The 72,089-nt window shown below is 29.6% G+C and overlaps 1 protein-coding gene across 1 annotated transcript; it reads right to left on the reverse strand.

Moving 5' to 3' along the window:
- Positions 1 to 9,123: 9,123 nt before the first annotated feature.
- Positions 9,124 to 52,477, reverse strand: LOC113556434 (retinal homeobox protein Rx1). The gene is made up of 3 exons (XM_026961375.1): positions 52,216 to 52,477; positions 33,858 to 34,321; positions 9,124 to 10,432 (listed from the first exon to the last, which is right to left on the reverse strand). Exons 1-3 carry the CDS (start codon positions 52,475 to 52,477, stop codon positions 9,983 to 9,985), a joined length of 1,176 nt encoding a protein of 391 aa, XP_026817176.1. The 3' UTR covers positions 9,124 to 9,982.
- Between the last annotated feature and the right edge of the window lie 19,612 nt (positions 52,478 to 72,089).

Raw genomic sequence — 72,089 nt, forward strand, 5'->3', positions numbered from 1 at the left:
TTATACTACAGATAAAAGTGCTTAAAAATTGTCTTACCCGAAGTTAAAAGGTAAATCATAAACTATTTGTCAGAATTTCGATTCTGTTGTGTCAACAATAAATTTTAGAAAAATTGTCAACTGAATAATTATAGATAATAATAACTAATAGAGAAAAAAGGCTGTCGTTCGAAAAATAGAAATTTGCACATCTTCACGGGACCCTTCTTATGCAATACAGAAAAAATCTCGAAAATTGGAAAATACCTATAATCAGATTTTTAAAAAACCTGCATTATTGAAAAAGAAAAACGAGCTGGACATGCTTGGTGGACCATCCCGTTTATATATAGGGTGGCCGCCAACCGTGTTCTACGGTTTTTTTGTTTACCCGAATGCATGACTAACACCAGGAAACGGAAAAAGAAAAACCACGGCAGTGCTTATATAAACGACGATCGTCAATCATTTCTGCACCGCGACAGCAGCAAAGTATCGGCAGTGTGCACACGTGTACACAGTAAAATCAATTAATAATATTATTGCAAATCGTAAGTACCTACATAAACTACGGCGCTTTTCCCGCACCTCTAACTCCGTCGTGCAGTGGATATACAACGTCCGATACCTAGACACGCGCCCTTCACGATTAGCCGCGCTAATGCAATCGCCGTCACATGTCACACACGATATATATATATATATATATGTATATTATATTCTAGCACGGAAACTTTTCACGAAGTAAGCACCGGTAATTACCGTGGCGTGTTTAGCATTATTAGATTAACTCGATCGTAACAACGGCGACGCCACCGCCGCCGCCGCCGCCGCCGTTGGATCGTCACGCGCGCGCGTCCATTTGAGAGGACGGTGGTTTCGATACGTGGAATCGAGCACGGTTATGATGAACTCCAAAAGCTAATATTACACGAGCATTTGGCCTGTAAATTCCTTTTTTTCGTCCCGGTCGTCCACAAACCACGCGTCCTGCAGTGTTCGGGTTTGTGACGATGAACTTGACTTCATTTTAGGTGTAAAAAATAAAATACTAAATACGGACCATTCCACGTGGAAAGATGTCAGATATGTTTACTCGTTATCCTATAGGTACCAATAATTAAGTATAGACTGCTATCCACGCATGATAAAAACCTATAAATACAAGCGCAAGATTTTTTATTACATTTAATTTTTTAGATTTCCATAGTCATTATAAATAATATAAAGTTTATAATTTAAATACCTAAAACAACAATATAGTTTAATAGTTTTTTTAAAACGTAAATACAAACTAAAATTACTATAATAAAACTACTATAATGACTATAATGATATTCATCTACTTCTATTATATAGTTATAAGTGTTAATAACTACTAGGTAACCCTATAAAATATATTATTGTATTTCATACATTGTTTATTACACATTTTTTGTCTCGCTTCTATGGGTGTTAATTCAATTATCATATTAGGTAAATCATATGTACCGATTTACAATTTACTAATGCTAAAATGCCTTTGTAAGTGCTTTGTAAGTTATAATTTTCGTGGCTACTGCACTACTGGGTTGAAAAAAGTCCTGTTACACAAGCAATTTATGATTGAATTGGGAGTAAAATATCTTGTATCATTTAAGGTTTTAAAGGTATTTATTTATTTGTATCAACTTTAGTGAATATAAATATGTTATAAATATTTCCTATTGAGCTTAACTTAAGCATAAAATGGTTGGAAAAATGAATTGAATTAATCTGTAAGATTTTGGATATTTTTGTCTTCGATTTTCAAGGTAATAATAATTATATAGTTACTAAATACTACCTGTCAATTAAGTTCATTTTCTCTTATAGTTGAAAATTTGAGCATCAATGCTGTATTTCCATATTTTAGTACCATATCTTCGTAAACCGTTAACTATTATGATGTTATAAAATATTTGTAGATATATTGAGTTTATCATATTATTTTGTAAGCATGCATAAAAATATATAAAATATTTTATAATTATTTTATATAGTATTGGTAAAAATATATATTATTATAATTTGTATAATATAATATAGATCTCATGATGACTTGCATAGGAAATAGATCCGTGTACACGTCTATAATTAAAATTTTCTATAGCCATCTTAATTATAGTAATTGGAAAAATAAGCCATTGCTGATTAAATTCAGTATTTACCTAAAAAAAAAAGAAAAAAAATGATTTGTAACTGATAATTAAAATTTTAAATTGTCGTATAAATACAATATTATATACCTACCGAATACTAATGCAATAAACATTATTGAACTTTGATATCTTTGATGTTTTTTTTTAATGCAACCGTTTATGTATACGATTTCATTAACAATTCATCAATAATATGAGCTCCAACAAGGTGAGTCTACAAGTGAGACGAGTTTCCACTTTCCACCTCTGCAGGTCTCTACATGTATCTTGTTTGCCAATTGTTTTTAACTAAAATCAGTTAAATCTGATATGTACAGCATATTATATTGCAAATGATTTCATGTCACTATATATCGCATATGATACTTTAAATTTTTATTGGAGTGACGGCTGTTTTAATTGGTATGTATACCAAACATATTTTTTCGTGGAATTTATAGAATTTATTTTGATTATGAAAAAATAGAGCAAATAGAAAGTAGAGATAATTAATTTTTATAATTCTCATTATAAACAATTGACATTTGCAAATATTAACATCTTTGAATTACATAATTTATTTAAAATATATATTTTTCATTAAATACTGTGAGCATATTATAATAATGTTTATACGTTAAAAAAATTAAGATTTATTTTAGTTTAAATCACGTCTAAATTACGTTGTATTATAGCTATGCAACGAGATGTAAACGAGTTTACTGTAAGACGATCATTATTATTTTTAACAGTAAATTACGATTAATAACATTTTTTTGATAATTTAATATTGAAGAACGTACTCAAAAATAATTCTGGATACTTTTTGGCATTATGATTATATATAGGTAATACATTATGGTTTCGATTTACGATATACGTATCGATCCATTATTTTACAGAAAAGAAAATTAGTTAAACCTACGTATAAAATATTAAATACTACTACAAAAATATTACCTACAATAAGTGAAAAATGGTTATTTTTTTGATTTAAAAAAACTCAAACTTACCAAAGGACCAGTTTTCCACGGGTTGGATTGTCCTACGGGTAACTTTTTCTTGTTTCTAATTTTAAAACGAATTGTGGGGCGGATAAAATGGTATGCGTGGGCCACTGATTGGAGGGTTGAATATAAGTGAAATAACATTTTAATTAATTTAATTAACGTAATGATAGATATTATCATCTTTAGTATGCCACAAGATTATGAATAATCATAGCATGAGAATGAGCAACTAACATAATAAATAATTTAATTAAAAAATAAAATATGCTTACGTATCTGCGAGTTATAAAAATATGATATGGGTGTAGACTGTAGATAGTGACATTACGGCACTAAATAGAATATAGTTTAATAAACATATAATTGTAATAAAAAATATGCTTCGTACAACAATGTTATTTGCAGGATTTATAATAATTCAAAACAATTGTATTTCCTAATATTTTATAATAAACTTATTATCCATTAAACATTTTAAGTTTCAGATTAAAACTGTCAATACTCTCTTTGCGCATATCACACACGAACAATTTATTTAAATAATGACGAATGAATAATCCAGATATTACGCGCTACTTCAATTAATTGTAATTTATATTACTACTGTAATAAATGTAATGTTTTTATTAATGCAATTATAAATTATAAAGCATTAAAAATAAGAATTACCTACGTGTTAAGCCAATACAAAAACGCAGTTGGTAAATTCGCAGGGATTTTGTAACCTCGTGTTCGTTGATGGATTGTGAACACGCAACATGATGTAGGTAAGTTGCAGTATATACATAGGTTTCGAGTTAATTCTACACGCAAACTGTTTGCTAATTATTGAGCATTTAAATGTGCATTAATAATAAATAACAAAAAATAAATTTTAAAAAGCGGGTCACTAACGTTGCAGATCATAAACACTATTAAACAACTTTAATAATAATCAATGGCTTTATTAAATGCAATGTATTATGTAGGTGAATGATATTACCAAGTTTTTATTCCTTAAAAATAATTACATTTAAAACCTTTGAATTAATTGCTTAAGCGCACGTCGTATAAAAATGTTATGCCGATAATGACCATTCGCATAAAAATTTTTAAGTACCTACCTATACCCATACTCTAAAACTAAATATTTTACCGTTATACAGAAACAAACCATATATTATTAAGCTCACTGCATCGCAATGTAGACAGAATAAAATATTTAAAATAATGTATGAATTTGTACATCGATTTGTTTATGATAGTAACGTTAACTGTATCTATATAATATTGATTATTATAGTCTTGGATTTTTCGCAAACTATCAAATGAGTAATATTGTTATGAATGTTTAGAAACTAGAATATTTAGATATCAAACAAATGCTACTATAAAAATAGAAAGCATCTGCATTATAAGAAATCTGTTGACACAATACACCACAGTAAATAATAAAATATTTACATAAACTATAGATCTATGAGTCTGTGACTTAACGGGTTTTAAATTATGTAATTAATCTGATTTTAAGTTTAAACGAAAAATAATAATTTTACGTAACAAATATTACGAAATAATATTTGGTGGGACTTTTCGTAACTATTTGTATTACTATTTTTAACTTTCACAACTCAATTTTTTTAAATATTGAGATTAATAGTTTTAAGCAATTTATACTACGGAAATAATTGACAACGTTTTATGGTACTTTGCAGTAATAATTTATAAATTATAACTGTAAACGTAAAGTAACAGCTAGTATATGTATTTTTGTATAAAACAACATAATTGTAAAATACAATATACGATTGGTTGTTTTTTTTAAAGAATATTAATAGCTTTTAATCATACCTGCTTTTATAAATTTATAGTAGCAGATAGAGAAATTTGAGGAAAAGTTATAGGTTATACGTCACAGGTATTGGTGCCAATGAAATCTTATTTGTACATAAATAATATATTCTGTGACTTTTTTGTGATTTAACTATTTTATTGTCAAAAGTTAGAATTTGAATACAAAGTGATTTAAATGAACGTTGTTGGTTATTTTTTGTGCGTATCATATACAAATATTAGTCCAAACACACAGTTGTATAGTCTTCTTTAGAAATCTTTTCAAAATAAATTAAACCCGTTTCTTCAGCAGTTTAACTTTTCATTCAAAACTCTATAATAGTGATGGGGTCTTAAAGTTTGAGATAAACATTGTTATTAAAACAAAATGGCTGACCGCAGCGGGTTGAGTGATGGAAACGGAGACGAATACAACTTATTCGGTATACTCTTTACTCGCAGTAATAGTAATCAAAAGAAACTTGAGACGTAAACGTCAAATGGGTGATTTTTAATAAAATGAACTCTAACGGTCTCCGATCCGGTTAAATAAACACACGGCTGGTTAAGATTGGAAAAACGACAAATCATGATTTCACCCTTGTACTTTTGTATTTCCCTTGATTTTCAACCTCAACCGATTCAAAAATGTATAGGTATATTGTATTTAATATGTCTTTATTTAAAATAAAAAGATTATGTAATAAAAACAACATGTTATACCTACATAATATTATGTAGATAATATGTCATATGTCACGTGTATATATTTTTTCGTTTATGTATATTTTTCTAAAATGTATTACGGTAGCCTTGACATTGCTAATACTATATTCTATATTAGTATACTATAAGTATTAAACAATACAAATTTAATCTATAAAAGCAATATTTTAATAATTTAATTTTTTAAATAAAATAAAAACAAATAAGTTAAGTGGGTATGGTTAACACCCACGGTAAATTAATGACAAATGCACCATCCTGGCATGACTAATGCATTTAAAAATAAAGTATATGACCTGTTTAAAGTAATTGCCGTTGTGTGATATATTGTAGAAACGATAATTTAATTTAGAACAAAGATTTTTACTGTTTCAAAATGTCACAAACCTAAATAATTTTAAGTAAAAAAAAAAATTAAAAATTACACATTGACTATACTTTATAATAGCCATAATTGTAGAAAGTATAATGGGTATATTTTCATCGAATGACGACGAGAGATACGATCATCTATTAAAAGTCATCATCATCAATGATCTGAGTACGAAAACTAGTGCCACTTTCAAATAATATAATTGTTTAAAATTCAATAAAGCCTATATCGCTATCAAAAACGTTACGGTTCAAAAATAAATGACGTGTCTTCATTGTTATCTCAGAATATTTAATACAGTGGTATATATGTATGGTAAACGGCACAATGTGCACGAATATTATGAGAAGAGTGGTAACAGATGAGCTTCTATTGGAAAAAAACACTAACGTATCAAATAATAGAATAGTAAAATATACACATAATATATATATAATTATAAGTAATCTATATTAGTGATTTGGTAGTGAAAATTTAGTTAAAATTTAGTTCGCATATTTTAGAGAGATTTTTATCACCAGCAATTATTTGATAATTAACCAAAGTTAATATATATAATAAACGCCGTAAGAATATTGTAATCCAATGACAAATTGGACAATTTTATAAGTAGTTCCATACATTGTATAAGAATTATTGTTTTTGACATTTAAACAAATTATTTAATTCTTTTATACGTCCTTTATATTTATGGCAAAACCTCATGACAGTAATCTCCGATTAATACTGAGTTTATACAAGGGTCATATACCCTTTGTTTAGCTGTTACACTGTTCTATTGTTTCAGTTGTATTTCAGTCAAAATTTACATTTATAAAGGTAAATAAAACGACGTATAATTAATTAATTGATAAGGTGAATTATATCGTACATCACATATACAGGGCGAATATAGTTCCATAAATATAGTATTCATAATTCAGAAATGACCTTAATATTTACCAAATAAAATTTTGATTGTAAAATATAGCAATTATATTAAATTTAAATTTATAACTCATTATAATTATAACTTATAAGTGTAAAGAGTTTTCGAACGCATACTAATGTCAGTCTCATTATTTGTTAGCAATTTAATAAGTATGCCTTATTCACAATAAATAGGTACAATATATAGAGAGTAATAACAAACCAAAAATAGATAATTTAATTTTAAATGTATTTAACTATCAATTAGGTAATTAAATGTTATATAGAAGTTATACTGCGTTAATTATTATGCGTTTCTGTTATTATATAATAATGATAATAATATATAAATAATATATTATTTCTATTATAAATAATAAACTGTTGTCAGATAAATCATCATGTTGAATTGTATGGGTATCTGATTTTACTTTTCGTTAATTTAAAATCCATTGGTTTTGGTTACTCATCGGCGTAATCGCTCTGTATACCTATAAGAGGGGAGCTATAGTTTTAATTTAAGCCTTAAGGATTTAATAAAATACAACCCCGTAGAATGGTTGTGTGCGTAAAAACGGTAAACTGTCATTTTGGTTCTGCGAAGGCGGAGGGACAGCGAAAGCGGCGGTGAAATGAAAACAGAGTTTACCCTACAGCACATCAGTGACTGAGATGGGACAGGGAAAGTGGTCGTTTTATGGCCTGGAGACTAAATATACTGGCTGCTTCTAGAAGCTTTTTCATCCAGATGACTTGGTTTTTGGGATCCCCTCAAAGGTCTATCAAAGGCCGGTGTCCTGTGCGCTGGTTGTTTTTCCGGTTCTGGGAAAAGCTAATAAAATGCTAATTCAGTGTTTGCCGCCCAGTAATGAAGAAGTTTTAAGCGGGCCAACCGGCAGTGACGGTGCTACCGACAGTTTTCCTTTCGGATCTATATATATATATATATATATATATACACACACACACGCGCGCGCGCGCGCGTATCTATAGAATGGGTGGATGATTGAGCGCGGGGGATAGACGTCGTGCAGAATGGGGGTGCAGGTAGAACAGTGCAAATGTGCTAAATTAAGAATCTCTGAACACAGCCCTTTGCTATAGACCAAATGATTTTAATTAATTGGGTTTGGTGCTGTTTATATTATACACGCCCACGCCTTTCGCTCTAGTATACAATGTTCAGTGGGGAAACTCTGTTGCCACAGTATCCAACAAATGGATTTAAATATGGCAACATTCTCGGATAAATTAAGTGGGTTCTGTTTGAGCACAAACGATTTTCGATCAAAACTAGTACATACGCTGCATTAGCTGCGATGTAGTAGATTTCCGTAGATGATAATACGGGAACTTGTGTGTTTATTCGTGTGTTTATTTCTGATGAGAAAATTAGTGTTTTATTTATTATATAAATATGAATGTAATTAATAATAATGTTATACACCTCCACTCACGTTGTGAGTACTAAAACTCAAAAACTACAATGAAAAATAAAATGTCAAAATTCGAATATACGTTACATTGTTACACTACTACGACGAGATGATTTAAAATAATATCAATAATTATTTTAATATGAGATGAACTTACCACATTTGAAGCACCTGATATCGATTAGATATGGTTTAAAATTCCAAATTCGACATTTTAGTTATTTAGTTATGTGTATTGGTATGTATATTATATATATATGTATTGGTTTCTTCGTTTATTACAGTTAAAAGGTACTTAATACATTGCAATATTGATGAAAACAGCTACAACAATATCACCAAACCTCAGTTTGAAAAATGATAATTTAAATGTTTGCTGTATTGAACGTTGGCATGCAAGGGTCTTACTAGTCACTGGTGAGCAACGTATGTTTTAGTGATAGAAAAAAATTATTTCAAATGACTAGCTCAATATAATCAAAAACAATATTTATGAAATTACAATAATTTTATACAATAATATTCCGAAAACAACAAAACTTCTAATACCTATTTTCTAATAATTCTTAATTCTTATGGTTATAATATATTTAGATGCACAATAAATTATAATACTATTATAATATATACGATTTATGTACAATATCTAATTACGTATAATAATATGTATATAATTTATAAATATATGTAAATACACAAGGGAGTTCCAAATGCACTGGTTTTCAACGTATAATATTATAATACTATACATTTTTAAATAATAATAATAATAATAATAATAATAATAATATTAATAATAGGTACATACTTATTTATTATTACATTACAATATTCCCGTAAATATTACCATTTATTTGGGAACCGTCAATTTTACGAATAATAACAATAATAATAATAATTTAGTATTGTTTTCTGGTACTATTATGTATACACAAAATGTGTGGGACGCCAAAGTGGGCGTGTATAATTTTGACGACAGAACCTATTCAGAAATAAAGCGTCCATCGCACTGTAAGTATTGCAATGAGAGGGTATTGTATACGACGGTTAGTAGTCATATTTCATATACTGTCTGAACGGTTTCTAATTATATTAGTACATAAAAATTAGAGCTTCCGAGTCTGTAGCAAATGTAAATTTTATACTTTTATGTAAGTACTTGACAATTAGAACAACTCTGATTCGTGTGTGTGTGTGTGTGTGTGTGTGTATAGGGGGGATCTGAACGAAAAATAAAAAACCTATCAAGTGTATATTATTCTGTATAACAGCATAATACGAAGTTGCATAACATATCGTAAACATTAAAGAAAATCGTATTGACAATTATTGTATATTCGAGAATTTTTTCACAGCGCAAGGCCACAGATGTTACCGATTTGAAAACGAATCGTTTAATAACATTATTGTAATCGGGATTCCTGATGCAATATTATTTAAATTCAGGATATTATGAGTTCTAGACTATATTATTATTATTATTATTATTATTGTTATTATTATAATATCGTTATTACATTGTCAAGGGTGGTATGCGTATTGTATACCTATAGGTACATGAGAAGTATCGCGGCTGTTCTAGACCATCTGCATGCCTTTCGTGATGGACTCGACGTGTTCCTTGGCCTTGAGCCTGAGAACAGCTATGGACGATGTCCTCGGGTCGGCAGTGGACACCGCGGACGACGAAGACGTGGACAGCGAGGACGATGACGGCGGCGTGGCGATGGTGGTGATCTGCTGTTGCGGCGACGGCGGCGACTTTTGTGCGGACGACGGCGGACCGCAGTGCACCACCGGTGGCGTCAGGTAGCTCGGGTAGCCCGTCTGCGGGTGCGACAGGAAACCGGGCAGCGCGGACAGCAGCGGCGGCGATAGCCACGGGTCGACGGGCAGGGCCAGGCTGGACCCCGGCATCCGGCTGAGCGAACCGGCCATCGTCGAGTGCACGTAATCGTTCAGGCCCAGTCTGGCCGCCTCCATCTTCTCCTGTCTGCGCCACTTGGCCCTCCGGTTCTGGAACCATACCTGCGAACAAGCACACAAACAACGGACGGCTGATTAAAATTGTAAACTTTAAGTCCTTTATTAGTTATATAAACATAGTATTATATTGATATATTATATAAATATGGTTAACCCACCCGTATATTAATCGGTTTTAGGTGGGTGATAGGTACTAATAGCGTGCCATATTTCTCTATTTTTTTTCTCATTGGAATTACTTTCCAATCACGATCGCACAGTATACGATTTGATTTACTTCTAATAAAATTTAGTGACTTTAACTATAAGGTTAGGTCTGAGAGTTATAGTTGTTGGTTGTAATTACATGGGAATTATGATAATTGCAAATCTACGCAGAAAAGTAATCGGAACAGAATAAGTTCTCGCCTTTGAATGATAAATAATTGTGTTACATTTTTTTACTTTTCTAACGATGACAAATAATAATAATTATACGTATTATTTCCATTTTATTCCAAGTGATACTTTGACTGTATCTGCAGTAAGAACACTCCTCGTGTTTCGCATACATCACGAGAATCGTTTGCAAAATGTAATACCTAAACACATGTTTATTTAATGCGAAAATACACTTAAAACTATAGTTTTAAAGATAGACATGTCAGCATTGGCGAAAAACAATAACCACCAGACGGTTTTCTTGCACGTGTATTGCACAACAATAACAGTAGAGGATTATATTGTGAAGGAATTATAACGTAATTAATCGCTACAGTGTGTACAGCCACTTACACTGGGGTAGGTACTGCAGGTATTGTTATACATTAACATTTTATCACGAATACTTAAAACGTATTGTACGACAGTGTTATAACTATGCTATACGACCCTGGAAAATATAAAATAGGTATATAGCCATATTATGGGGTGTGTTATCAATCTGACGATTACGGTGATTGTACGATGCGATGATCGACGAAATTGGATTCAGCGTAAAATCCCGAGTCACCAACAAAGTCCCCGTCGAATTATCATGTTTCATAATATCGGATTTTCCGTGTTCATGTGATGAAATCGTCCGAAGAGACGTGATGCTCGCGGATTCGACGAATAACTTGATGCGATAAAGCGTACCTATTATTAGTACGACGTGGGTACCATTCAACATAACAATATGTATGTACCTATACAACACGTTACGCCGTACAGCACAAACGTGAATAGTAAAAAAAATAATAATTTAATATTTATAAAAAGGATTGCAAATAGTCTGGTAAAGACATATTCGGTAGAAAAGACGCAGGTATAACGTCGTTATAAATATATCAACTGCATGTTTATGTATGTACATATAAATATATAATACATAATGTATCATAATATATAAATAGTATATAATGAATTTCTTGGCTTGTACCAATAATAAGCCGGTCTTTGGAAATAGCGATAAGATCAGTAGAGTGGAGGGGGCGCGGGTAAATCGGCAAAAAAAACATGTCTCGCACCTTGCCGACAACCCATGGGGCTCGAAAGAAAATGATTTTTATTATTATTATTATTATTATTGTGTCGTAAACGTGCAGGTTAGGATGAGGTGAAGGAAAAATAACATAAAAATGAAAGTAAACTTAATAAAGCACGGCAAGGAAAGCCAGCATGACCGTCGCACAGAAAAAATAAACAAAATGTGTACACGTATATGTATATATATATGTATTATATGAACAACCAGGAATGAAGAGAAATACAAAATACCTTCGGTAACTCAATTTATATCCATTTTTCTAGAGCGTAACTCGATTTACCGATTACTGGGACGTAAAACGTTCTCAATGCGACCAGCGTAAATATTATATACTTTTACCCGTTTTTATATTTTAAGGTTGAGAAGAAAATTGACGTATACAATAAGGGCGAATAGTCTTTGATGTTTACGTGTACGCGTGTAGGCACAGTATATATATAGGTAAACTTGATGCACAACTTTTTTCTCATTTTTCAATTCAAATTTCTTAAAAAAAAAAAAACATTGCCATTTCGTGATTTATTAATCAAATAGCTTTATTTTTTTATAGTGAGTGAGAATATATATAATAATATACATACAGAACTTGTATAGGTTTTATTCAATCACGAGCGTTGCACAAGACGAAGAAAATAAATTATAACAGTCTAGCGAAAAAAATTAAGTTTTCTCTCACGTCATTGCGCGATGACGACCATAGATTTAATACAATTTCGTTTAAATATACCGGTAATTTTATTTATTTATATATATACAGAAATAAGTTACTAGTGATGTATAGTTTATTGCGCCTATAACGTTATTTGCACAAAAGTATTATTCGGTTATGGCGAATGTATTTTCGTTTCGTTTGTTTGCAGCGATGACATATTATAATATCCAGACAGCCCAACAGTATTTCATATAATATCATAGTATTATATAATATTAAATTAAAAACCGTAAACCGTGGAATAATGTACAGACCATACAAACGTATTACCACGGTATTGTGTGCTTTTAAACACCGCAAATTTGCCGGCCAGAGTGGTTATATATTGTTAATACGCGCGTATAAAATTTTACTATTATTGTATTACGTTTTTTTTTTTCGAGGGAAAGGCTTCGCAATGACAACAACCATTAAGTATAAGTATCATATGCCTAATAATGATGTTCCCTTTACAGCCGCCCTCGGCGTATTTGTTATACGTGCAGTGTGCATTTAAATTAGATAAGAGAGCGGGAGTAAGGGCGTTATAGGCTATAGCTCTGTTGCAGTGTAGGTATATATATATTATAGTTATCAGATATATGCTATATTATATTATTTTACCTTTCGCTGTAAGAGCTCACTACAATTTCGAATGATTATGTATAAATCATATTATACGACAAACCTAGGAGCGGAGAATGGGGGTGTCTAAAATGTAAGCTTTGACATATTATCTTATAAGTAATTTATTTATTGACTAAAATACAATGAAAAATAATATTGGAACTAGGTATAATATACCAGATTAGGTTTGATTAATACATTTCTCTGAACAAAAATAAATAAATTATGTGTATGTTTTAAGTTATTTGATGAAATTAAAAATATTCTGTTTAATCGAATATTTGATGAATTACGTGTACAATATAATAATATATCAATATGTTCCTATTTTGAACATTTTTATCAAATAACGCCAGTTTTTTTTTTTACTTTTAATAAAATACAATTTTAAAACTAATTCAACGTTGCAGAACAGTGTTCGCGCGAAATCGTCTAGAAAGATCTATCTTAAAGAAGAAAAGTATACATCGCAGCTTGGTGGCGTCGATGATATTACGGTAAATGCTATAATGATTATTGTCATAAAAAAATAATTTTTTTCTCGACAAAAATGGTCGAAAACATGCACACCGATGTATGTGTACTACATGTGCATGTGAATACTATAGGTAGTAGGTATAGATATAATAATAATAATAATAATATGTAATTTTTATGTAGTGCATGCGCAGCGACGACGGCAGTTGGCCGGAAAGGGTTCATCTCAGCGAGGGGCATTTGATTATGTGTGTTTTTCTCTCTTTCGTTATCTGATTTCGTTATAATAACAGAATATAATGTCACGTTAAAAGGGTCTGTCGCGATTAGGGTCGGCCAAGAGTTTTTATTAAACGAGCTTCAATATAATAGAATAAAACGCGCGACAGTATATTATATTATTTTATAATGGCCCGTTGCCGAGTAAATACGAACACCGGTTTTCGGGCAACGAAGGATAGAGGGTGAAAAAATTGTTGGTTTTTTTTTCATGCATTGGGTCTTCTATTAACGGGCGCGCGGAGGGTTCAAGAGTCGTCGTCGGCGGCTCTCAAGTATGTACAACACAACGTTGGCGCACACATTGCAACAGCAGTTCAGATACACACGCGCTCATTCAAATATGTTTTCCGTGTAGGAATTATAGGTACCCAACCTCTTCACCGTCGCCGTCGACATGATCTCGCAAATATTCAGAAATCCAAAACTATTAACTGTAAATACCAAACGATGCAAAAACATTTTTTTTTTTTTTTTGTAAAAACATCGGTACGAATTCCGTCATGCGAAATCGTTGCGCTCTACGCACTCGCCTCCTCCTCAAAATTCCAACCCCCAAGCTGTATTATAACGTCACGATCATTATGCCTCGTCACTCATCGCTGTACAATAATACAGACCCAACGTTGTCGTCGTGTTTGACGTGCAATATATACATTAATGTCTTTTATATTAATATGTAACCGGGTCGAAATAGGTATCCTATATCATTGAATAATACACTATATAGGTACAGCTACTACCTGGTAATCAGTATAAACCTATAAAGACCATAGAAAATATATTATAACGTAGTATTATTTCTTTACGAGCATCACTACGCGCAGTGTCGTATTATATCATCGGCACGTCGATCTGCCGTTCAGATTACTCGCAGCCTGATCATATTATCCTATTATGTCTTACGTGTATCTATAATGTATGTATTTATGAGTATAGTATAATACAACACAACCGTATCACGTTACGGCCTGTACGCCCATATTAACACCGATATAGGTACACACACACGCCGCCGACGGCCGTTTGTGTTCGGTAAAATTCAAACCGACACCGCGAAATACGGTTGCAGCAGCGTTACACTCACGTTTATTATATTATTATTAATACACATTGTAATAACAATAGTTACAGAAAGTAATATATATTTTGTTGTAGCCGTACGTATCGAATATTGATACGTATATGTGTTTTTTATTGTCGAAAGATGATTTTTTTTTCTATCCAATTGTCTTTTTTTTTGCTCTCTTTCTCTCGTCGGCTCTTCTCGAAATTGTGCTACTATATCATATAAAGTAAACTCACTAACCCCCTATAAAATCATAAAAATACGTCCTTTATCGCGTACCCTGCGTCTCAAATCTGCAATATATGCGACGATAATATATAATATAATATACTGTAGACACCTAATAGTGTATAGGTAAGTAGAATATGTGTCGGGTAAATTGGTATGTATACACGTAAATAGGTACGCGATGCGATCCGAATGGTGTCGAACTTAACGTAGAAAAAAAATTAAAGAAAAATAACTATTTCTGTTTGCAGAGAGGCCGAGACAAGAAACGACAGGCGCAATAAATGTTGCGCTCGCGTTACGTTAAACGTGTTCGATGGTGCAGGCCGTCCACCCGTAGCATAGTTAATGTACTTTTTAAAATTCAATTTATGTCGATTCGGATTTAATAATATAAGAACGATGAAAAAAAAAATATTAACCGATAACCGGATGAAAAAGTCTAGATTAATGTAATTCTTTTCATATTATTTACGGATACCCGAGGTAAATGCGAAGCGGAAAAACTGGCGGTAGTTTGATAATAGTCGTCTGTGGTTTTTTTTTTTTAATGCACATAAAAGTCCATTATAAAATGCATTTATATTTTTTAGAAGTCAAAAATAATAACGCTTTTAAATTTAAAAATGTTTTCCACTTGTAACTTTATTACATTTGACTGGGAAGAGTTTTTCACGAGCGTTTATAATGTCCGAAATACTATCATATATGTGCATTATTGTACAGACAGTTTTAATTAAGGCATCCGATTACATTGCATATAATGTGTAACATAAATGACACTAATAGTTTTAAAGACTTCCTAATCAATATAGCCATTAATTTTCTTAAAATAATTATTAGTGATAATACATAGTGCAATATTTTATTTATTATTTTAAAAATCCGTTATAATGTCAAAAACGGTTTAATTAGAACACTTCATTAATTAATACAAATCGAAATACGACAATTCTTGTAAGATCTCAATTCATAGTAAATATGTATAGAAAACTGTGCACCTAATTAAAGCACTACGAATTACCAAATGTTTCAATTTGATTGACACGTTAAACGCATTCATCAATAAACGTCTGGGGTTAAATGTAATGGCTAATCGAGTTTTCGGACAAAACAATTTGCCAGCCGTGAGAGAAAAACAAGCTGCTTCATGGACGTGTAAATGGTCTTAAACCCTTTTTTCAATTTTCGTCCAATTGATTTCACTCACGTTGACAGACAGCTAATTTCGGGTCGTTTCGAAAACTAGTAAACGAGTGCACTATATTTATTTATTATATATAGCTACACCTAAAGTTATACCGTCCAAACACTGTTGCTAAACAATATATATATATATATATATATATATGTGTGTGCGTGTGTGTGTGTTACTGGCAATCTGAAATACTAGGTAATGTACACATTACCAGGTCAATTTGGCTCTGCCCGAGAAATTTGAACAATAAACACGAACAAATTATTTTTTGTACAATATTTGTTGTTCAATCTATTCATTTATTGTAACTAAATAATTACCTATATAATATGTAATATCGACAGAAAAAATAAAAACAATAGTATAATAATATTATCTAATTATTATTCTAAATATTTTAAGACAAAAATAATACATTTTATTAAATTGTATTATATGATGTATATTTTAAAATAATTAAATATACTTACATTTAATAATTTAATATTGATGGCATAATGTCATATAAAAATAAAAGTATCATTTATTATTATATTAAGATTAACTAAAATTATATAACTAGTTTACTACCTATTTATTTGTACATTAAATAAATGAAAGAAATGCTAGAATGGCACTTTGAATTGCAAGGTATGGAACTGTGGAATCAAACGGAAAATAATTGGCTCTGGAATCATAGACTCGTTAAAATATTAGAAATTGGAACCTAAACGAAACTTATATTTTTAAATCAAAAGTATTGGAGTTTATAATGATTTTGTTTTTACTCCAATGATTATTTTTTCTGGTATAATATAAGTGCTTTAATAAACGGATAAATAAATACCAGTTTTACTTTAGTTTAATTTATATTTTTCAAAAATCCTATGAAAAAGTATTTTGAAATTCATCGTAGATGGCGATATTGTAAAGCGTATAAGTATATACTGAGTAGAAATCATATATGCTGGTTGTGTAAAAATGAAAAGTAAACTTTTTTCCAAAAATATAAATAACATTAAAGTTTTGAAACTAACATTAATTGAATTTAGTTTTGATTGCAATGTTATCAAAAACTTTTTCTCGAAATTATTAAATTTGTTATGTCTATTTACGGTAAATAAAAATAATATTCAGAATGTTATTATATTATGTGTAATTTTCATTTATAATGCGATAAAGCTGGGGGGAAAAATAGTAATAATAATAAAATATTAATTTAACGTCGGAGCATTTGTTCATTATTTTATTCCAGTATATACTGTTTTAGTTAAAATATTATGATGATATAGTTAATAATGAAACGCATATTACACACAATATTAAAGGCATATTTAATTTATTTTACGAGCAAACTTTTACGTTTGTACTTATGCACACGAACTGCGGTATACTACGGACTATACGTACATGGTTTACCAATGTAAATATATATAAATATATATATATATATATTATACATCATATATAAGTAGTGACATATACTGAACTAATGAACTAAATATTAAAACGGCTGCATGTATATTATATATTATAATATATATGTTTAATATACGCAGCATGTGAATTTTATACGAGATTCCAGACTTTGTGTCCCTATGCAAATTTCACTACGATATTTGACGGTACATAACTGTCGTCTATCGAGGAATTTAAACAAAAAAGTGAAGTAGAATGTCAACTCAGCATAATAAGTATAAAGCCATCATAACCGGCTATAAAATATCATAGAGAATGGTCCGTTATAACGAAGACGAAATTCTGTTAAACTTTAAAACAACCTTAAAGTATGCAATACTCGTTATTCTATTATACGTCGGACAATACATATATATATATATAATCTATAGTTCAGAATACGATTTAGAGATTAAGGTACTCATAATCCATATAATTGTTTATCTTTAAACAGCAATTAAATTCATTGGTCCTTTATGTATAATTAAGACACCACAATTTAGTAATGTTTAAATAGAATAATATAATTTTATCTGGTTAATAAGCAATATACCTATGTACAGTATTATTTTACTATTTTAAACTAAAATAAATAATAAAACGAGCATATAGGTTTAAAAAATTTAAGAAAAAACCTATTAAATGAACGTCAACTATAAAAAAAATATAAGCTTTTTACATGAACAGATCAAAGAAATTGGTTTTAAATTGTATTTATGTCATACATAAGTATAGTATATTATACGTGGCAATTTATTTCAAATATGTTATAGGTTTCTTAGTTTTACTAAGCTTGCGAATTACAAGTTTATAAATACCCGCCGAAGAATCTCTCTCATAGACGCAAAAGCGCGGGTCTTTGACCTAGGACATTTACTCGGGGTGAGTTATACGGAAAGCTCACAGTTATATAGTATAGATGTAATGTAGATTTTCACGATAGCAGGCATTCGATTGAAAGGACTCGCCGAACTATCATATTTTTATTACATTGCCGTAAGAGAATAAAATGCTTATACTACTATTATTTAGTTAATTATCATAAAATAAACGATAAGATATTTTCATCGAAACGAAAAAAAAAACTTACGGTTGTGTTAATTTGTACTACTTCGTATTCAATATAATAATGTATATGAGTAGATATAAAATATTTAATAATATTTTTATACAAACTTAATTGTTAAATTTAATTAGCAGAGATCGTAGCCCATTTTCCACCCTGTGGCTATACTAGTTACTACCAATATGTATTTACGAGTATAATAATATATTACACCAGAGGTTCACAAAGTTTTCACAGTACAACCCATTTTGAAAAATGTTTACATTTTGAGTGACCCACAACATATAATAATGACTACTTTTTTCCACTATCCCTTCGATAATTTTTAGTCTGACTTATTGACAGAGTGATAATAACATATCACTGGTATACATTTATAATTTGCCGAGGATAATAATTAAACTTAATTCTAACGTAAAACATGGCAATATAGGTATACGATAAATACTATAAATTTATCTTTCGAATTTATTCTGAAAATGACTTTTCTCTATCATTCGTTTAAATATTTCAAAACTGTACGCGATTCTGTATGAGCCTAATAATAATAATAATAATAATAATAATAATAATAATAATAATAATATATAATAATATACAACCGACACGCTGCGACCCCCCCGCGGTGGCGGCGGCGGCGGCGGCGGACCAGTCCAATATAATGGGAATTAGTTTGTTTCTTGTTTGTTTATGTCAACTTAATAACTGCAATAAGAGCGGGACCGCCGCCGCACGTGCCGTTCGCACACACTCGCCGTTCGCAAACACTCGCGACCGAAATAGTGGGCGAGAGCGGTGGCGGCGACGGCGAGTGACAAATAGCACGAAATAATATTATACACACATGCACGCCTACGCACACACACATAATATATATATATATATACATGTATATAATGCGCGCAGCATAAAGTAGTAATATAATAATAATGTCAAATCCCACGGACGCCGGAGGCAGCGGCTGTGATGTTTGTCGCGCGCGCCCTAGCCACCCCGAGGCGATATCGGTCGACGACGACGCGCGACGACGGCGACGATGGCGAAAACGTAGCGCTGCGGCGTTATTATTATTTGGCGTCGTCTATTATACGGACGTCCGTCTCGTCGCGGTCCTTATATTACTATAAGTTGAATTATTATTATTGCTGTGTACGACTGCAGGCGGAAGTCAGGTCGTCCACGCCGCGTTTCGTTTAATACGTGATGATTAATATTGTAGAATATTATATTTGTACGAATAACACTATTTATTGGGAATATTCGAGTATTAAATATAATTTGAATTTTATATACGCGCAGTCGATAATCGCTGCAGCGGGTCAACCGCGATTCCGAACAGAATATAGAAAACACTATATAACGCTCTCGAGTCCGTCAAAAGCGAAATAGAACGTAGGCAAGACCGCCTATATTATTATAATAGTTGACCGCAAACTGCAATAGGATATTGCAGACGGGATATCAAAGGCTCATCGAGTGAGAGGCATAAACGCTTACTATACGATCAAATATCCAAAAATTAAATTTAAAATATTATATTTTTAATCGTTCAAATAATTATTTATAATACCTCGGGATATTGTGTTCGTATATATTGTAATTTATATTTCTAATAATAATATAGTTATACTACTTAAAATTTTTTTTAGAGTTTTGAAAAATAAAATGGCCATTAAATTAATAGGTATTTAAAATGTAACTATTTAATGCAATAGAGCACATTATTTTGGAGTCATTATAATTATAATATACTGCGAGCCCGAATGCGTAAAACTGATCCCCGTGTACGTCGTATACGACCTCACTCGCCCCGCCGTTTTATCCGACACCGGCACTCAATTATAATATATATGTATATATATATATATACTGTCACACGAGTCTGTCAGATGTTTTATGTTTTTTTTCTGTCCACTTCCCCCTTCGTCACACGCGTAAAATAAACACCAAAACAACCATATATACACGATATCGTACACGCAATACAATTTATTTCCATTGATTACACACAGTTGCTTTATATATAATATTAATATTATATATCAATGATATTAGGTAGGCTTAACGAGTGAGTGCAGCACTTCTATAACAAATATAATACGTACACAATACAGTCGACCGCCGTCCGTTTTAATGTATAATAATATTATATATTATATTATATTATATCGTTTTTACGTTTCTATACGCCGCCGCGGCCGCACCGCTGCTCTACTATAATACAGGGCCACGCGCGCAATTATCGCAAACTGCAGTGCGTTTAAATAACATAATACTGTATTCGCCGAGACGCGCGTGTTTATATACAAATTAAGTTGGAATTATATTACCCGAGCGAACGTTATTTGATTTCGACCAAACGCCGTCTGATATGTTTACCTTTGCTAATCATATAATTCCATAATAATAATAATAATAATTATTATTATTATTATACTTGACGTAAACATTATCATATTATTATGGACGTATAGTAAGTTGTTGTATAGTTGAAAATTTAAATCCGTCTTTACGTTTAGGCATCAATGAATCGCAGTGGAAATATATCTATAATATTATTATATATTGTTGCCTACTTGTCCATAATGTTTTGCGTTCAATCTGTTTAACCCGCGTAATATACGAGTATATAGCTATTTTAAGTGTATTTGAATATTCCATTAAGCCTTCTCGAGCGTCAAATTGTATAATATGATTATTACATTTTTTAGGCTAGTAATAGCCATTTGGGAAGTCATGAAATGACAATTAAGAATTATTAATACGGCATATAGCTGGTATAGTTACTCAATGTGGATTGTGTAACTTGATCATTTGTAGTACGTGTAAGTGCATAATATTATTATATTATATTTAGCGGTTTTTAAGTGCTCTTAAAATTACATCTACATATACAGTACACGTGTATACTGATGTATTATTATTATAATATCTACATTCCGTTTTTTTTTAACAATCCGTGTTACTATATCGTATACGTATGGATTTCAAGCAATTCCAGATCAAAGATGCGTTGATGTTTAAAAATAATATGGGTAACTTATTATTATTATTATAATTCAGTATTTCTCTGAAATACAATTTAATATAATTTATTGCTTCTGTGTAAAATCACGCACTGTCTGTACAAGATAAACGAGTAATCACTAATGTGATGGATGACCACAACCATCGTTTGATTATTATCGCTTTGGCTTATCATTATAATTGTCTGTATAATATACTATTATATATAATTAAATAAACCATTTTAATAAATTCTTGGATTTTTGATGTTTAAATTAATTATATTAGAAAAAAAAAAATGAAAGTCAATAAGACGTTTATCAGATATATGTTATATAATTTCGTATATGACGTACTAAATATAGTATTTCAAAGTTAATTTTTGTTAGATATTGTAATTAAACAAATTGTAGTTTATTCGGTTGAATCGATAAACTATTTCTAATTAATAATAATTGTTATTCCTTCGGAGAAGTGGACATTTCATTAAAACACACATTGCATATATTATGTATTTATGTATAATAGGTAATATTATATTGTTGTTAACCATTGTGCTGTCCGAAATGGTGAAAACTTTAATAAAATTTAATTACACTATAAAAACGAGATTCTATGTCATACGAATATTAACGGTCGTATTATATGATGCCTATAAATACACTCGTTTCGTTACTTTATAATAACCGAGTAAAATGTAAATTCAATTTATGCCAGTCAAAAGGGGTCAATAAATCAGTTTTACCGTTTATACGCGATAAACGAATTTCTGAAAATGTAGTGCTTACGTACCTATGTAAATAATAATAATAAAAAAATTGGTCATAATAACTCTATTAGGTACAACAAAAACCACACATATATATATATATACAACGACTGCGGCGACTTACGGGCAAAGGCAATTGTTACGCAAAATTGAATTAACATGACGTAACGTAACGACTAACGATAGGTATTTATTGTATGTATTTTACACACACACATATAAAATTGTACACATGTGTATATATAGGCAGTAGGTAATGGTTGGCGGCAGTATATAGGTAGGTACTATGTATATTATAATATGGGGAGGTTCGCTGAGAGGATTGTGACGGGGGGGGGGGGGGGTGTAGAAAAACTACACGAAATTCAGTAGTTACCTGGTATATATTATAATATTATATATACGCACGATGATCCATCGTGTGTGCGTCTCTACAAACCGTCGGTGGGTGGTGGGGATGTTCAGAGCAGAAGGGGTGGGTTGACGAACGGATTTGTGTGTGCGCGTGTTTCAGAGGAGGTAGATCGAAAGCGGAAGGGGTGCTGCTCCACGGTTTTCACTCGGGTCCCCGCGGGGCGTCTATGTGCGCGCCGGAGGTTGTTTTTCCCCCGCCCGCCCGTTGCCCACAATCGCAAATTGCTTGTTAATCTGCCATTCATGTCCCGGGAAATGCAATTCGGATCCTCCCCCAGGATATATCCATCCCTCGTCTCAGTCTCCGGACTCCATCCCCGCGCTCCGCAACCCCTAATCCCCCTACCCCAAATTTCTACCCTCGACCCGCACCCCGCGTCGTCAACAGCTCCGCATCGCACGAGTTTAACGTCCGCGTATAACGATTCCCATTCAACGCGCGCGACGACAGTTATACTATGCTCACTGCTCGCACACACATAATATCCGAGTTAACATTATATACAGCGGTTGTTGTCGCCGTCGTTGTTATATTATTGTGTATATATAAATATTATACGTACACAAGCACTTTTTGGCAATTTTTTTTTTGCGTCACGTTCTATACATATATATACACGTGTTTCGATTATGTCGTCACGCGTTTCCCCTCTCTGTTTGTAATAGGTACATTATATTATATTATGTATGAAATGTTATTTATAAATTAGTATGTACTATCGTTTTAAAAACGAACGTAATCAAATGGTTGTATAAACTATAATATTATATTATAGTATATTATTTGCATTACACGGTTAATTTAAATTTTAAAACGGTAATTTACTTTATATATTTCTCACGTATGTAGTTATATCATACATTGTATATTATGTTTATTCCGGATAAATCACTGCTCACAGATTTCGACAAACTATTTTATTTGTTATTGCTGTTATATTATATTGCTAAATAACCAAATAATATATTTGTCACATATATCAAAACAAAGGGGATACACGTGGATCGATAATGTACTGATATAAGTGGGCCTAAGGGTGAATACGGGGGGTATCAAAACCCTAATTAATTTTCAGTTTTACTCAATCGTAATTTCTCAGAAAAATGTTAGCCTTATTATACATATCGGTAATTTTTTCCCCTCAATTCTATATTTCTATGTAATAAAGCAAAATCGATTTTTATACGATCGCGTATAATTAATAATTATTTAATAATAGTACTAACACGGGACTATCATTGCTTGAACGGCATTTTGAATTAGTGTCTAAAATTTAAATACATGTTATTATGTACCTATACCTATACAATTTAAAATATTATTCAAATTTTCTGTATGAAACCCTTCAACAAATAAATGCATAACGTGCTCTAAATAACGGATCTGCCTATATATATTTGATCTAAATTTATAAACTACCTGTTTTTTTTTGTGTGTTTTTCAGATCCTTAGGTACACTGAAAATTGATTTTCCAAACTGATAATATCAAACAAATCCTGAATAAGGGCAAATCATTTCATACTAATCGCGTACAACAAATATTTACAAAAAACATATTATAATACGTATTTAATAATAATATTATTATTATTATTCTATTTAAAAATATTATATATGTGTGCACCGACTGAGTGTCGCAAATATACATCATGTTTAATACTGATGCAGTAAATGTAATGTAATTAATATATACTATATAGGTACGCGTACGCTAAGACAAACTTAATTATCGACCATCGGCCATTCCAAGACCCCTCCTTCACACCATCCATTGTATTGCAACACGTGCAAACCCTTTTGAGTACACCTCCCCTCTACCAAGACCATCATCCCTCAACAATCCCAAACCACCCGAACCACCGGCGGTTTGAACAGGATCGAGACGCGTTAGTTCCGCCTACATTATAAACTGAGCTTAATTATAAACCTTGGATTAATGATGGCTAAATCGAGTGTTAAATTCATTAAATTTCGCAAAGTCCACCCGGGGCGTCAGCGAGTAAGAGTGGCTATGCGTGCGCGTGCGTGCGTGTGTGTACACGCTCGTAAGAGGGGTAGGAGAGAGAGGAGAACATCTCTGGTGCGCGCGAAAGAGCAGGACCGCCACCGCTCCCACCGCTGCGAGAAGAGCAGGCGCAAGAGCGAATGTAATGGCGGTCGATCGGGGGGGTGCTTTGAGTCGCCATTTTCAGCGTCCACGCCGCTCGGTTTCCGCATCTCTCGGCATTTTACGTGGTCCATATATATTTATAGGCTATGTATATATACATAGAAGCGTCCTACCCCATCGTCAAACGGTCCGGAGTAGACTTCCTGCTGCTGTCCACTCATATAAATGTATAATATAACGGTGCATCATAACTATTATTATTGAAGTCGTCTCGAAATCGGTAAATCGCTTTTCGTGAATAAATAGAATTCCGTTACGTCGTCATCTCTTGCAGTACTGATATACACACACGCACACACACACACATATATATATATTATATACAAAGTGCATATAATTGTATTCGAGGTATAATTGCATTAAGGACCGCCCACTAGACTCACAGACTGCACTCGCATTTAGTCAGATCCACAATCTATTGAATCGGTTATAATTTAATTATGCAAATACATTATATATTAATCTCGATCGGTTTTAAATTAATTCTAATGCGCTTTAATTGCAGTTTAATAGATAATTTTAATTTATATATATATATATTTAAGGATTAAGATTTGTATAATATAAACATGGTTATATAAACGAGACATGATGGTATGCTTGTCTTTCCAACAAGATTTAATAACAAATTGACTTTGTAAATGAAATATGGCTGACAAATTGTTGGTATTATTTATAGGTATTTTGGACTGAGAAATCCGAGCTGCCAAATGGTAAACCAATTTTGTTGCAAAATAGATTTTTTAAAACTAAATGATAATAAATATTTATAATATAAACATAATACATATATGAATAAATATTACATGTAATATGCATCGCGTATATATAAATATATGCCAACTAAAAATGCTATCGTGTTTTCCACAAAATACTGTATTTAAATGTTTAACTACGTTAAATTCTGAAATAAGTTGAAACAATTTTGAACAATTATTTTGATAATATTATACAGCATATAGGCAAGTATTCATAGAATAATCAAAATTCAAGTATAATATAGGTATGGTATAATTTAAACAGTTTTTATTCAATTTGTTTAGTGTATACATTTTTAATGAATACTTTATACAGTCATACTGAATTTTTGCTCTGCGCATAATATATACTATATGAAATTCAAATCAATCATGATTCATAATAATATGAATTGAATCATAACAGTTCTTTACATATTATTATATATGTATATGAACTTCCTAAGAATGCTGCACGTGTAGATCCAACATAAAATATTTTACATTTTATCTCGAGTTTATTGCTTTTTATTTAATATAATACAAAACAAATAGCTATATTCAGTTTATGACTGTAATAATATAAGATTAAAATTTTGCGAAAAAAAAGTTCATTGTGATTTCCTTTTATGAATTATTTAACATCTCCCTATAATCGTAGCTCATAAAATATTCGCCGTTCGATTAGAGGGCAGTATTTTAAATTACCCGGCGTTTAATAATGTATATGTATTTATTAAAAACAACAAATCGACTTTCGAACGCAGATTTTTGTGCTATATAGCTTCTGGTTGTTGTTGATACGGATTTCAATATTTATATGACTTTAACAGAATGATTTAATTCGTCATCGACACTATATTTTATATAATATAGAATTCTACCAATATACTTTATTTCTATTTTTTAATGCTTATAGAAGTCAGTGATGTATAATGCCTATGTCGCTTATCGTCGCTGTTTATGTATATATATATTTGTCTCATAGCTAGTATAAATAATAATAATGCGTCGGTTTTGTAGAAACAATAACATTATATCGCGATAAAAAATATTACGGCAGTAAGCCGAAAAATTTTATATCTAAGACGTATACGTCGTATACAGTTGTTTCACAATAGTTCATATTTAAGACCTTTCAAAATCATCCTGTGGTGCAGGTCTTGAGAGGAACTTAATTAACTTACGGTGTACGATCGGAGGTGAGTAAGCCTATTGTAAGAGGGTTTTAAACGTACCCCAAGTGAAATGCAAAGAGCGAGATTTTTCGCGATAATTATTTCTTCAACGCGGTATATTATACGTAAAAACACAATATTGTTCTGAGTTCACCGAAATAATAACTAAAAATATAGATTAAAGAGAAAAAAAATGTATTTGCACGACGTATCGCTTGTAATAGTTTCACTGTCAAAATACAATACCGTTAATAAAACTATTATATTAAAAAACATGTAGGTAGGTATAGGTAATTCAATCATTAACATTTTAATTTGCGTTTAGGTATATATTAAATTCAAAAATAGAAATGTAATCAGACGAAATAAATTCATTTTAAAACTCTGTACCATTTTTCAAACGTAATATAATTAAAGATCACGGTAAATACATTTATAAATCAATTTCAGAGAATTGGGGTTAAATATTATTTAACTTTAATACTATGTTTGAGTTAACGAAAAAGCTATATGAAATGTTTATCATGCATTTTATGTTCATGTTGTTATTACTTGAACGTAGGAACCTATCCTTATTAATTCACGGCCACAGTCATATGTATATCAATCTATACATAATAATTATCAACTATTATTGAATTTTAGAACAACCTTGCAATATAAGATCGAGCTGATTTTAATTTAATATTCATACATCCGTTTTCCATCAACGGTTTGCCTTAATAAATGATCATTTAGTTAGATAATAATTGTAATATAATTACTGGTGAATAACGATGAGATGTATTGTAAAAAAACAATGTAGGTAATTTATAATTGTTTATAATATAACTGTTAGTAATTTATTTATATTATTAGTAAAACGGTAGGTTAAAGTATATTTTTTTTCAACAACATTGAATTATGTCATTGAATATCATACATTATTGTTATTTATTTATTTATTTATTGTATGTCAATACTAAGAACGCTATAGGTATATCTACGTCCTATGCATATATAGCTTAAAATTAGTTTAAAATAATTTTTTTAAATGTCTTTTTTTCTGGAACATAAATTTATATAATGGAAAATAGCTTTAAATCCTCGCGATTAATATAATTTGAATTACAACAAAATAATAAAACATCATCGGAGAAAAAAATCGTATTTTTTGTTTTTAAATACCAAATGACAAATATCGTTAAAACTTCAAACACTAGCAAAAATAAATGCCTAAGTATTTTCAATATTTTTTAATTATTAAAATACAGTTACTTATGAGAAATCTTGTATGACTGTGAAATATTCAGTTTTCTTCTGTTATTTTTAAAAGTAATTATAATATTTTTTTTTTGAACGACATAATTACCAACTAGATCCAGTTTACTACCAGAAACCACCTCAGAGTTGAAGAACCATTTTTACTACCCCAAAACATGCCATACTGTGAAATTATTTGTACACCACAAATGTTTCTGGGTTATTTTTATGAAATACGGAACATTATAAATTGTATAAAAACAATAAATAAATAGGTATATAAAATATCATATATTTTAAAGTGTTGAACGTGTGCGATTACCGATCGATTCAGTCCTTTAAGTGATTACGCAGTTAGAATGCATCGCCCCTCATCGAATATTTTTTTCTTGATTTCGCGAGGAGTGCTATAAACGTATACATATAATATGAACAATATTTGAGGAAAACCCGAGTAGGTATTGAAAAACCTACAGAAGAAAAACGCAATAGGTATTTTGCGTGACGATCCTCTATAAAGAGTTATTACGGGGGACACATGCAAGACCTTACACTTTTGGGCTCAAATTATCACAAGTCATTAGATATTTTTTTTTTCTAGTTATTTAGTTGATGTGTGTAGTTTCTATTTATATTAATATCTTCCTTATATTATTTACATAAGTACATATACTCATTGTAAATTATACCCTGTCTTTAAAACTCAACAAAAACATATTTTACTTCGAAATACAAAATTAAAAGTTACGTATATTTTACCGTTAAAAAAAATAAATGATGAAAAATAATATAATATATTTTTTTTTAATTCTACAAATAATTTCAAATTTAAATAGGAAAAATATTTTTAAAAACAACAATTTTTTGAACAATGACTGCTTTGTGATATTATTCTTATTATTCTTATCACTGTATTATTATATGTGTGTATGTATAAACGCGTTTAGTGTATAGACCCACGCAAGCGATTATAATATATAATATATAAAGAAAAAAGATACGTCGTCTCGTTTCTTTTACCGATCTCTCGACGGTTGCTATATTACGTTTATTACACCGAGAATAATAACAATCGTATAGTTTTAGTACATATAGATAATATAATACACACACACAAACCGCCTGCGAATATAATGTTCGTCGTAACAAATAGTGGTGCGGCGGTGGACTGAAAACATTCTTGTGGGAAACGAGTCAAGTGTACCGGGCAGCAGGATATATAATGGATACATATTATACATACGGCGTGGTAGCGGTGGCGGCTGTGTCGGTGCGGCGTACCGGAAAATGCGATTGTTTTTTTCGCCCTCCTGTGTTGAGCAAACGCGTCGACGCGGCCGAGTAAATATGATACGATTAACGGCAATTTTCACTCTCCACTCCGCCTTCATCATCATCATACACCCGCACCATCTATAACCACCCTTCCGCTCCTCGGAGACAAACGATTCGCGACCCAAAAATACACCGCGAAAAAAAAGATATTTCCAAAAATAATATTGTATATTATATAACGTACATAACTTAGGTACCTACTTTTAATTTAACTAACGCATCTCACCAATGTCTATAAATATGTTATATATTATATTATATTATATATTTTTTGTATAGGTCGTGCACCATAGAAGACAGCTTTTTCGTTCACCCAACCGTATGATATTACAGTTTTTCAAAATAATTTTCAACCAAAACACCATAGATAATATAATAACCAGTGTTTTATGATGACAACTATAACTATAGGTATATATAATAATATTATATTTTATACAGGACTGTTTGAGCTAAGCTTTGTAGAGAATGATTTGATCATGATGTAGAGTGATGCCAAAAAAAAAATTTAAATGTTGTCATAATCGAAATTTTGAGTTTTTATGCTATATGATGGTACTTAGTTATAATATACATAGCTCCATCTTTAATTTATTGCAAAAACTGATCAGATTTTAAGATTTTCTACAAATATCGTGATATACACGTATATACCCATATTATATATATTTATGTGTTGACTGATCGTTCCAGACGTCTAGTAAGTAAGAACCTAGTATATTCCCAACGTTTTACGAAACAGTTTTTAGGTGTAAGTCCGAACATATACATTTAAATTACAATTTTGAGTGATCAGGATAGTGAATAATGTAAAAAAATTGATAAAAAAATTAAAGTGATAAACGTTTTTCAAATTAAAATTTTGTTTTTTATTAAATAATAACGGTCAAGTCGCGTGATTAAAATTAAACTATATTTTTGCATTTAATAATTAATTTTAACAGTGATTATTACATTATTCTTCTCAATATTATTAATTGAACTTTTCTATAATAATATCATTATATTTTATTAAAACATTATAAAATTAATTAGATTGTCATTGTCGTTTAAAAGTTTTATTATTGTTCCTTGAGTGAAAAGCGAAATTAGTTAAAACTGTGTCCCAAAAGTAATTTATGTGATGTAAATATTGAAGTCGGTGGTTTTTTTCTTGTATAAAACAGTTTACACTAATGTCGAGAGGTACGCGTATATAATGGCTCGAGTTTCTATTTATAAAGGTAATGATTTCCTAGTCACTTATCCACAATAATCGGCATCGGTGGCATGGTACGGTTTTTAATTTATTATTTAATTATAATAGCTAATGCTTACAAAACAAATAAAAAATTGTAATACAACTGAAAAAATATTTTGTTACCACACTAATTTCGTACGATGAACGTCGTAAATAGAGATTGAGAGGGTACCTATATATAAGGATACCAATAGGTAGATCCATTTAAATGACAAACGTATAATCACATCGATTATATAATTTAACTAAAGACTCTTGTGGAGGTATCGCGCACACACGCACCTGTGTATTATATAATATATGTTTGCAGACACGCATACACATACAACATGTACTTGTTTACGGTGGAATTTCTGAATCTACGTTAATTATATTATTTAACTAATCAAACTATAATTTAATCATGGCGTCAATTAGGGAGATAATTAAATAACAAAATTCAATTTTAGATAGCAATCAGAAACATTTTATGATTTGTTCAAATAACAATTTATAACTTATTACAGTTATTAGTTATATTCATTATAAAACAAAATCAAATAGGTACACACTTGCCCACGCACTTTTATACATATATTACATTTGAACGTGGCATTATGATAAAAGTGTTCTTTTGTTGACGGTAACTTATCAATTATTTTGTCATTTAATAAATATTAATTAGACACGGTTGTTTTTGCCTAAAATCAACTTTTTATTTGCGTACATTATGATAAGAATTTGTTAGTTGATCCACTTAAGAGTCTACACTCATTATTCCGAAACATTTTTAGTATCATGAAAATATTATTTCTACATTTAATACATTTGTGTATCACGGTAAAATTTTAATTTGATTTATAAAAAAAACAATATTTGTGTGTATTTTGACACTGTAAACAATATTTGGATGAAAAAACAAGGTTGATTTTATGGTGAATTTTGAATCCTTTGATTCATTAAAATAAACTATTAACATTAACAATATGTGTTTGTATATAAATTATTAGATATGATAAGTATTTTTCAATTTACTTGGTTAAAATAATTTATAAAATATTCTTTTAATGAGTAAAAGTTATAACAGTGAAGTTCGAGGAATTTCCAATCGTATATAATTAATTTAGCTTAACTTTGAATGTTACCGGGAATAACGTCAGAAAATCGTACTGCTATATGCGTTAATAAAAATGTAAATAATTTAATAGAAATCTAACAGTATAATTACAAGACGTATTATAACTATTAAATTAAATGGTATTAATACTTTGTTCAATAACAATAATTATGATAAAAAAACAATGAGATATTGTTAGTAGGTACTCAGTAGCAAGTTAATATAGACATTTATTGTCTATGATCATATTATTATAATATCATGGCCACTCTAGTCAGTCATATTGTAGACGATTATGGAATTACAATAAGGATTTATGGAAAAAAAATAAAGGGGAATTACATAATTATCATAATAATTATTAATTAATTACTCATAACATAGTACGTTTACATTGTTTACATAATGTTAATTGTTAAGTGAAGTGAAACATAAACCGATTAACTGTAATATTTATATTATATATATATTACGCTTGATGTCTTCACGTTAAATCAAAAGTTACTAGTAATATGATTTGATTTTTCAGTAGCTTCCTAATCTGTAAATTGTAAGGCGTGTAATCGTTTGGAAAATTTATTCCATTATGAATTCATTTTTGGGGAATTAAACAGTATGACATTTGTTATTTCATCAATTATTAATAAGATCTAAGGAACATAATACGTTATACTACGGTGAACCTATGTATTATCATATATTAATAGTGTAATTATAATTATTGTTATATTATAAAATATTATATCGTTACTAGCTAATATTTAAACTCATAAAAGATGTATACGACGGTGACAGTATTAAATCTTTATAAATCATAAGAATAATAGTGATACTTGAAGTGGCGATTATAACTTATAAGTAAATGCTGGCTGTATTTTACTATTTTACTATCTCACACCCGCGACATATTGATCAAGAATGTTTCCAACGTATGGTCCTATCCAACCGATGGATCTAGCGATTCGATAAGCATTCTGACAACAGAATTTAATTCCTTAACGTCAAGGCTACAATATACTACATTGAAGATATCGACGACTTTCCCACATATGCAATTTTGTCCTTTTACAAGTCCTACCTAAACTAATAAAAGAATAACACTGAAAAAATTTAACGTTTTACGGTAGTTTACGAATTTTGATAAGCTTTGAAATACTGTCTTACCAATTACAATTGTAGATATAGTTAGGGATGAAAATATAATATATGATTAGGATCGCGAATAATGCAAATGTGAATATTATAGAGTGTTGGTGAGAGGTCACTACCTCGAGGAACTCCAATCATAATAATCTGGGTAAATGAATATTTATTTATTTTTTTAACGTATTGTTAACGACCGTTTGTCGAGATGGAATTTGATTATTTGAAAGTATAGCAAACGGAAAATATTTGTTTAAACTTTAAATTAACTTAAAAAGTTAACTTTGAAGCCCGTGTCATGTATCAAAATCGTTTAAAAGAAGACTGAAATTGTATTGATGACACTATGGATTTGTTGAACCGTAGTATCGTGCCTGGGACGGAATCCGAAATAAGATTTTGTAGGCCAATTGATGGTATGACCATTAAATAGAGTAAGGAAATTTCAAACCTGATGGGGTCGAAACTAGGTGGCTATACTGTGGAATTATAATTTGCTGCGAATGATATGTACAAAGTTGTTGTGTGAACCAATATAATAATAAGAAAAACTCACCTGAACCCTGACTTCCGGCAAGTTGACCTTCATGGCTAGCTCTTCGCGGCTGTACACGTCCGGGTAATGCGACTTTTCGAACGCTCGTTCCAGCTCGTGCAGCTGATAGGTGGTGAACGTGGTGCGGTTCCGGCGGTGCTTTTTCTTGTCGGGCGGCGACATGCCGCCGGCCGCGGCCGCTGGCGACGCGCTCGCCCGGCCACCGGACAGTTGCTCGTCGTCCGGTTCGCCGTCACTGCTGTCGCCGCACCCACCGCCGCTCATGTCGTCCATGTCGGCGGACCGACGTTGTTGTGGCGGGCCTCCTCCTCCACCCCCACCGCCGCCGCAATCTCCCCCTCCACCGCTTCCTCCACCGACAACGCCCCCACAGCCGCCGCTGCGCATGACGTTATGTTGGTCGGATGGTATGAGCTGATGATGACGGTTTTGCTCGGTGTCACTAGAATTACAGCTGTTTTCTCCTAGAAAAAGATGTGCGCAAAGTGAATTCCATTGCTCAACATATAGTCAATAATCACGCTAACTGGCCAACTATTCTGTGTTTGTATGAATAGCATGCCACAAGTACCCGCCGATTTGAACGTAATGCGTGCGAGACTGCTAGGTACATTTTAACTATCGTTATACAGAGGAACCTCGATAACTCGAATCGGTTGGGGGTGAAAATAAAATTCGAGTTATCAAAAATTCGACTAATAGAGGTTCAAGTTATCGAGGTTCCACTGTACATAATATTGATAGGTATTAAATATAACTGTATTTTGTGATATAATATATATTAATACAAAATATGTTAAAAAGGTTTCACGTTTTTTCATCGAGATTGAAGAGAACATATAGAACGTAATTTGTTCTCATTTGTTAAATTATATTATACAATTTATTTATATAATCAGAGCAAACAGTTTTCTATTTTTCAGATTAATATACAAATTTAAATAAATGTGTATTTGAAATTAAACAAGTTAATAAATAACTATGAAAATCTAAGTATTAATTTAATATTAATTTATTAATTTATTTACTAAGTATTATTAATGTTTTTAAAGTGCCATGATCTTTTGAATGTCATACTATGTAATATTGTAACACGCAATAAATAGGGAATTTAATTAAAAACTAGGTATTATTACAACTATACTTTGTGCTTGTTATTTTGCTTTTATAATTAAGGATTTAATGTACTTAGAGAAAATATAATTATGTTTATTTTAAAAGTCATCAAACAAATTTTAATAGTTAATAACAAGAGTTTAAAACAACAATAAATAAGATGAGAACTTGTTTATAATACATAATATTATTGGATGTGCGCGCATACTAATAAAATAATTATTAATGTATACGATATTATAGTTAGGTACCTAATTGTTGAGTTATAATTTTTCATCAAATTAATTGTACGTTAGTAAGGGGGAAAATTCGATTATGCTTTATAAAAAATGGAATAGAATATATGTTTACGCTTTTTGTTGAAAATGTAAATAAAAAAAAAAACAAAAGTTTTATAGGATTTCGATTGTTGTTGTCAACCAAGTGTTTTTTGAGTACTACCATATTATAATACAAGTAGTCAAGAACCCTCCGGTAAGTAAACGTTTTCTTCTACAGCAAACACACGTTGACTCAAACTGTTTTTTTTATTTTTATTTACTATACATAATACTATCATATTTTCTGTTTAAAAATATTAATAAAGATTTAATGCATTATCATTAAATCAATTACCAATTAAATCTAAGCGCTGTTTAAAATACTTGTCTCATATAGAACACATGCATGTTTGAACATATTATACATTATGTATCACAAGAATATGATATATAATTCAATGCGATAGAGCTTTTGTTGAATTAACACGCCCAAAAATACAAGTTTTTAACCACATTTTTTCCCTCTACTTTAATTTAATAAAAACTTGACATACAGACGGTCGTAGACGTGACGTGTAGTGTATACATATTGACTCCTACGGAGAATAATAATAATAATAAAACGATAGTTTTATTGGATTTAAATAACCACTTAATTTACGCGGACTCCACCCACGAAATAAAATTTCCATCACGCATAAAGTGATTTCATTCGGAAACCTTTTAATTCGGACTGCATAACATTAACCAGATGTTTATCAGCCGCAGTAGGTATAGGTAAACGTTATAATATTATATTATCCCCACACAGATGAATACAAAAATAATATTACCATAAAAATCGGCCGTCAAAAAACGCTACCGCCGATCGTTTAAATATAATATTATTATTATATAGGTACGCTCAAAGATAACGACCGAACGTCACGTCGCGATCAGTGACGGCAGTAGCATATATTATAATAATAATAATTCAACGATTGAGAAGCACACCGCAGTAACTATATAATAATAATAATAATATAAAATAATGTACAAATCAAACGGCGGCAAAAAATAAGAAGGATTTTGATCGAAACGAGAGGCGCACTGACCGGTGTAAATATTATAATATATAATACGCGTGTGCGTGCGTGGTGTAGAATAATTTGATATTATCGTTGTGTTGTAGTAAAAGTGTTTTGTAAATGGACCAATGACTTTGTATTTTTTTTTTTTATATAAATATATATAATTATTGTTTAATACATTGCCGTGCATAGTAATAAATATTTTAGTTTCATTTTGACGATTTTGACAAGTTAATCGATAGCCCGGTAGACTGGGCGTAAATGTGGAAGCGGCTTCTGACTGTCGCCACTAATCGCACATAACGAGAACTACTTATACGCATAGTCGGCTGATTAAATCGAAAACATAATATTTTTATGAACGGACCGGAGTATTTAGAAGACCCAAATTAACCGTAGGTACTCACTACTCACATATGTGTTTACATTATTATACACGAATCTCAAGATATACAACAGCTGCAGGAAGCCTGGATGGATGGACGAGATCGATAGAGTCTCGCTGCGTAGTCTGTGTATGTTATGCGGTTGTTTAGCGAGGTTTATAGAAATGATATAGCCGTTTAGGTTAGTGTAAATGTTAGATAATATCTTTAATAATATCATTATAACATTATTTGATAAAAAAAAAAATGTTGAGGAGAAAGAATAAAAAATATCAGTTGTAAAAAACACAAACTTGAAAATAAAGTACTGAGATACTTCAATCGAGAATCTACGTTGCAACGATTAGTTAAATAGTAAATAAAATAAAATTATATAGAATACTAGAATAAATATTATATTATATTTACTTGAGTAAGCGAATAATTTGTGAAGATTATTACATTTTTTAAATTAGGGTAGATAGTTAATATGTTTATTGTTATTAAAATTGTTTTTGAAAAACAGACTTTTCACTCTTATTAGTTATGTATATTTGAATAACATTATTTAGCGCTAGAATTTTGATGCAAATAAAAGTTAAAATTACAATAAAAAAAACTTCAAAAGATTAAAAATTAATTTTAAATCTTAGAAAATGTACTATTAAAATTCATTTGAAATTATTACATTACTTTAAAAAATACAATCACAGACTTATAGTATTAAAAATATAATAATTTCAAGCAGCTAAAAACAATAATTGTGATACTACTTATTGATGTACTTTATGTAGTGATCTATTCTCAGGGCCAGTAGTGTCAGATGACACGATTTTTCGTGTCATGAAAACACGTTAATATTTATTGTAAATATTGATTTATATAGATGATATAATTAAAAAACAAATTGTATTACAATAACCACTCTATCTACACGAGTTTCGTCTACTAATCAACAATGTCCCAGTTACAAAATAATATACCTACGATATACCAGCTATTATAACTACACCGAGCGGCCGTTGCAGTATTTTTTAGTTTTACTTTTTAAATTATATCGGTAGGTTTATTTTATACATTAACTAGTTAAAATATATTTAATATATATTATTATATTACTATAACGACCGACGTCAGTTCACCGCCGCGGTATAATTAAACGTTTCGCCAATTATCTTTATTGTGCTAGTAAATAGTAGTATATTATATGCTATGTATTGCTATGTAGTATTATATATATATAAAGTTTAAACGCCCTTAACTAAGCGTATAATACATACATATATTTTTTTTGCGCTCGTGAGAGCGCTTAACGATTCTGAAACGAACATTTTTATTGCCTTGAGCATCGTGTATATATACACATTATCGTTGTAAGAGAAAAAAATACGAAAGTTTTTTTTTTTAATTCTTCCGCACTAATCAGATTAACGTTCCGACAGTGCTGCCGTCGCCGCCACCCCCACCGCCATCACCACCCATCACCACTACACCACTGTCGTCCTGTCTGTTTGTCAAAAATACAACATAATATATATATACCTATTTACCTATACATTATTATATATACCTAGCTATACCTATAAACCCGGCATATATCCGGACAAGGCACGCGATACCCTCGTTAGCGGAATCAGACACCGTCACTACCGCCAGTGCCGCTGATATAAAATTATACACACAATAATAATAATAATAATAATACATACATACATACATACCGGGTATAATATATATTATATACATATTAAATATAGCTAATAACTAATGTGTATGAATTATATCGGTGTATATTTACAGTGATATTTTGTTAACGTCATTATTGTTATATCCGTAAATACTTTTGTGTTAAATTGATTTACATACATTTTAAAATCATAAAATACAAAATAAATGGAACATAATTATTTTATTGTTCAAAATTACAATAAATAATGCGTGTACAAATAATCATCCTGTATATACTCAATGTATATTAATATATTATATTATAATATAATGCCTATTATAGTTATACACTCGTGTAGTTTATAAGCATTATATACCACGACTGTTGTCCATGACTGACTGTTTAGTTTGAGTTAGATAGTACCTACATGGCTGTATGCTGCATCGACTGTATTATAAATTATGTATAACAGACTATACTATAGAACTGCAAGTATACCTTTATATATATATATATATATATATGCCTACAACGCTTGCATCGTGTGTATTAATCGACACTATTCGCGTCTCGCACACGAATGTGCTGCAAACGCTGTGACTATATAATATATATACGCATGTACAGTTTAATTTTCACCCTCTCGTCGTAGACCGAAAACTTTTTTTTCGTGATAAACCGTCGTCGTCGTCGTTATTATTATTATTTTAGACCATAATATACTGCTGTGCGCGCAGACATATAATTCGACACGCGATCCCGTTTTAATAATAATCCGAATTACGTTTAATTGGACGGCGTCCCCGTGCAGCACGACGGCAAAATTGGTCTCTATGTTTATTATAATTTTTTTTCACCCCGTTGTTATTTCGTGCTCTTATCGGCAGATTCGCTGCCAGATAGCCGATTTTCTACTAATTCAATTCGAACGCGGTTTGTATGTGCGGTAACGCGATCACATGATAATTTATAATAATATAATATAATTTATAGTCTATATATATATACAGTGAACTATATTCGTATAGCCGTATTATATATTACGAGTATAACGACTACCACCGCGGCCGTTGCCACAACATGTTCAGTATAGGGACAATATTATATTAAAATGTAAACACGTATAATTTTTTAGTTAGCTTTAATTTTATATCACCGTTTTATTATAAAATCAATACATGTGTGCAGTTATTACTGCGCATATCATACAAATAGCATACCACAGGCATGTAGATATTGTACAAATTTATTATAGTACCGGAGAGTGGTAAAGACAGGATAGTTATCGAATTTTAAAGACTTCCGTTACCAAACGCTCACCTAACCAACTTTTCAAATCTTAATAATGTACCTTTGTATATTGTTAAAAAAAAATAGAGAAAAATATGACTTATCTGAACTAACCATAGTATCTTACAATCGTTACCGTAAAAACCACAACATATTACTGTTTAATTTTGTATTCATTTGGAAATTGGTTTACTTAAATTTATCAATGAAATGTTTTTATTATTGTTATTAAAAATCGTTTAAGCCGGTAGCTACAGTATATAATAGTAATATTATAATAATATTATTACATTAAACGATGAAAAACCATTTGTGAGTAATCGTTACATCAAATATGCTCTCAGACGTATATCTATGGCCCCACGTCGTATCTACTTATATAATCTATGGCCAGCCAACTATGCTTCGCCGCATTAGAAACAGTCGCTCGCGGCATACGTCAGCCAAAGCTAAACGCACAGAGTGTGTGTGTGTGTGTGTGTGTGTGTGTGTGTGTGTGTGTGTATACAGTCGGTTATTGCATTTTAATATATCTGACGGGCTTGTCTGCAGACACATCGATGTGAATATTACACGTCTGTCGGATGACATCATAACTGAATGTGGTTTTTTAACGAATAATAATTTTTGTTTTATTGTTATTTTTATTATTTAGGGTGCAAAATCTGTAATCTCGATAATAAATGTCACGTTAATTTACAACGTCGTCTAAAACGGTGGAATAAAACGGCTTCATTATGGATTACCACTGTTATTCATACACACTCGTAAATACGCCTGCAAAGAGGCTTAAAAAACCACACGAATATATATTATATACATGTATGTACCCGATGTTACAGTGTATATGCACACACACATAATATATACACAGATATATACACGTTACGCTCGAGTGTGATGGGGTCGACGCGTTTGAAATGTACACGTTTTTATTTCGGTTTTCCACCCCCGCACTGTACTGCTACAGTGGCGTTTTCGTCGATCCCCTTTTGCACAGTCTCGCATTGTGTCATCATTATTATTACGATTGTTATTGGCGTTTTATGACGTCTGATAACGTGTTGAATCATTATTACGAAAATACACACACACACAACAAATGCAGTATAAATAAAATATGTATACATATATTATTATGATGGTAAATAATGTCATCAGAACAGAGCACAAGAGGTATGGGGTGATTTTTTCATTCTTTTATTTTCGTGACAAATGGTCGACGTCGACATGAGTTTCTGTTCACACGGTCTTCCGAAACAGTAGTAAATCACCAATGTTTCTATATACAATAAATTTTATTACGGCGTTATCGACGAGTTATAAGAAAAAAAACATTTATAATTTGTAATCATCAATATTATTTTGAAGTTTATCCACGCGTCAATGTATATACTATAAATAAGCAGAAAAAGAAACGGGCAATTATTTTTATTTGAATTACAGAATATATTTAATTTTACGAGGTACTCGTATAATAACGGGCTATTATATATTTACTGCAAATAACATCTATGCACTAAAAAAATGTATGTTAGTGGTATTTTGTATGGGTTATTTTCAGAGCTCATTAATTACCTAACCATTACCGATTTTAAATTTAAAATTTCATTGTATGTACATCGTAAAATAATATAATGTATCACATTAATAAAAATACTCTGTTCTTCTTTTAATTTTATTTTTTTGTTAAATTTAAAAAAACTCTGGTGTTATTGTTTAACACTAAGAAATCTATAATCTCTGAAAAATTATGACTTATGAAATCTATAAATAGGTATGAACAGTATTACACTATAGAATATAATGTTATGTTGATATATCCTACATTATAAAATATTATATTTTCATGTTGTTGATAATGACTATTATTATTTTTATGGTAGTATATGTTTAAGTAGTAGCATATTATTGTGTACAAGTATATACTTATGTGTATATGATACTTGTATAATAATTTTTAATTAATTTTCACATTATTTAGATACAATATTTATGTATATATATATATATACCTAGACACAAATGAATCTTTATAATAAATAGTATGTAAGTATTTTAAGTAAAATGGAGTAAGTAACAGTTTTTAAAGATAAATTCTTTATATGTTCTTAAAATTTAGTTTTTTTTATATATAATACAATATTTATAATAAAAATATTTCTTTATATTTTTATAATTAATAAACATAATTATTATCAATGACATATTGCCGATGCTGCATATTATTTATATGATGAAATGTATTTGGAAGTCTTACATATAACACTTACTAAGAATTTTTTAAGCATGATTAAAATTTGTTGAGAAGCATTTTATTACACTTTATATATTATATTTATTATATTACACTTAATTAATACAGCTAGTTCAGTTAAATACAAACTGTAGCGGCAATGATAGTATTTAAGGAATTTCGTAAGACATTATGAATACGATAAATTAGTATCGTTATAATAAACAATTTACTGTTGATGTCATATGTTATAAATATAAAGATGATATTTGGAGCTAATAAGTGATTAACAAAATTATTGGAAGAAACATTTAATTATAATTAAATTAGATCAATTTTAATTTAACACCGGCTAAATATCCCGCAGTATAGGGAATTCTAGTATAATAATATATTTTTAGCTATTACATACTATCTAATAATATTTCAAACTATTGTTAAATACTTTTAAAATTCAATATTATTTTTATTAATACTAATAATATATCCAATAATTTATAATATTGAATATCAATATTAGCTTGTCTTGCGTTTGTTTTGCAGTGCTGATATAAGTAATACACAAGTAATATAGGCCAGTAGGCCAAGTAATATAGGCGACTCGCGGGGTTCATTGAAGGTGGGGCACAAATATTTCTTTCTTTTTCCATTATGACAACTTTGAACTTACCATCAATTCCTGACGATTTTTAAATAAAATAAAATAAATTAGTTGGTATCGTTGATACTAAAACCTATATGCTTATAAAGTATCTTGCACAACAAATAATTAAAAAAAAAATTATGGTTTAAAAATAAATATTAAATATAATTGTTACACCGTTATAATATTTAATAAAATATAATTATAAGTTATAACATAATATTATATAGTAGTTATATTTTTGAATTCCAAATCGATCCGTCTGTCTTTTTTCTTCATGAATATTTTGATGACTATTAGAATGAACAAATAATGATTAATTATTATCATGTTTTCAAATTTTGTTCCACGGAAGACGATCGACAAATAAAACAATACGAAGGCGATAAGACCGACAAAATCTTGTAAATCATAATAAAAATAGAATTCGGGCACAATCGGATTGTGCCGCAATGCCGTATTAATTCGCGTCGAAAAGTGGGGGATATCTAGTACTGTTGATCGGGACATCGGGGCACAACTTCGTTGTATTGTGCGTATAATATCGTATGCACTTATTGTATCTAGGAGCACCCGTATTTGATAAAAAAATTTTTTACATAATATTCGATAATATACCAACTATATTATGATCGAAGAAATACCTATTCAATTTTAATTTTAATAATTTAATATACATTTTTCTTCTTTCTTCTCGATTTTTTAGGTGGGGCATGTGCCCGTGTGCCCTTTAGCACGAGCCGCCACTGATATAGGCATATCATAAGTAATACAAGACACGTATAGCTTACAAACTTTGTATTCTCATACTATAAAATAATAATAAATATAAGTATTTCATTAATAAGTGAACAATAATATTCAATAAATAATACAATAATAAAAATTATTTTACTGTAGTTAAATATCCACTGTGTAATATTATGTAAAAATTATGTTTGTGATCTGATTAATATATTATATTATAGTACTTTTTTTATTATACAAATACAATAATAAATTATTGTATTTGAAAAATAAATAATAATTAATAATCCACTATATATTATCATCAAGTATGGAAGTGAGTCTGCACTTCTGCAGTTTCCTACTTTTGTATCATGAACGGTTTTTTAAAATATATTAAACTATAATATGATAAATGTGTGTGTATATAATATTTAGAACTGCACTAGTCTGTAGCCTGTACGACTGTACATAAACTGCTCAAAACAACGCACGAGGACAAACCATGGACAATAGTAGTTGTTGTTTAAAAATTAAATACAAAAGATTTATTATGTTATCATTTTATATCCACGTTTAACTTCTTCAAATATAATTTTAATAAACGAGTAATAAAATAGATTGTACTATGACACGCGAGTAAATAAAAGAACGAATGGTTGTACATATTATATTATTAAACAACAACGCACTTACGTTTGTAAGTCAATTTGTATCAAATGAATTTAGAAACTTAATTAAAAAGATAAATTTGATTGTATGATATAGATATTTACATTATTAAAATTTTAAATGTGTAGGTTATTGAGTATAAACAACAAATAACTATTCGTACTGTGATAATATTAATAATACTGCTACTACTACTAATAATAATTATTATTATTATTACTGTTATAATCACCATCAGAATAACCGTTGTAAATGCTCGTTTAGATTTTAAGATATTTTAATATTATTGCCTGCGGGTTAACCACCACCACAAGGGTGAAATAATTGTAATAAAATAATGTAGCTTACGTCGAAGGAATTAATAAAAACCAATGTAACGCCATTATGTATAAAAAAAATAATAACATAAAAAATAATAAAAGTAATAATAAGGTTTACGTATTATAATTATATAGTTAGTTTAATAAGGGTTTTGTGATGTGGATCGTTGTATATACGACAATAAACATATATTCTGGCCAACTCACATACACTGTACCTAACTACATATAATATAATATATCGAACATAACATGACATTGGCGATCGCGTGTATCCTCAGTAAAAGGATCTGGGAAATCGGCTTAGCGCCACTGACGCACAAACCCCTACGGAGCAGTGGCGACCGACGGCGGTGGTTTATACTTATAATACGCAATATATGTATATACGCGACCAATTACGATAACAACGGCTTGAGCCATAACAGTAATAACGTTGTTGTGAATAAAACGCGATGGTAGACACACACACACACACATACATCGACGTATTATTTATATATATTGTATTCATTACTTGTGTACGGAACTCACCGGTGGGATTTGGATTTGGGACCGGATGATGCGTGCCCACTGCCGTATATTATATTATATACATTTGTATTATTAAATAAAGGTTGCTAGAGCTGGCCAAAAGCTGACATTTTTATAAATAAGTCCGGATCGAGGATGTATAGTAGAAACGGCAATGGGATGAATAAGAATTTGAAATGCGTATAAATAATAAGAATACCAAATAAATCGAATAAATCCAGATTAGATTTATCGTGTTTAACATAAAAGTCTGGAAAAGAAAAGCTTCTTCTTACGGAGAGATTAGCCGTGGAACTATACTGGACTCGGCAGTAACTATGGTAGGTAGGTAGGTTGTAGGGTACCTACGTGTTCAGTGTAGATTATTTTCTCACAAAATTCTGCACATCGAAATATCACAAAAATACCATTTACACATATTTTTTTTTTTAATATTACTATTTACGGATAATGGAAATTCTATGATATATGTGGTAGATATACTCATGTATGTTTTGTTATTGTTATGAAGAAGAGAGAAAGTACGTCCTTAGAACTAATATGTCGCTATTATATTTGCAATCTGTATCATCCTGCAAGGAGCTCATTATCACCATAGTTTGTGATGCGTATGTTATTAGTTAATAATATATATTATTGAAATACAACCTAATCGACTTATGAACGCAGTTGAGTTTTGGTAATTGAAAAAAATGCAAATTAGGAAAAGATCATAATCATTACATCATAACATAAAACAAATATAATTATTTTTCATAGTATGTTTTGATTGCTTATTATTAAAATATTCAAAATACGATAGTTAATACATTAAATTATTACAAAGGAAAAATATACCAATTAGAATGTTTTTTATTTTTAATATTATTATAGTTTCTGAGGACAGTGTTAAGTATACAGGAATTCATTAACACGTTTAAAAATATTAAAACTAGTTAGGAAAATGTATGAAGTTTAAGAAAATAATTAATTAACCTAGTTAACGTTAACCCGAATAACGGTAAAATAAATAAGTGAAACGGTTACAAAAACTTTGATTGTTCGCAAACATTTTAAAAAACTAATCTTAATAAATAAATTAACTTTTTCTGCTTCTATTGTCCTTGTATTATGTTAAAATAAACTTAGATCATTAAATAAAAATATTTTAGTTCTCTAATGAATAATTTAATATTTTAAGTACAAGTATATGCATTTATATAGTATAAGTATAATCTAATCAGTTAACACTTTATTACAGCCTTCCAAATATTTTAAATATTATTCCATAAAGCAACAAAGGATTATTTTAATTAATTCAAATATTACATACAGGTATAAAATAATAACATTAAAAATTAAAATATGAATTTAAACATGCAAGGTACCTATTATAGCATTATACTATTAGGTAGGTATAACAGTAAAGTTGTATGAACAAAAAATATTGATCAATATTTCCTAAATATATAGTTCAAGAGATATTATATGAACTTAACTTAACCTTTTTTTTTATGAATATTTAAATATTATAATTGCATTATTTGAGTGTTTGTAAATACCTACTTAAATAGTTAATTATAGTTTAATATATTTTCAATATTGTGAAATATAACTCTAGTAGATATTAATATTAAATCTAAGTTTTTCTAGCAAAATATGATTGAAAATGATAATTTCTTAGTATTTTTATAAATTATTGAGGACTTCTAATTATGTTGTATAATATGATATAAATTATATTGACGATTGTGTTTGTTTAAATAAGCTGCATAACAATGAAATTAAATTCATAATTTTCATTCATATAGTTTTGCATATTTAAGTGTTCAGAATAATGAACAAAAAATGATATAATAATGAAAATTATGAGATATACTATTGTTTAATATAATAAACATAGTTATAATTATTACCATGATTTAGTTTAATCTTTAATAACTTGAACTTAAAATAATTATATATATATAGTTATTATTATTTATTATACCTTATAACCTACAGCATAATATTATTAATGTATTTGTATTGACAGCTTTTTAAGCGGTGGATGGACTTCATGTTATACACAACTATATTACATATATTGAGTGTTTGTTTGTATTTACATCAATATTTTGGTTCTTATAGTTTTGGTTTTGCGCAAACATAGTAGTTGCGATGTACGAGCTACTATATACGGGATTGGAAGTCGTGGTTAACCCCCGTCATTTCAATACCGCGATAATGACGGGCTAAATTTACCACAATGTACCAAATTCGGTGTACCCACACCCACATCCACATTTGAAACAATCTGCAACTTTACGTTCATATACTATATTATAACGTTCTACCTACCTTACAGGATTTGCAACTTATAATGATATTATGGACTATGGTATTATTTGATGTGTGAAACACCAGCTAATTATTATGAGTACACGAACAAAAGACGTGTATAGTTGTAAGCATAATATAATGTATATACATTATACATTATATACATATATAATATAGTAAATACACACTTCTACAGTTCTACACGAGAACATTTACACGTACCCCACGACTCAAGACTTCATGAGTGATCGATGAATCCAAGGCAACGGTTAGCAGCTGTTTGATATTTTTATCAAACTTTTTAAGTTATTATAAATTTACGCGGTGCATCATGTGCCGCTAATAATTATAATTTATAATGTTATTGATTATAATTGTTTTTTTACGGAATCGTCGTCGTAACTGTAGTGGTGATAAACATAATATATATAGGATTATATATTATATAGATATGTGTAGACTTCCGTTAACGTATACTAATATTTATTTTATAAACGCGATTTCAAATTTAATTTGGAAAAAAAAATTTCACGAATATTATCTAGAGGTAATTTAAAACATTATGTCTTCAAATATTTCCTATACAACATTATTTTATCTAAAAAGTCTTCAATTAAAATAAAACAATCTAGAATTAAGTGGGGCAGATGCATATATTGTGGAACTGTGTAATATAATATATATGCATGTGTTTTTATTAATTTTATTTACATCGATAATTGGTTTTGTATTTTAATACATGTTCTACATAGACACATCATAGTCGTATATAATATGATTAATATGTATTACACACTATGTTGTTTTTCAATTTTGAACAACGATATATGTTGTATTAGTCGATCCATTAGAGTGACATTTTATGAATTTATGATACTATATCAACAATATATGGTGTTACATAGGTTTCTGTATATTACAATATATTGTATCGAATTATTCAGTTATACCTATATTATATAATATTCATTCAATTATCCCATTATATTGATTAAGTTATTTTTTATATGATACTGTATCGCGATATTTCTGTACATAATATTTATAAGCTTTAATAGGGGCAATAATTAATCGTATATATATATACTCAAGTTGTGAACAGTGTGATGTATCTGTTTAAAAACCGCACTTGTCATATATACTCACATTTTGACTTCTAAGTCTATTTATGCATATCTCTGCGTCAGTTCACATTTTAATACATTTAATTAGATTTTATTTATCTCATTATTTCGTATTTTGTCGTCTTACAATCTTATTATAATGTATTAATAATACAGAAACTATACCACGAGACATAATGATGATTATTATTTGGTCTATTATTTATATTATCATATATATTTACTTACACCTACGCACACGTGTGAAGTGTAAGCTATAACAGTATAACCTATATATACTATATTTACTGATACATATATATGGGTATAAATTATGGTATATATATATAATGGGTACAATTACGTCAAACAGAATATATTAAATATGACACTTTATGCGATAATCATCACACGGAACAGACACTGCACAGTCTACTAGTATAATATGATGTATATTATGTAATAGTATGTACTTATATATCATATATATATATATATATATATATATATATATATATCATATTATACACTATACAGTAGGAGTAAGCTGGTACTGGAAAAAATTGCGCATTCATTTGATATTTTAATTAATAATTGGAACGGCAGTGATAAGACGTCTGATTAAAATATTATGTTTTAATCAATTTAATTGTTTGTTATTATAATATTATTATGAGTAAACGACACGCGAGCCGATAACAGTGTTGATAACGCACGAATTAGGCTTTTCGCTACACACAGACATATATATATATATATATATATATATATATACAATACGTGATATAGGTACTATATATTCGTATTTTTTCTCCCCTTTAATAATATACAAGCGCGTGCAGACACACACACCTACACACACGCACACACACTTTCGTTTTCCCTATATTTGTTATATTTGTTATCTTTTTTTTCTATGTATATATATATACATTGCAAACATTATAAACCTATAATATACACACATAGGGTAAGTATAGATATACCATATGTATATATATTATTATACACGTATAATGTGTTCGTATAAAATATTACATAAAAATGACGCATATCGGCACATCACCCAATGTATGAGTGTGTGTATGTTCGTCCGGTATAATTGATTAATTAATTCCACTGGGATGACAGATATCGTCGTTGCAGTGCATTTGCTGGTGGACACGAAAATATTATTACATATATAGACGCACACACGCGTTTGTCTACCTAAATATATAATAATAATAATACGCAGTATTTCATGTATATATAGTCTAAGCAAATTAGTAAATATCTATTATATAAATAATAAAGGGAAAAAACACGTCTGAATTATATACACGAGTATATGACATAACATTCCGAAATTGAAATTGCCTTATTATGGGTCCGTGGCACGCGCGTATATCGAAATCGGCTTTGAAACTTTTGTAGACGGTCTACAAGAAAGATAGATAGAGAGAGAGAGAGAGAGAGAGACAAAAGTAATTTATTTTTGTAGTTTATATATACACATCATAAACGCGTATATTATACATAAATTTATTGTACATAGGTAGGTATATATATATATATATATATAATATTTATTATATCTGCGAGCGCGTTATTCGGTCTCAATTAAGCAGCTCGCGCGACAGCGCACGGCGGGACGGCAATGCGTTTGACTATATTATATATATGTATATAAATATTGCACATGTTTATATAGATGGGTTTATATAGTGAAACAACTGCGTAAGTACGATAATATTATATAGCGCGCACAAAAAGGGGAAATAACGGCGGTAATTGGGACAACATTTCACATATTTTATACGGAATTTGAACTTCTTAAAGTATTGAAACAAAAACGAGCGCTGTGGCCGGGAAATAGCGGAGTACCCGCGTAGAATGAGAAAAGTGATTAAAAACAAATGGGCTTGAAAATGTATTTCCCCCACCGGCGGTTTACCAAAACAATTACCACCACGTCGTCGTCATCGGCGGCTGATTTTTCCCACGTGACCCGAGACGGTTAGGTTAGGAAGGAACTTATATACGACGCGGCTGCTGCAGATATATATAATCTTACAGACATAATATGAATAATATATAATAACCTGCATCTATAATATTCACACCGCCCACACGAACTTAGGTATACCAAATAAGTAGTGCAATACTTTAAACCCACCCTTATAATTTAATGAGGAATATCTTCCCTTATTGATCAAAAATATGTATTGCAAAATTTCTCACTACACTTATTAATATATCTATTGACTCCAAAAGCTCTTATCTCTAATTAACTTTAAATAAGTCCTTAACCAAACCTAGTCTCGTTCTGTCCACTTACATTTACCTTTCTTTATTCCGGTACGCTTAACCAACTATGTAATATGTTAAATGAACCCCGACTTAATCCAATGCGTCTGTAACCTATGTAGACCCTTCGTTCCCATTTTAAATATATTTTTGGAAATAGGGGACGCGCGCATGACCACCCTTTATCTTTATAATAATATTTTCCGTTTCTTCTTGAATATGCTTCCAATTCTAATATCCAAATATTAGAATGATGGGTTAATAGGACATTTCCTAATTTCGAGTGGTAACCTTCTATAATAATGTCGGTTCTCTATGTCTTTGGTTTATTTATTACAAGTTCAATTCCATATTTCTGGAGAGAATTTAGGAGAGACAGCTTGTCTCGAAAATTTCTTGCAGTTCCTCTAACGGTATGAACGGTAAAGACATAGTTCGAATAAATTATTTTCTTATAATTAGCTGATTAATGACTATAGTCTAAATGCTCATCTCTTAGACACGGTTCACCAGCTGACGTCATAAAGCTTGTTCAAAATGAAAAAAACAACCCGTTATATTAGGCTCATTAAGTGTAGTTTTTAATGCATTTATGTTTGCTGATTTAAAATCGTTTTAAATAAATAATTATTAATTTAGAATAATATTTTAAAATAAAAAAGCGCTATTAATAAGATCCTTTTCTTGAATCCTTGGTAATTGAAATTTTTTAATTTAAGTATTCTGGACTACATAGATTGGACGAAAAATGTATTAGACTATACCATATTCTGTCATGCCCTTAACTTTATAGAACAAAATTGATTAGACTAACATGCGGCATAAGGCTAACATTTTTGGACTAAACATTATCTGGACCTAATGAACCAATATTTTGCTGTTTATTGTATTAAACTTGCATGTATATATAAATATTATGTGAAATAACAATAATATTATGTGATAATAAGTATAAATAGGTAAATTAACAAAATGTAAATTGCGGTTATATATACGGTGTAGTGGAATAATCTCAAGACCAATATTATAATAATATACAACCCTATACAAAAGATTAAATGCATACGGATAACATGATATAGGATATATTTTACTGTTTATATTATACTCATATAAGTATGCTTATTAGGTACATTATACGTTTATATTATAGTTATTTACATTGGTGATCGTGAAGAAATATTATAACATCTCTTATAAGACCACGGCAGATATAACAAGCAGGGAATTTAAAGTTTTATGCGACAAAATTTGTATTATGGTTCCATATAAAGCGATTTATATGCGTTCCCACCATTTTTGAACATTTCATAATATATTTAGCGCGTCAATAGTACTCACGAAAACAGAATATAACTGCTATATATATAACTTATTTTTGCATAAATAGTATGCGGAATTTTAATGTAAATTACGTATAGATCAAATCTGATACACCTGATCGACATATACATATATATTTAAATGCTTTACTAAGTGTTAAAAGATAAAGTTCGACGTATAATATGTGTGCATAGATCCTCGGAGTGAATTTCAAACATTACTCTTAACCATAACATATGACAGATACTTGTACACGATTTATAAAGATTTACGAAATTTTTGATTGAGATAATCGATTGAATCGTGTCACAAGCGTGTGATTTGAATACCTGAGCTATATATACCTACTTGTATTTTTTTTTTTATGGCCATCACATAATACGTCGGTTAGGGTATTACAAACATGACATATATATATATATACATATATTATATACTTGCCTCCGGACTCCTGGTCTTTGTGGCTGTTGCGCTTGAGTCCGAGTATGGCGTCGATGGTGTGGTGCTTGGGCGCTGGCACGGACGTGGCCGCGTTCGCCATCATCGGCCTGTGATGGTGTGGCGGCCCGTTGAACGCCAGCCCGAGTGCCGTAACGGCGGCCTGGTGTCTCCTGATCAGCAGCTCAATGTTGGCCCTGCTGTAGGGCGGCATCTGCGCGGCGGTCGGCATCATTTCGCCGTCGCTGTTGCTGTCCGTTTCCATGTCGACGACGACGATAATATGACGATGGTCACCGACGTGTGTTCGAAACGACGCGTGACAGACGTGAGTCTATAACAATATATTATAATATCGCTCGCTCGATGTATATATTGCGATGTTGTCGTTACGTATGTGTTTGTTGTTCTCCGGACGACAATGTGTTCAGCAAATGTTGACGGACAAAATGCAAAAGAAAAAATCCGATATCGGTCAACGTCGAGGTACAGTCGTGTGTGACCCACTCGCGCAGATAACGCGTAGAACTGCACAACAATATTATTACGACGTGCCGTGTTATCTATCGTGTCAGGACGTCAAGTATAGGTAATAATGATATGGTTAATATCGCGTCGCTCATCCGGTGCGTGTGTGCGGCGCGATTGTGCGCGCGGGCGGAGCTGATGTGCAGTAATCGTGCAGACGACGAGGCGACAAGAACCGGAGTGCCACGACTGTTCGGCGGCGGCGGTGTGCCGGTCGCGCGAGACTCGACGAGCGCGTTGCGCGCCGCCGGGGTGGGAGGCGCGGCCACAGCGGGCCAATGGCGAGGCACCCAGCGCCCCTCCCCGCCCCGGAGTCGTTGCCCCCGGACCGCCGCGGCTTTCGCATAAACGGGCCACTTGTGCGCGCTCCACCCCAACCCGCGCGTCGCACCTTAACTATCGTTCCACCGCCGTCCACGGGTCTCCGGGTATAATTCGATAAATGTTCTTTTCAAAACCCTAAATGCCCCCGAGGGCCCCATCGCGGACGGGGCGGTGGTGCGGTAACGGCGACGGTGTGAGACAGAGAGTGAGAGAGCGAGCGAGCGGGCGAGACGATGACGAGGCGTCCCTCTTATTTATTTACTAGCGTGTAATGTTTAAATGAGATGTTATTGTTTGGCCCCCCACACACACACACACACACACATACGCGCACGCGCGCGACACGGCACTGTATATTATATTCACGACGTGACTGAGCGACGAACGGTGTATGTGTGTGTGTGTGTGTGTGTGTTAAGTGTGTGCGTGTGTACATAATAATAATAATAATAATAATAATAATAATGAAATATTCGAAGCTGCAGAATCGCTCTGGTCGTGTATGTATATACACCATATTCGTTCACACCCAGATCGTGTTGTATCCGCGGTCGTGAGGCTGCCTCCAACCCGACTTGATCACAGGCGACAGCATAATATTATGGTATACAACCCGAGACGTTCATGACTATAGCTGTTACATTATTGTTGTTATTGCATTGCAGTTGTATATTCTCCTTTTCTCTCTCGTTCTCTTTCTCTTTCCTCTCATACTTTGCAATATATATATATATAATATCTATAGGAAATGCGATATAAATAGTATATAAACCGCGAAGGAGAAGAGGCATAGGATGAGGTACCTATAATATCGTATATAGTTCGCGCGTCCAACAACAAAAACGCGTTTCTTCTCGAATCGTTTGAATATCATAACGTGATAATATTATAATGTAACAAATATTATAAGTGCTTTTATTTTTTTCCTCGCAGTTTCTATACGCGCATAAGTAAATGCGTATTACATCTGCGGACGATATACTGGTCGATTCCGCCACTAGACCGCGAGAGTGGTGTTTTACGTATACCGCGACATAATAATTCGGCTTAACGAGGAACACCATTTATAATCCCTTTTCGTCCGCGAGTACCTCCTGCAGGATGTGTGCGTAGTGTGCAAGTCCTGAGTACCAATAATATGTATATTATATTTACGTCCTGTTGAGTTTTTACGTGCTTATTCCATCACGCTTATAGCGATGCCCGGTGAAAATTTTAATTGGCCCATACCGAAACAACGTAACGAATTCAAAATATAATACACACCCCACTACTCCATTTTCAGGCCAGGTTTTTGTTCAAGTGGTTATTTACAAGACCAGTTTTTTTGAATTTTATATTATATATATTCTAACATTCGCGTGTATTGCGTAAATAGCTAGGTTGTTATCTGAAGGGATTATCGGTTGCAATAATAAACGCTGCTGAATGTTTTCGATGGCTTTTTGGTGGTTAGTATAGGTGATAGGTCCCTATACTAACAGGAGCTATGGCTATTGCGAAGTACCTATAAGGACACACGTTTCATTATTATATATCTTATGTTACTTAGTATAACATAATATATATGTTGTTAGGAACCCATAAAAACTAAATATTCTAACCACACAACAGGACATTTTGTTCACGTCCTAATAACGAACTGCAAAGCCCCCCTCCCCATACTGATTGGTTAAAGTGATAATAACATATGAAAATCTTAAAAAAAATAGATAAAAATTAAATTTTTCCTTTAGCTCTAAACCACAGCAAACCCTTCTACATAGAAAACTGTTATTATAACATTCATCATTTTTAATATTTTATGAATAAGTAAATATTAATTTACTAATTTACTTTTAACTTTTAACATTTAAATAGACTTTTTCGATCGAATCGTAATAGGCGTATTATATTATGCATATAATATATGTAAAATATATTTTTACTTGGCAAGTTAGAATAACTTATATATATATTGTATGAAAGTTTCTGCATGTTGTTATTATAGACATATGATTGTATTGTAATTTATAATTTAAAATATTTAATACGAATTGTTTGCTATCACATCTATACTACATAATAGTTCGCATATGATATAAATTATAATAAAATATAATTGGATATCAATTAAATTCATTGGAATGTAGGTACAGTGTATTTTATTAATATTTATAATTATCAACTTAATCAATAATTATGTCATGAATGTGATTTGAATTTATGATGATTGATGATGTTATTTTACACATTACATTTATATCTCAATGGTAAGATGCGCGCAGTTCAAATAGATATATTATTTTTATATAATAAATTATAGGTACATCATGTTGATACTAAAATTATATTTTGGAAATCGGGAAGCAATTCAAGCAACCTTTAAAAAAAAAAAATCACAGAAGACAATTCGTGAGCGCTCATAGATTAGGTTAGGTTTTATTTTCAATTTAATAATATCCCCTATATTATTAAAATATACATACGAACATTGTTATTGTATAATATATTCTTGTTTCATATTTTCAATTATTTCTGATTCACTAGTTACTTATTTTAATATATTTTTCAAAAAACAATAGGTAAGTAGGTGCATTATAAATTTCCCTACTTTTATCAAAATTGTTCACTTGAAGATAAAATGTATATGTATCTGTTAAAATTTTAATATACATTTTATGAAAATATTAATAACTGATGTGAATTAGTTAATCTAATAGGAATAATATGATAAACATTAACCATACATATAGTAAATTTATATATGAAATTTAATTAATCTTGTTAACATTATATATATTATTATATAAATAAATTATAATTATTGCACATTATGTGTATTAATCAATTTTTTATTTTCTATTATAATTTGTCATAATATTATTTTTTACTTTGGTACTATACCTTATACTAGCTATTATATCATGCCAAACAATGTAAATATTAAAGATACTATCATTATATGCATTGTATCAACCAATAATTTATAAATAAAACATAATTGAATTGAATACTTTGCATACTTGCATTTCGGTTTTTGATCTCTTAAGTTTTTTTAATTTTTTATCTATTTCAACGTTTTTCAATATTATGAATAGTTTGTAGTAGTCAAATAGAACTAGTTTGACACCAGGGATATGATGTTAAAACAAAAATAAATCCATTACTTTTCTCATAAATATTTATACAATATCAGTATTCAACACGATCGGTTATTATTTTTTTTTTTTTGTAATTTATAAATAAATAACTGCATTAAATATTTATGTTAACATTTCGTAAATATTGTATATAAATATCATAATATTTTGGATCTATTTGTGCTATCCGTAGAAATTTAAAATGTTCAACTATATTTGAAATTCTACTTGATTTATATTATTATTTATAATTTTGGTTTCTTGGGAAAAAAGCTTGAAAATTAAATATAATAATGTTCCTTAAAAATTATTATAACAGTAGTTAAAAAAGATCAAATATTTTTAAGATGCGCGCAGTTCAAAAATTAAAATTCCTCAAAATCACAAAAATATGTAAATTATATTATAATTATATTTTGTTAAAAATTATATTAAATTATATTAAAAACGATCTTATGAGTGTGCAGCTGTTGATAATTTTGTTTAACCACATATTATATTTTATAATAAATTACTGTATATACATTATACATTTTTGTTTATTATTATATACTTATTTAATGTGAAACAAAATAACCGTATTTAAACAAATGATTAATATTTTCAATTGAAAATTATAGACCCTATATAATATACATTATAATATATACCAGATATTACCAACGCATATATATACATTAACAATTTACAGTGATTAATTACACGTCTATGTACGAATAACGTTTCGATTAGTTATACGTTTGGATAAATAGATTATTTGCATGAACAAATAACATTATTATTATGATTATGAAAATTATTAATTAGTAATAATACATTTTAACATATATGAAAATGCATCTAGGTAAAGGTAAACAAAAAAACATACATAACTATATATAAATGTGTATATAGCTTTGATCTCTCCAGTAAAATGATTAGTTTTAAAATATTTTTCTGTCAATAGTAATTATACAATCAATAGTAACATTGGTAACTAGTATTAAATGAAATAACCGGGGAAGTTGGTCATCTGCAGCTTTGTAATGGGAGTCGAATGAACCTTTTCTTTGGGTAGATCATTTTGATGGATGTGTTAAGTTCGAATTTAATGAATAGTCATAAAATAATCGAGATTCCAACTGTAGGATAAAGATACTTAATTATAATATTCCTGTGATATAATACATCATATCTTATAACATTATACAGACTATACACTATATACCTGTAGAATACTTACTTAACTGTACAACATAAATATTTTACGGGTCGTCACAAGTCTGGTGAAATTAATATATATAACCATACAATCGCATACATTTCTACCTATAATATACGCACGTCTCATCGCGTATACATAATTGTGATGTAGGTACTTGTAAATAGCGTATTTCAATTACAGCAGCCTTTAAATGTCATTTCATATTCATATATCTATTATTATACTATCTATTTTTTTAACTATTAAATACTTAACGAAAATAAGTTATTAACCCTAATAACATATTTACGTATATTAAATAGATATATTTTTTGGCCATTTGGGATTTTTATGGAGATTTAAAAACAAACAGTTACATTTTGCAATTTAATTTGAAGTGATAATAAAATAAAATGTTAATACATAAGATAAAATTGTACTTGTAACAAATAATTATTCTTACAATTGTACCACTCTAAACTCTAATCAATTATTACATAAATGACAGATGTGTAAAAACTATTAGTAGATTTATACAATATATATAATATATATATAAGTAAGCGGTACATCTTTTTATTATAAAGGTATAGGTATATAAGTAATATAGGATATCGTTTATTTACTGATTTTTTCTAACTTTACGTTCGTGACCTGCGCATACCTATATAATGTTATTGTTATGAAATGTAATTTAAAAAAACACGTCGCCCACAAAATTACATTTCACCATGTTGTATAAAAAAGCGGAAATTGTAAAAGAGTAGGTTTGTGCCATCAAAGAGTAGGTATATATATATCGGTCTTTTGTGCTATTTATTTGACAGCAGGACCCATAGAATTGTCACTGCCAGCTGCACAGTAGCAGCAATATTCCAAAGGTAGCAGCAGCGCGGGCATTTAGACTTTTGAATTTTTTTCAGGTTTGGACGTTTTCTGTTTCATCGGACGTTTAACACTAAAATCAAATAACCTCAAAACCACTTTTGCGTCTCAGCAGTGATGAATTGGCCGAGGGGAATTCTCTGATTCGCCTATATAGGCGTATATGTAATTCTATAAAAATAACAATATAAATCAGTTGTACAGTTTATATTGTGTAAATAGGGGTAGAATACGAGAAAACCAATCTATAACCGATAGGCAGTGCAGCGGCAGGTTAATCATTTTTTTTCCAATACAGTTTGACGCCACGACGGTTTTAAACTTGCGGGGCGTATGGCGACACACAACTTAATTGTATTATGAATTATGATACAATCTATTAAAAATATAATTATTTAAATTTAGCCATTACCTATATCGAAAAATTGAATTTATTAACTTATAATGTAATATATTATGTTAAACATTTATAATTTTATAGATATAATTATGTAATTAAAAATTTAATAGATATTATAATTATTCTTATTAATTTCTATCTTAGACAGCTAATTCAAATCCACATCAGAAATCTCACTCTTGTTGTTGAAAAAAACACTGTGGTGTCGTAAATTCTGACTTCTAAATACAAAAATAATGTTAGTGTTCTTTTCAAAGTTTGAAGGTTTTCACATTGTAGGTTGGCTTATTATCTCTCATCATAATGTACCTATATTCATATTTCATTTTTATTACATAATAGTGCAAAAATAAATATACTGTATAATATAAATTATTGTTCAAAATAGTTAATCAAATATATTTAATATTTATTGTATAAGATTACAGATTATAAATACTCTTGTAATAAGATAAAAATTAAAAATAATGATTTTTATAATTTGTGTATAAATTATTATAAGTTGTTTATTCAACTATTAATAAATTATATTTGAAATTTATTAAATAATTAGTAAATTTAATTAATTTTCATAATCACCCCTGTAAAGTTACAAATTAAAAAAGTATATAGTCTTTTTTAATTCATGCATCACCGGCCACGAGTGACTTAAATTAAGTACAGTTTTTACAGGTTTTATTTAACCACACTTTATACAAAGACTCAGAATTACAATGTGGAATAATGAATAAGGCAACAAAAATTATCACTTTACGATTTTGTTATGGTATTTAGCAGTAATAATTTAATTTTTACGTTAAATTTCGTTAAATCCTTGAATAAACTCTATACGAATTAGGTATACCTATGTCATATTAAATATGATTTATTTGTGTGACATTCGGAAACCTAATTTCAATGATTTTTATTTAGGTATATAACTGGTATTATATTAAAATATCAATATATATAAGGGTTCACCAAATGGTAGATCTTGATGAACGAATTTGATCAAACCCGCAGACCAAAAATATATTCTTTAAAATTATAAATTATTATTATTTTGGTGTTTAAAGGTTACCTCAGTTATCAAAGTATACTTGAGTATAGTATAATACATCGTTATTCAATCATATCTTATAGCTTTTATTAATTTTAAATTTTGAATGGATGATCGACGAATGTATTTTATTTCGTGTTTGTTATTACTATTTTATGGTTAACTTAAATATATTTTATGCAGCCAAGTCGATCTATATTTATTACTAAGAGGAGATCTTACATATTTAAATTCAGTGTACTTTCGATTATCCGCTGAATTTGGTGGCAAGGCATCTACGGATAAGCGAATTCCGCGGATAATCCGAAAAATTAAAATTACGAATGATAAACGTATCAACAATTACCAAAAAGTATTTATATGTATTAAACAAGCGTATTGTATTTTACGTCGTTATCGAGTAATGGCTATATCATAACCCAATTAAACCAATAATTATTATGTATAATGTTAAGATATATATATTATTTTTGTATGCATAAAGATATGTAGATGATTCCGTGGATGACAACGGCTAGTCCGCTCGCGGATAATCGAGAGTACACTACATACCTTTATTTATACATATATTTAAACTAAAATTTTAAATATCTATATAGTTAGTTTAAAATTATATTAGTCTAAATATGTTGAAAATTTTGAAAATTTTGTAATACAAAAAGCTAATTTAAAAAGAGGTAAAATGTTATATAAGTTAATGATTAATATTTTTCGAATTTCGCAGAATGGTGGATACTCAAATAAGTTAAAGATTAAAGCATTATTGAAGAAAAAATAAGTGTGTAAGCATACTGCATATAATATTATCAAATGTTCATAATATATAACTTTATAAATTTAGATCCTCAACAAATTAATACAAATATCAATCAAATACACATTCTATAAATAATATAGAAAAGCGCAAAAAATATCGATATGTTGTACATAGGAATTGTCGAGTGTACCTCGTCACTGAGTAAATTTAAAGACTTTATTCTCCAGACAAATCAATCATGAAATTCACAATACAATCTAGACCTCAAACGGCTCAAACATAGGACAGTCCATTATCGAACAGACCAGACGTATAATAATAAGTAATACGTATATATATATATATATATATATATATATATATATTATACATTACATTTACTATTTTGCTATTATATATATATATGATATCGTGTGTACATAGGCGTAAATTGACGTCTTTTCATGTCGTTTATAAATCTGAAATTTCGTTGACAACTCATCAACGTCCTTATAAAAAAATTAATAACGTAGTTCCTTCACCTACCACATTATAATAATAACGCGTATGTCGTGCCGAAAATTAGCAGCTGTAAAACTGCCACCGTTCCGTTCCGCGAGTTTCACGCAACACAATATATTATATTATTATATAATATGGTATTGTACATGTAATATTATTATTGTATATCGTATTTACGCGCATTAGCGCAAGCCGTCGTTATTATTACCGTATTAACGCAAATTTGGCGGCGGCGTTGGTGTATATACATATTTCTTTTTTCATTTTCTCGTCTTTTCGGACACATCGCGGCGGATTCCATCACTCATCCGCGACGGTTTGTCGTCACAGCAACGCGTGTACATGCCTGGCTGGACGCCGTCCAGCCTGACAGATCGACATTGCTCCAGCTAATCTGTTTAGATATTTATTAGTGGCTGTATTATATATTATTATTATGCGGGCTACAAACGCGCGTCACACACCTCGTGTTATTATATTATTATAATATTATACGGCTCTCCGGAGTGTAAACGGTAAGTACCTATATATCTAATAACGCGTATACTGCACTATTCGCGTATACGACTCCTTTGTGATAAACATTTTCGCCGGCCCATTATCCTCTTGTCACCCTGAATATTGTATGTAAGTATAACAAATATATATATATATATGTATATTGGTAATAATAATAATATGTCGGTTGTTGGCGTGCACACGAAGGAGGAGGAGGAGAAGGAGAAGAAAAAAAACACTAAGAAGAAAAAGGTTTCTCGCGCGGGGTAGATATTATATACCCACTAACAACAAATCCGCGAAATGCGTATATGGCAGCGCGTATTCATATTATATGTTGTTATTATTATTATTATTAGTAGTAGTAGTAGTAGTAGTAGTAGTAGTAGCAGTATAGTAGTATTATATTATACACACATATATTCTTATACAGTTTCGAGTGTACCGACTATTGTGTGAGACGCGCGCGGCGTATAAAAACATATAATAATAATAATAATGTTTCTATAATGTAATAATACGACATACATATAAGGCCGACACCAGGAAATTTCGGACCTTTTGTGTAATATTATACGGCTTTTATGTGCCCCGTGAGAGAGATGCCGCGCGACCAGTCGGCTTCGTATATGTTTTGATACCATCTATAATACACATGTACCTGAGGAACGGCTCCTTCAGCTTCACGTGTGTGCCTACTGTGTACGTGGCAGTGGCGGTGATCTTATTATATTATTATACTATACTGTAATAATAATAAAGTATCGGGTGTGTACTATAAAATTACCAATATATACAAATCTGACATGTTTGAAACAATTTTTTTTTTACATTTCTAAAGTGTTTCAAATTTTGAAACTTTTTTCATGGAAAAATTGTAATTTTTGAAAACATATTTTTAATAAATATAAATCGAACAACGATATTATAATTATTTAGTTGCTATATTTAAAAAAAAAACCCATTGTAGAACCAATTGACGCCACTAAACATAATATGCATAAGATAAATTAACAATATATATATATATATATACAGAGTGACTATTTTATCAAACAAAAAAATACACATACATATATATTTAGCTTTTAAGTAATTTACTTTCTTGAATGACAACATACATAATTTTTAATTTCATATTCTGAAGTAGAATATTTCAAATTTGTTTATCAGTTAAAAGTATTTAACGTTTATAGGTAAGCTACCCCAGTGAGTTACGAAGATATCTAGCATTATAATTGTTTATGAACGGCATTTAGATAACATAGATAATTTTTTCATCTATGTGAGTATTGTGAGTTAATTCATAACCGCGGAGAACCACCTAATTCACCTCAAAAAATTATTTCAAATTCAGCAAAGAGAAAAGCAGCTGACTAAGGTATATCATACATAGATTCATAGGCGAAACTAGACACTTTTATTAGGGCAGGCCAAATGAAAAATATAAAAAAAATTCTATTGACAACTTTTTATAGCTATTTTGTTTAATGTATATACAATGAATATATAATGATATTATATGATGATTTGGTGATATATTTAGTGTATATGATATAATGAATATTTCTTTACAATTTAAATATTTAATAATAAATAAAAATTTTAATAATTAATACATTTATTAAAGATATATACAAATTATAGTTTATTTTTTACTGTTTAAATTATTATTATTAAAATGTCCATGGCTATAAAATTTTAAAAAAAATACATATTATATATACATTTTTTTAAATGAAAGATTATATTTCTGTATACGTAGTTTTAAAATTATTCCGAATTGTTTTCATTTAAATTTTGATAATTTATACGCTTGTTCTGTATCACGTGTCGAATATAAAATAAAAATAATGAAAATACTGAATTTTTTAATGAAATTATATGAACAGAATAGCGATAAAATTGATAAACTATAAATATCGATAAGATCAAGAAGAAACTCAAGAAACGATTATGATCGTTTTTTTTTATATCTAAAAAAATAATCATTGACGAAAATAATATTGAATAAAATTAATTATTATCCGAGTTGTCACACACGGTCTTTTTAACAGGTTTGTGACTTTAAAAATACATTTAAATTCAACAAACAATAGATAATTGTTTTAAATAACATTAAATGATAGCTAGACTTCTTGGATAATGAAGGTATTAAAGTACACGAAATAATGGAAATTACTTACAATGAGTAATTTGAAAAATTATAAATGCCTGGTCTTTTAAACAGCAATGTGATCAACGAGGGTTAATAATAAATAAATTATTTGGTAATGTATTAATGTGCATAACAATAATATGGTATTATATTTTAAATAATAATTAAAATATTTGTTGTTATTCTCTATCTATAAAAAAAATAATAATTACCTCTGTATAATTTTGTATAATGTTAAACGCAAGAATCTTGTGAATAACCGTTGTCGCCGGTCAATGATAAAAAAAATGAATTTATAGTAAAAGAAAAAATATGAAAATTAATATTTTCATATTATTTCTTTAATAATACGTATAATTGACAATCATTTTCTACAGGTATATCACCACGTAATAAACATTACCAACTGACAACTTGTTACGTCAAATTTACTACCTAATAATACTTGCTATAATATAAAAATAAACGTAAAATGTCTAAATTAAACAATAATTAATAAAACCGATTATTCGACTATATTGAATAGACTATACGACTTCATATTTCTATAATCAATGTTAAAAATAAATGTTATTATTATGTTCATATTGTTTAGTATGTACAATTTGTTAATTTAAGAATTAATATCAAGTCCACATATTCGTACACTTCTAAGTTCTAATAGGTACAAGCGGTAAAATAATCGTGTAGTAGGTACAAAATATTTAAACGAAAAATTTCACAAATTTTGTATGCGAAAAATAAAGTTTTTAATTTTAAATAAATATACTGTTAGTCATTTAAAAAAATCACTTTATTGTGTTATATTATAATCCTCATTTGTATCTATATAAATATAGTACCTGTATACTATATATGATATTATATTATTATATAAAACGTACAAATTTACACGTTTACATGTATAAATATATTATTTATAATGCGTAAATAATTATTAAAATATATAATATATGTATACAAATTTTTAGTCAGTATTAGGTCAGGCCATGGCCTGACTGGTCTGACCCATAGTTTCGCCTATGTATAGATTATAAGCAATTAAAAATTATTAGTGAAGAAATTGTCAACATTACTGTAGATTTAACACAATAATTATTAAATGATAAATAGTAACAGCATAAATGGAATACGAAAAAAAATCTTTTAAGAATCTTTTAAATGACACACATGACACACACTGTAATTCAAATAAATTTGTATTTATTGATGCCTTAATGGCTTAATGCAATAATAAATAGATACTTATATTAGTTATATTTCAATGCAGAATACTGTCACAAGACCTTTCAACTACATGGTATCAGAAAAAATAAACTAAATTGAAAAATATATAAACTTATATGCTCAACAATAAATTATTCAAGTACAGTTTTTAAATTAAGTTTGTTATAATTACTACAAAAAATAATTGACAAGTTTTAAAAACACTAAAAAAAAATTATATCACATTTTATAATACATTAACATTTATATAGGTATATAATAATTATTTTATATGTATAATTAAATAAATATAACTCACAAACTGTATAATACATCCGAATTTCGATTTTTATTTACCAATATACTCAGAAAAATATTCTGCATCAGAATATGAAGTTAAAAATGTATGTTTAAAAAAGTATAAAACATAATATATATTTATTTGTAATGTTATTTTATTTAGACTGAAAATTAAGTAAAAAAAAAATTTAATAGATTTTGAATAATGAGTGTTATTCGATAAAAGAATCATCTAATATATTATAATATATTTAATATAATAACTGTAATAGTTATGTTGTATAAAACTCATTGTTATAGGTTTTATACGAGCGATGTATTCTATAGATTTGGTACTTATTAAATTAATTATATTATATAGATAAATAATAATAAATTCATATTACACTTCACAGTTTACACAAAATTTGATCAATTTGATGGTTCGTTAAAATTTAATAGACTTACTAAATCATTTAAGCGGCCAACATAACGTATACATAATTCACTATATCGATTCATTAAAATATTTAGTGACTGTTCGCGCCCATGTATCTAAATGATATTAATAACTTATTGATGAGTAATTTTAATACATGTATTTATATTTTTTTGTAATCTTTAGTCAATTTTTACATGCAGGAATTGCTATACTACTGTAGTTTAATGAATTTAATACTGATTTGGCTGTAACAACAACATTGTTACATGCGAAATATTATATAATAATATATAATATTATACCTGTACAAACTAATGGAAAAAATGACATCCCTAACATAAACCTTGATTTAGGTTGTCTAACGAAAATTTAAGAGATGTACAGGATAGTTTAACAAGTATGCTCATAACTTTTATAATTTTTTCTTTGACAATGAATTTATTTAAATTCTCATTCTTTCTAACTGTATACAAATTTAAACAATATCCTGTGGCGAGTAAATTTTTTTGATTTCATATCGAACTATATTAAATTGTATTATTATCCTTCGGTTACCTATATGTGTATCTGCTAATAATAATATTTGAGTTGGTTTTAGTAGGTACCTATATGTTTTTGATGACGTAGGAAGGCGGTGACGAGACAGTGGCGGCGGTGTGCGCTTTGTCAAAAGGCCATGTGATATTGATAGGCAAATCGATTTCACACGCACAGTATCAGGTTTGGACATATATTGTATTATATTATTTGTTATAAAAACATTCACATAAAAGCCGACCACAACAATAATATATATATTTGTACATTTAATCCGCAAAATTCACAATAGCATTGTATTATATTGGTTTAGAGTAACAATGGTCATCCGTGGTCGGGCGGCCGAACGTTCTTATATAAAATACATATATAAGTGTTTGTTTGCCCGCGTACATTATATTATTATATTATTGTGTGTGTCGTTTGTTTATACAAGTAAACGCCGAAAAAAAAAATACAAAATAAATAAAGAAGAGATTTCGGGTTTGTGCGGTTTCCAGTTATCAGTTATTATCAAATACGTATTTTCAAACAGCGGGATGCGTCGAATGCGGTTAAACTAAACTAGCTGTGTAGTAACCAATAAGAAAACATTTTGATAAAAGTGTCATATTTCCGTATTGTACTTACCACAAACAGTACCAGCAAAATAATAATATATTTACAGGAATTTTTTTTTTTAAAAATGGTACATTATACTTCAGTAACATTCTTATCATCAAAGTAATTATAAGCTAAAAGATTAACAAAAAAAATATCACCCATTTTTTTTTTTTTTTGTTAATTATATTTAATTTTTCGACACATATTGTTTTTTACAACAATAAAAAAAAATTAGATGATCGAGAGTTTTATCTTTTTTAAAATAAAACCTTATTATTATAGCATAACAATAATAATATACATCTCATTAAAACTGTCAATAATTGATAACAATAGCTATACCTATTCTATATAATTTTTAAATGCAAGTGGTCCGATGGGTCAATAAAAAAAGACGAGAATACGACGACCGAAATTGATTTCCAGATTTGTAAAAATGTTTACAGTTTTATAATAAAACAAAAATGTCTGAAGTATTATACTCCCGTGTGGCATTTTATAAAAACATAGTTTAATTTTATTTTTGGATCATCGTTCAGCTAATCGTTAATACCTAGTTATTAAATTTATATAATAACATGATATTATAGACTAGCTAATATGTATATGACCGCGTATTCAGACCCAACTATATCTAAGTACCTACTAAATAAATATCTATAATAACCATTTAAAATGTATTTATTTCTCAGTCTGTGCTAACAAAGTAATAACAAACAACTACTATGATAGTAGATACATAAACGCAAACATAATATAAATACTAATACTAATTATCTACTAATAATATCTATACAGGTATACAGCTAATAGAAGTTTACTCCTATTATCTTAATTTGCATAAGTGCAAAGTAAACAATGAGCATTATAATATAATATCCCTGAATAGAAATTATAATAGGATTGTTGTACTTAGATCTTAAATTGTTATAACAAAGTCGTATATGTAAAATCATAGTTTGTTATTAATAGCAAAAATATTGTGTAGGTACACGGCTAAATTATTATTTATAATGGCCGCAGAACACGCGATCCTGTAAAACTTATTTATATTATACACAAACAACTAAATGATAATACTTATTATTATAAATTATATAAAAAAAAAAATTTATAATTAAATGTTTTGAAATTAATATTTAATTTTCGTTTTCTTTAAATATAGTTAATCTATCTGCATTATCATGCAGATGATATAAGTACGTTCAGGAGATAGGCATATTATCATTACTATTGTAGTAGAAGTACATGTACCTCGCAAAAGTCTCAAATTGAATATTCAAATCAATTAATTACTGCAACGTTCTATACATTTTAACTTGTAATGTTCTCAGTCTTATAAAGTATTCAAATAAATGTATTCGAATAAAAGTATTTGAATACTATTCTAAATACATTAAAAAAAATATATTCGAGTACGTATTCTGAATATCTTTTTTTGGTATTTTCATTTTATATTTAAATACCAAATTTAGAAAAAAAAATGTTTGTGTTTATAAATTATCATCCTGGGTAGTGGTAAAAAAATAACAAAATATAATATTAGCCATAGCCCATAGACCTTATACTAGTTGACTTGATGTGCGGACATGTGGTGTACGATGTACTACCTACCAGCGCTGTCACGTTTATACTTTATACGCCGGAACTACAGCCATACGACTACCATACTCCGTCAACTTATAGTATAAAGATAAAAGGTGTATGGTATTACTATACTAGCACAAAAACCCCGATAAAAAGTGATAGTAATTTGTTATTGCCAGTGCAGATAATATCCATATTTTGAGCAAAATAAATATTAATAAATAGTATTCTCAAAGTATTCGAAAAATTTTTTGAGTATTCCAGAATGTATTTTAAATATATTTCTTGAAAATTATTCGAGTACGTACTCTGAATACTTTTTTAACAATTTATTCAAATACGTATTCCGAATACAAAATAAAAGTATTCTTTACAAGAGTGAATGTTCTATTGGTCCTAACTCCTAAGTTTGAAAAAAAAACTTTCATTCATATTCTAGTGTGTAATGTCTGGGTTATATAAACAATGAATTAATTTAATAGCTAACTTAAATATGTTGATGGATAATTGGCTATGTATATTAAATCATATTTAAAAGAACATATAATATAATTTAGTTCTTTATATTAATTGATTTAATGTTCAGTAATTCATCTGATTTGATTCAGTTTACGTAACTCGGAAAGTTATGTATTGTAATAATCACAATAGAATGAAAAATTACTCGTTAGTGAATATTAAACGTATAAATATATATATTAGATGTACAAAACAAATTATGCCCAAGTTGCATTAAAATTTAAAGTTAAATTTAGAAAAGTGTTTGACTTAATAATATATTTTATATATTCAATGTATAATTTTCTTGCACGCCACGAAGTATTGTTACACCCATTTTAAAATTAATAAATATTTTTTTATAACAGAATTCATTATCATCACGCATTCTTATATGTTTAATATGTATAACAAAAAATATGTGAATAATTATCTATTGTTATTAATGAATTATTAGAATTCTATAGTTTTATACTTCAACGCTTCAACGTAATACGTTTTAGTTTGTTATATATATATCACAGTGGCGTGCAGTCAGGGCAAGTGAGGTAAGCGGTGCGTGCCCAGATAAAAGTAAAAAGATAGGGTTAGGTAATATAAAATGTCATTGCTCATGGTTTAATCAGAAGAATTTACAAATACAATAAATACAAACAATAATATAATTTGTGAAAAAAATCAAAAAAAATGTTTTACTGTATAGGCAACCTAATATACATAGTTAAGCACTCAGTTTTTCCAGACTCGGCTTATGCCGTAGCATTAGAATGACTGGGTGCGGTAGAGGGGGGTCACGACGATTTTACATGGTCCTCGAAAGCGCTCAGCAAAACGCTTTTGGCGCGATTTGATTAGCCACCGCCGCCGTCACATTATATCAGCGCATTCTTGACTATGGCATAGTTCGTGGTAGTCGGTAGAACCGATTATTGGCAATGCCTTAATTCTTATTAATTCTTATCGAAAAACCCAAATTAGAATCGAAACTGAGTATAGACGTAGGTGACCTACGTCGTAGGTGTACTTATAATATTATATATGTCGTACCGAGCACATCACCAGAGATTTTGTATATAAATAATTTTAATTTTGGTTTTATTTAAATTTACAAAACTTATAGTTATAATATTTGTTTACTTATTATATTATATTATATATATTTAACAATAAACTTGTTTGGTAATAAATTTAATATCACGTAATATATTAACATAAGTACATTTTTATTGGATTTTAAATAGGTATACTCATTTTAGAGCTTGCCCATAATGTTTTACCACCGCACGCCACTGATATTTTAGCATAATTATAATGCATTTAAAAATTAACTCTTGAGTTAATTATTATTAATCAAGATTAAAATAAAAGATACTGTATATATTTTTAGTATTATCATTTTATAAATCAAGGCTTGTCGATGCTTTATGATGTTTTAACGCCTGCAGTTTCATAAACATCGAATGGTCCAGCTGGTATAGACACTTTTATTATGGTTTATATTTCACACATTGTATAGAATAAGTATATAGGTAAACTATAGATAGTAGACACCTATTCGTTTTAGGATGATTGTATTTAATATTTTCCACACGTAAGCACGCTATGTTTATACATGAGAATGTTGAGAATATAATATAATACAATAGTTACGCGTTGTTCATAATATGGTCCATTAGATTTATCCACCATAAACTGTGAAACAGTTATTTTGTCTGTATAGTATGTCGTGCAGTTTTTTTTTATTAGTTTTTCGAAAATCCAATATCTTGTTATTAAAAAAAAAGTTAAAAATGAGATATCAATATATTAAATTATTGTAACATAGTTACTTATAATAACATTTTTATTGATTAAAAAAATAAATATTACAATTTTAAATAATTACATTAATTATCATGTAGATGCCTAACATTACTCAAATTTACACTCGTCATTAATAGTGATTAACATTTAAAAATATTAAACGTGTATATCTATAACGCGTAAGTAAATATTTGTATATATGCGTATAGGGTTATACCTATATTATGCACTTGTAATGCAAATTATAACATAAACCGTATATCCGCAATTCGCAAATGATAAATCATTTGATTTGAGTACTTTTGAAAAATTATATTACCTTTTTATATACCTAGGTAAATAAATAATTTAACAGATAAAAAAAAATAAAATTATGAAGTTTATATTTATACTTATATCAGTATATTTTATCTCATTTTAAAAGTATAATTTGTTATAAATAAAAATGCATTCATATAACAGTTTGCTTTATCCCCACCCCGAGTCAACACTAAACTCATTAGGTCGAAGCGAGGCTAAACGATGTCATAACGGGGTTAGATTATTATTTGGCATTCGATTACTAGACACAATATTCATCGTTGGTGAAATGAGTTACAAATTGAATTGGCCCATCAGTTAATATCGTAGAGGGGAGTGGTATGAAGGGGGTTGTAGAACCACCGTATTTGCCGGTCAAAATAATAATAATGACGATGGTAAAAAAAATGTAACATTTCCCTCATATTTTTAAAGGGCCTGTGTGCCTGCACGGAATTCGATTAGACCTCTTCATTTGTCTCACTTTTTAAGTGACAGATGCGTCCCGTGAAAATTCCGCCTTTCATAACTTTGTTTGTTTATATGTTTTCGACTTCAATCTTTAATAGGACCAAGGGGCGAGAGCCCCTGGGTTTACAATACGACTGGTAACCTGGTTATAGCCAGTATTTACGTGATTTAAATACGTCGTTAGGGCTCGGGTACCAGCCACGACTAGTTTTCGATGCATAGGTAATGAGTTGGGCGTGAAAACTATTATAGTTTCAAGAATATAAAACGAATTTATTTACACTTCCTCTTTGTACTGTTAGGTTAGTTACTCATACATCATAACGTGCAAAAAGATACAAAAAATATCGTTAAAAATATATTATGTCTAGACCGTCTAGAAAATACTAATATAAACATTTGGTAAACATTTAAACGCTCTACTGTTATTCTTTTCTGACGTATGGTAAACAAAAAACAATATCGTTTTTGTGAAAAAAATTATTGTTGCATTAATATTTCTGTTTCTCTGCAGTTTTTCGTCAGATTTTCGTAAATAAAATATTTATAGATCAGTTTTATTACTAAAAACCACCTTCAAAATTAAAGATTAAATCAAATTTTCTAAATACTTAATAAATATTATTATATTTTGAAGTATAATAAATATAATTTAATTTTTTTTTTTTGATATAAGGAACGAATCAAGTGTAAAATATTCTAGAAAGTAAAATTGTTTTATGTTTCAAAGTGCCTAGTTCTTTTTTAGAAGTAAAG

The sequence above is a fragment of the Rhopalosiphum maidis genome, chromosome 4 (genome assembly GCF_003676215.2).
Source record: "Rhopalosiphum maidis isolate BTI-1 chromosome 4, ASM367621v3, whole genome shotgun sequence".
Taxonomy (NCBI): Eukaryota; Metazoa; Arthropoda; class Insecta; order Hemiptera; family Aphididae; genus Rhopalosiphum; species Rhopalosiphum maidis.

Excerpts from the sequence above, each read along its gene's own strand:
- LOC113556434 (XM_026961375.1), bottom strand. The coding sequence starts at position 52,477 with ATGGAAACGGACAGCAACAGCGACGGCGAAATGATGCCGACCGCCGCG. Across the intron at positions 34,322-52,215 it reads CAAAGACCAGGAGTCCGGAG|GAGAAAACAGCTGTAATTCT; the intron begins GCAAGTATATAA and ends ATCTTTTTCTAG. Across the intron at positions 10,433-33,857 it reads TGCCGGAAGTCAGGGTTCAG|GTATGGTTCCAGAACCGGAG; the intron begins GTGAGTTTTTCT and ends GCTTGTTCGCAG.